This window comes from Passer domesticus, chromosome 5 (assembly GCF_036417665.1).
Source record: "Passer domesticus isolate bPasDom1 chromosome 5, bPasDom1.hap1, whole genome shotgun sequence".
In the NCBI taxonomy this organism is placed as follows: Eukaryota; Metazoa; Chordata; class Aves; order Passeriformes; family Passeridae; genus Passer; species Passer domesticus.
The window spans coordinates 70,888,848-70,960,936 of NC_087478.1; the positions used below are offsets into that span (position 1 = coordinate 70,888,848).

The following is a 72,089-nucleotide window of genomic DNA, read 5'->3' on the forward strand; positions in this document are numbered from 1 at the left end:
GGCCGGGGTCCTGCGGCCGGGAGGGGACAGCGCTCCGCCCACCGCTCCGCACCGAGCGGGGCGGCGGGGCGGGGGAAGGAAAAGTTTCCCGGGGGATGCGAGGGCCCCCCGCCCCCCGCGCCGGGCTGCCATTGGCCGAGCCGCCTGCCGGAGCCCGGAGCCACAAAAGGCGTTGCTAAGTGGATGTTTATTTTTTTTCCCCCTCTTTTTATTTTTTTTCCCTCCCCCCCCCCCTTTTTTTTTCTTTTTTTTTTTTTGCCTCCCCCCGCTCCTTCACTACTTCTTCGGTGCACTCGCGCCGCTCCCGCCGCCGCCGCCGCTCGGTGCCGCTCCGCTCCCCGCGGGAGGCAGCGCGGGTCGGGCGCGGAGCCGTCCCGCGCCGGCCATGGCCTAGCGGCGGCGGCCGGGCCACACGATGAGTTTCCCGGCGGAGGACGGCGTGGGCAGCCTCTGCCACAAGGCGCTGCAGATCATCTCGGAGCTGTGCCTGGGCGGGCAGGTGGAGCGGGAGAAGTGCGCCGGCATCTTCCCCCTGGAGAGCGCCCGGCAGGGCATCGGCGGCACAGGTACCGCGGGGCGGACAGCGAGGCGTGGGCGGCCGGAGAGCGCAACTTTTTCCTTCGCCTTCCCTGCGTGCGGAGGGGGCGGACGGGGTGGGGGCAGGCACGCAGCCCGCTTGAAAATCGGCTCGCTCTCGCAGCCCGCCGAGGCTGCCGAGGAGCGCCGAGGGAGCGCCGGGCGGGCACCGGCGCTGCGGGGCAAACGCGGGGCAGCGGGCGAGGGTGCGGGCGTGGGGCCGGGGAGCGCGGACAGGTGCCGAGGGGACAGAAATCGCCGCCAGAGACGGCTCCGTACCCGCGCAGCTCTCTCGTTTGCCGCTCGCAGCTCCGCTCCGGCAAGGTTTTCCCCACGACGGGAGTTTGTCTGTACGGACAGCCCGGCGCCGGGCTGATGCTGCGTGTGTTGGCGGGGCCGTGCGGGCAGAGGGCTGCGCTCCGTGCACCTGTCACGGGTGGGCAGCGGGCAGAGGGCTGCGTTCCCTGCTCCTGTCACGGGTGGGCAGCGGGCAGAGGGCTGCGCTCCGTGCTCTTGTCACGGGTGGGCAGCGGTTCCGTGCGCCGGGCGCGCCACGCGTGGGCTGCACCCGCTCTCCGTCTCTTGTCCCCGGCCGTCCCTCTGCGTTTGGCGAGCGACACTGGGGCCCGGGCAACAGGTTGGGCGGCGGGCAGTGCGGGCAGGCAGCAGGGCTCGGGGCGCAGCTCGGCACATGTCGCAGTCTCCCCTTTCTGAGTGGGGTTTGAGCGTTTTGCATCCTCTCCGCTCATCGCTGGGGGAGGCAGGAGAGCTGTCTGACAGGCAGTGGGAACCTGTGGAGTCAGGGCAGAGATTCGGTCTGGCCCAGGACACTTGCCCAGGAAAATTTGGGTAGGGTGGAAGGAGAAAATGTGGGTTAATTTAAACATTCCAAATTCAGAAAAATTGTCATATTGAAACTAAGATTTTGAGTCCCAATAGTGATGCCTTTGATGCCTGATATCTGGATTTTCTGCACCTTTTGGAACCAACTCTGCACTTTTACATTATCCTGTGTGATGCTCTCTGGACACCTTGTTTTCCTCGGCACTTATTTTTAGGACAGGGCTTGAAAGTTGCTCAAAGTTTTGGGCTTAGTTTCTGCTAGGTGGGATTGATAACCTCTACTGTCTATCCATAAATGCAAATTAACAGCTTGCATTATGGCCAGCAAATGCCAAGTGCAAATTAAATTAACACTGGGTCATGTAAAGCAGCAGGTTCTCAGCATGTGCCCCAGCTGCTCTGACGCTGCCACTGCAGCTGATGGGCTTTTGGTTGTCATTTTCTTTTCTTTGAATACCCACATATTTTACTGCAAATTTCGGGTTATTTGTAGTATCTCAGATGAAAATCTCTGTTGTCTGACCCTTCCGAGTCAGCCCAGCACAACCCAGCCACCGGGGCAGGGCAGCAAGGCAAGGAGGGGAGAGGGGGCTGCAGCCTTTCCTCCAGCACGGATCATGCTCTGTGTTAGTCTTCATGGTCTGAATGGTAGAAGGTTGAATGAAAACAGCATTACCCTATGGAGCCTGGAAAATTTGGCTCTGCAAAGTCGGTGTATAAACAGGTGAGATATGAAGGACACAAAACATTCCAGGAGGTAAACCAAGATCTGCTGTTTTGAAAATGTGAATCTTCAACACTTGTTTCAATGTTGCATTGTGTATAAGACAAGCTTCTTTTTAAACATTTTTTGAAAGTCAACAATTATCTTGGGTTTCCACTTGTAACCCCTAACTACCTTACAGTTGTTGGATTAGGGAAAAAATATAGTTAACAGGAGCTGGAACCACTGGGTGCCACATCTCAGCTGAATTCCTGAATCTCACTTTTTCCCCTTAAAAGGAAACCAGTATTAGATGGTGGTTGTCAGCTTTATTGAGATGCACAGTATATTGAGCGTTATCTCATTAATAACACTGCTAATGATCATGTAGTAATACTGTATAATAATATAGAGTATTAAACATACAGTAATACTCCAGAGGAGGACCAGACACTGTCATTGACAATATTTTAACATGTAAACACTTAGGTAGACAAGACATAAATATAACTTGTATCAATTTTATGAGCAGAAATACTCTAAATACAGTTTAAGCTGTGAGAAGTGGTGTCATTGAAAGGTAAGCCATGCCATATCTCCTCTTCAAATCCACATAGAGTTCCTTGTCATCTCTATGGATAAAACTAACAGTGTCCAGAGCCCTGAACAATCACAGATCCTCTTCATTAAAGGTGGAAATGTTAAGTTCATTCCGTTTTCTTCGTCTCAAAAGGATACCTAAAAGTATCACAAAGGTAGAATAGGCAAAAAACACTAATGAGATGTCACTAAAGGAGAGAAGTCTAAACAGTACCAAGCCTGACAGAGCTCAAGAAGCATTTGGAGAATGCTTCCAGGCACATGGTGTGATTCTTGGGGATAGTCATGTTCAGGGCTAGGCGTTGGACTAGGATCACCTTGTGGGTGCCTTCCAACTCAGAATATTCTCTGATTCTGTAAACCATGAGGAGACACATGTTTGAAAAGGAAAGAGCAGTGCAAGCAATCTTTCAGAAAGTAAAAGAGCAGATGGTGAAAAGGAAGGGAGACCATTTTTATTTAATATAAGGATAAAAACATGTTCTGGAAGTTGCAAACACTGTGAAATGCAGCCGGAACTGCATTGGTATGGTTATGTTAGTGAGTGTGGTGATAGCTTTCTGCTCAGCTAGACCATGAAAAGCAGCCAAGCTTCTCAGAGGAATTAGCTACTTGAGGCAGAAGACGCATCATCCAATCACAGGCTCAAAGCAAAATATGAGACAATATTGACCCCATGACACAAGAAGTTTCAGAGGGAAGCAGAGATGGTGGGCAGTGACTTTTTTTTAATAGTGTATATGCCTAGATGAGAGAAAGAAGCATAAAAAAGATAAACAAACAAACAAGAGGAAGCAGGAGATGCAGTCAGAAATAAAAATAGTAAGTATGGCTCTGGGAAGGCAAAGTGTAAAAAAATGAAGCAACAAAGCAGAAAGTGGCAACAAGAAAGGAGAGATATTCAGGTTTCCTGCCAATAAGGGAGCGGATAGGTTTACATCAAGGAAATGACTGATTATTCAACAGGTTTTTCCCTCTCAGTGCCAGCACTAACACCTTAGGACCCTCAATTACTGCTTGGGTCAAGAAGGGGTAATCACATTTAGTGTAATGAACAATCAATCTACAGAACTCATAGCAAATAATCGTCATGAGACAGAAAATTTTATAAATTTCTAAGAACTTTAGACAAGTGAATATAGACATCTGCTGTTATATTTTCTGCACCAGTAATGACAAGAACTATTAATTTGCTCATCTCAGGGGAATGCTCAAGTGAAAAGATTAGGGGGCTGTTTACATTTATAGTACCTTTCTTTGTATGATTAGATGACTGTGAGCTTTCTTCGGAAAGTTATAACATTTTTGGCAAAATGCGCAATTAGATGTGCAGCTGTTTTGTTTTTATTTTACACCTCATGTACATTTGGGCACAATAATTAAGATGTAAATTATAAGAGTTTAGGTGGAAAATAAATGGGAGCTGGATGTGCAGGATTTCACATAATAAAATTTATCGCTAAACTTATTAAATTATTAATTTTCTATAACTGTCCCAAACTCATATATGCAACGTGGTTATACCGGTGTCTTGGCTCAGGTTATCTCATTAACAAAGGACTCTAATTAATTTTTCCCAGCTAAGAATCCCTCCTCATTTTCAGTGGAACCAAGCACATCAAAGGTCCCAGTTGTGAGCATTTCTGAAAATTAAGCCAGTTGCATACAGCATAATGAGAGGAGTTTGGACATTCTGCTCTAGGGACACATGCTTAAAATTCATTTTATGTCCTCTGAAAATGGTGGGTACTTTGTGCTCTTTGCCTTTTTTTAGGCCTGCTGGTCATGCAAAACTTTACTCTCTCATTATCAGCTCCCATGGGTGAAAAATGTTTATTACAGAGCTGGAAACCCAGCTCTGCTATAAACATTGAGGGCATATTTTAGCCCACTAGAGTGGGTAGTGAATATCTTGAGAGTGATGTTCACTCTTGCTCCTTTGCTTGTCAGACAATTGATTTTTGAAAGTTGACCATGCAAAGAGCATCAGCTTCTAGGGGATCATTTGTTATTCATGTAAATATTCTACTGACAGTTATTCTGTTAACATAACAGTTTAACCTACCAAGTTTTTAACCCTACCCGTGATTTACAATTTGCTCTAAAAGTACAGAGGGAGTAAGAAAGCGCTGGAGCATCCTGCACATGGCCAGTCTGTAATACAGGCTCACTCTTCCATGGAGAGCAATGTCTTGTGTCCGCTTGCTGTAGCTGCCATGTGCCTCCTGTTGGCTGTCAGAAGCTTCTCTGACAGCTCTCAGCCTGCTGGATGGCAGCTGATTTAGTTTACATTTAGTCCTGGTTCCTTTGAACACGCTGTGTTCAGGCACACAGTGCACGCACATCCACAGAGTGAGTTGTGGCTGTGCTTGCACTGCCTGGATCTATTTAGGGGAGGGGGAAGAACAGATTTACCCCACAGAGTGCTTGTAAATTCTGCTCAACTGTGCCAAAGTAAGCATGAAGGGGATGAGAAACGGCTTGGACAAATGTGAAGGCTACTGTGATCAGATTGTCATACAAGAAAGGAGAATTTTTCTTTGTGATTAAGTAACTGTCATGTGAAACAAGTGAGCATTCTGTTACAGAGAAATGAAACAGTGTCTCTGCTAGAGGGGAATGTGAGAAAATCAAATAATAAACATTTTAACAGCTAACAGACCAACCAAACTATTTACCATACAGTTCATCACCTGGTTAGATTAATGTTACTATCAGAGAAATAAGGCTTAGTGGGAAAAAAAGTGCAAGGTTACCAAAAAACATAACTTACAAAATCAGTGTTAAAAAGCTGTGAAAACCAGAAATGCATCTAATTCAGCAGCATAAAGGCAAAACAGGGAGGGTAAATGTACCACTGAGACCAGATTTATTTACAGCAAAATTGAAGGCAGTCACAACAATGCAGACAGCAGCGATACACAGGAAAACAAGAGGTTTACAAAAGATCTTACTCTCTCCACATTTCATAATGAGATACAGGGGAAAAATACAGAAAGATTTATACCATCTGGAGAAAAAATCTGTAAAGATGATGGAGACATAGTGTTTCCCTGGGTCCTGTCATATGTGTGAGATGTTTGTTATATAATGCTGAGTAAGAATAAACATAGCCATGGCAATTCAAAGATGACACTTGAGCTGCATGAACCTCCTTACAGTTCCTGAACAGCAGCCCAGTGAGCTCATGGTATGTTCTAATTGAAAGAGGATAGTGAGGGTTTCTTGCAGACACAGAGATCCTCAAAAGTGTGAGAACTGCATGGGACAAAGCATAAGGCTGTAGGTTTTTTTCATTTAATGGAAAGCTAAATGGGCAGGTGTGGGTGTAGCACAGAGTCCCTTCTGTTGAGATTCAGTGAGAGTCAACAAGCAGAAAAGCATCTAGGCCAGAAAGAGCCTTGAGAGTGAAGACCAATAATGTACAGACCCAGCCAGGCAAAAGTGAGACCCATCATCTCTAATATAGGTTAGATAAATTGATTTTGACAAAAGATTAATAATTCTGCATGCTGTGATGATGTAGTAAATCACAGTGATCCCTGAATTCATTTGTCTCCCCTCCTGTCAGAAAAAAAGCTATCACAGAGTTCTGCTAGCATTAAAAAGTGATCTACCAGCCAGAAGATAGTGGTGACTGTGTGGAACAAATTCAGACACCAGAATGAATTAACAGGAAGGGAACACATTCACAATAAGGCCAGAGTAAAAGTCTGAGGAAGATCTAGGGATGCTTCTCCATGAGAACAGGAGAGGAGGTCACACCTACACTTTTAAGTGAAAAGCTTTTTTTGCCATTTGATAGAAGTCAGGTGTTTTGACAGGTTCAGATGAGAGAGAAAATACAAGACTCTGCACCTGCCCCTTTCTGAGGCATGCTAGCACTTTGTGTCCCCATCTGAAGGGATTTGGATGAGACAGGGGTAATTGTGGAAGATCTGCTAATGCACAGTAAAAATTAATACCAGCAAGTTTTTATATGCTTAAAATTTCTCCAAGGAAAACTGAGCAGCAGAAATGATGGGTTGAACCAACTAGTTCATCTACATGGGGATAGGGGAGATTTATTGGCCCCAGACCTTTTATAATTTATAAAGGCCCTGCTTCCCTTCAAATCCTAGAAAATCAGAGACATTAGTTTATCCGATTGAGCTGAATCCTGGTGTTACACAAGACTTCCTTTATTATGGAAAGGGTGAAGTACCTTACAGCTTGATGAACAACAGAACAAATTCAAAGTTAAAGAAAAATATGTTTGAACACAGGTTGCAGACATGTCAGATGTGTCTGACCCTCATACACCTGGGCATCCACATCACAGCACCGTATGGTGCATCTCTCTCCATTCAATATCACAGGTTTGTGGAGTATGTTTTTCTAAATTCAGCCTCATGAGGCATATGTTGCCTAAAATGTAAGTGACCTTAATTTGGTTTTGAAATGGAAGTCTGCCAATGTGCATGTTTGCAAAAGGATCCATGGGCAGATCTTTTCTGAGGCAAGTTCCAAACAAAAACTTTTTGAAATCCATAGTACCAAACCCAATGCTCAAGACATTACCTAGCATGCAGAAAAGAAAAAAAAAAAAATCAACACCATGGGGATGTTTCTGAAGTATTTGCATGATACAAAAGTCTGGCTATCAAGGAGACTTTTATAGTAGAAATGTATCAGAGGATGTTTATAAAAATACAGAGAATTTTTGAGGCTTCTCAATAGACATGCCTTTCTTAAATGAGAAATATAAAATTGTCCAAATTTTCATATCCTGAAAGGGTAGTTTTAAACACAAAACCATGAGGAAACAGGATGCTTTTAGTTACTAAATTTTATCAAGACTACAAATACGACATTTAGGACAAAGTTCAGTAAAGGGAGTTGACCAAGAGTGAAATGAAGTCATTGGAAGATCTCCCACTGACCAGAAGGAGATGGTATGAGAAAAAAAGGTCTTCTTGATGTTCCTAAGTATACCAAGCCTGAGAACAAGAATGGGAAATGCATAATCCCGTAATATTTCTGAATTTTCAGAGGGATGTCATGTTCTGTGTAAATCTCAATCATGGCAGACAATCTGCAATTACCAGTTCAGAAAGAGTTGTGCAAGATTGTTTTTGTTTTCTTTTGGAGCAGTGAGAACATTACTCACAATGTTGACAATTAATGTTGTCCCAGCATTATCTCCTCTGTCCTTAAAAACTTGGGCAGTCTTTGAATTTGTCACCAGTTCTATATCAAAATAATTCTTTGGTATGTGAAGTGCAACCCTGCTCTGATGGCAAATCCATCCTCCAGCACCCATTTTTCTTCCCAATCAGGATTCCTTGGCAAGGATGTGAAGAAGCTCCAGGCCTTCAGAACTTCTTCTTAATGTTCTACATTTTTCAACCAAACTTCCTATAACACCTTAATATAAGAGGCATATCCAGCCCAACACACAAAGGGTTTGATTGCTCTTCAGATGATTTCACTCTTGACATAACTACAAATGTCTCATAATTGCTCAGTTGAGTGACTGACAGAAGGAAGGACATTAAACAATATGCTTTTTATGTCCATTTTTATTTCATGGCATAGTGATTGCTTTTCAGCAGTTGTGCAAATAAATGTCATTAACTAGTTTTCCATAAAGAACTATTTTTTGGTAATTTTTCTTGCCATTCAAATATTTCCTGTATTTGTTGCACTATGAAATCCAATATGTGAGGCTGTTTAATTTATTAATAAAATAGCAAAAAAAATTGAGACTACTATTGTTTATAGAATTAGTTCCTTATCTCTGCACCTGAGACTTTAGATATTTCATGGGATTATTTTACAGATATAAAACATATTTTCTGTAAAGATTTTGGGAACTTTTTCAACTTTGAAGTAGCTTAATGGAAATCCAGAAAAACAGCTTAGAGAAAGTTGAAGTACAGGAGTAGGTGTTGAAAGGAGACAAGAAGTTATTTGAAGGCTTGAAAAATGTCTTGCAGTGAAAAACTTAAATTAGAATTGGCTAGAAATGCTTTGATGCAATGTTTTTCAGCTGATAGTATCTATTCATCAAATTGAAGCTCTGCTGGAAGGGATCAATTTTCATATTTCTGGTTTTGAAATGTTTCCAGCAGTTTCAAAGTTGTTAAAACATCCTCCTTCAACATTTTCCAAATGGAAAAAAACCCCTATAATTTTCAGTTCTAAAAGTCTTCCTCTCAAAATATAACCTAATTATGCCAACTGTCCCTAAACTGAGCTGGCAATATTGGAAATCACCCAAAATTGATTTTATTTTTTGTTTTCTTCTCTTTTGTTTTTTCTTAATTTTTATTTATTTCTGACAGACCATCAACATTTTCAAGAGTTCTACTTTTTGTCACTCTTTGAGAACCGAAAAAAATTTGGCCAGGTTGCCTGACAATTAGTCTGGTTCAATCTATTAAAGAAAGTTCTTCAGTGAGGCCTACCTCTGTGTGGATATATTAAATTTGCTTTTGACTGCGCATTGGGTTTGCCTGGCCAGGTTTTGGTAGCAGGAGGGGAGTTTCTCTGAGAAGCTTCTGGAAGCTTCCCCTACATCCAACAGAGCCAAGGCCAGCTGGCTCCAGGATGGCCGAGGTTGAGCCCCCCAGACACAGGGGTTGCAGGAAAATGTTTTTCAGAGGGGAGAAAAAAAATCTACTGTGTATCAGCAGCTGGAGGAGGGGAGTGAGAATTTGTGGGGAACAACTCTGCAGACACCAAGGTCTGTGAAGCAGGAGGAGAGGAGGAGCTCCAGGTGTGAGTGAGGTGCCTCCCACTGCTGCAGCCCATCCCAATCCCAAAGCAGGTGAATTCCCAAAGGGAGCCATGACCCTTTGAGAAGCCCACCCTGTAGAAGGCTCCTGGCAGAATCTGTGGGCCTGTGGAAAGAGAGAGGATCCCTCATTGGAGCAGGTTTGCTGGCAAGACTCCTGACCCTGCAGTGGGCTCGTGCTGGAGCAGTGTGGTCCCAAGGGTCTGCTCCCAACAGCAGGGACACCCCGGAGCAGTGCGTGAGGATTCCCACTGTGTGCAGGACTGGCTCCTGTGTCACACACTGCAGGAGAGCAGCAGGGCAAGGGTGTAAGGGTCCTGCAGAGGATGGAGCAGCAGAGACAGTGTGTGATGAATGGATGCAGCCTCATTGCCCGTCCCCCTGTGCTGCTGCAGGGGGCAGGCAGAGAAAGCAGGAGTGAAGCTGAGCCCCAGAAGAAGGGAGGAGTGCAGGAAAGTGGTTTATGGTTTGGTTTTATTAGTCACCATTGATTTGATTGGTAATAAATTTATTTCCCCAAGTTAAGTCTGTTTTGCCCATGGCAGTAACTGCTGAGTGATCTCTTCCTGTCCTTATCTTGACACACAAACTATTTTGTTATATTTTTTCCCCTGTCCATCTGAGGAGGGGGCTGACAGAGCAGCTTTGATGGGCCTCTGGCGTCTGTCAATCAACCAACTACAGACCATTCCCTATAACTGAGGTCATGCAAGAGCTTCTCTCCTTGATATTAATGTCTGTCAGCTGCTGAAACCACTAAAAATGGTAATTTACCTATTGTAATTCCTGATCCATGGCTACGAATTGGCTGGAAGGGTATGATCTCCAGACTAGAACATTTTCTATACATTTTTGCTTTTCTCACACATTTTCATGAGGAGTGGTCGGTAAGTTTGGTGTTTGTTACTGAGAGATGCATCTGGATATTATATATGAATAAAGAAAACATTTCCAAATGTTCACCTTCAGCTTTCCATCTTCATCATTCTGCTTCATCTTTCTGTCTTCAATTCTCATAAGCACTAGTGAGGTACATACTGTTTCATGGAGCTAATCCATACCTTTTTGCTCATGTATCTATAAAAATATGCTCAAACTCTCTTTGCACTTTTCTAGTGGTTCAGTTTAGTAGCCCGTAGCCTGGAGTTATGGATACAAAGTATTAGCTGTTAAACTGTCAAAACTTGTTGCAACAAACAGAGGCAGCCATTATTTGAGAAATGTTTAAGCAGGGCTTAGTGAAAAATTTTAAGGGATATAAAAGGCTGTTTTGAAAAGGAAAGGGATTTTTTGGTTATAATATTACAGGATACTGGAAAAATCAAATGGAAGCATGTCACATAGAATAAAACTCCTAATTAGGGCTCAACTGGCAGTCCTGGTGATCCACCATCTCATAAAATTCCTGTGTGTCCATGGAATTTTGTTGCTATGAAATCTGTTCTCCTATCTCTGGCCAGGCTATTGGATATTCTAAGCAGTTTTGGCAGCAAAAGTCAAACACAGGGCAGCCAGAGTGGCTCAGTGTACAGCATGATCTCTGTACAGCTCGGGGCATTTCACTGTGTTCTCTGAAGCCAGCTGCATTTTCACAGCAGAATTTTAGATACTGATATATCTGTGCTATCTTGGTCTGACACAGCCTTAGTCCAGAGCTGATGATTTAACCACAGAAATCTCTTATTTGTGACAGACTTTATCTTGTTCCTATTTACGCCTAAATGTTAAGGTTTAAAATGTTTCTGAAGCAGTTGGCACACAGAGTCAGAAGTTTGGCAAATCTCAAAAAAATTTGTACATCAGCCTAGCAGTTTAGATTTAATCTACGTTCATGTGTACTGATAGAAAATGTCGACTGTGGCTTAACTTTTCCATCAATGTGTTCTTGATGTTCTAAATATATGTTCTGAAGAACTAAGCGTCAACAACCTCTGACCGTAATTAAAATTGTTGTTGTTTTCAGCATCTGTGTCCTCCATCTGAAGCCAGTAAGCAAAGGGATGTGTACATTACCCATAAGGAGAAGACTGTCTATACAGGTTCTTGTTTTCAAAATTAGAAATCTAGATTTGGGAACAGAATTCTCATGTGTTTGCTTTAAATCTCAATGAGGATATTTGTTGTTTGACTATAATAACTTTGCTTTAGAAAACTAGGTCAATGTTTCTCACATCTACTGATCTCAACATCTTTAGCCAACAATGGCTGGGAGATTTTGGGATTGTTTCCTTACTTCCTGAGAAGGAAAATTCCTAAGGATGTCTTAGGAGTATGTGGCGAGTGGTACACATACTGGCCCTTGGCCTAAGCAACTAAAGGAATGTTTGTGAAGCAGATATTTGAAAATAATAACATCTTAAAGGTACAGGCTTGGATATTAAAAAGAAAAAGAAAAAATAACTCACAATCTTTAATAGGACTTTAAAGCTCTACACAGACATAATAATAAAAATGCTTCTATCTCCTTGCCTGTGTCATTTTTAATTTTTTTTTTCTCTGCTTGTTTGTCTGTCACAATGCTTTTTGTTTCTAATTCCTTGCAGATGTCTCAGTCAGTCTCTTAGCAGTTGTCGTCAGCTTCTGCGGGCTCGCCTTGCTGGTGGTCTCGCTTTTTGTCTTTTGGAAGTTGTGCTGGCCCTGCTGGAGGAGCAAACCTCTCACCTCCAGTGCCAGTAATGTCCCGCAGAGCAGCTCCAGCGCTCCCACGGAGGTTTTGGAGAACAGCGAGAAAAAGGAAGTTAAAGAAAATGGGAAACCTACGACCAAGGTGCTTGAGGCTGCGCTGAAAATCAGCCACACTTCACCTGATATACCAGCAGAGGTGCAGAACGCACTGAAGGAGCACCTGATCAGACATGCTCGGATGCAGAGGCAGATCACGGAGCCCACGTCCTCATCAAGGTAGGTCAGAGGCACTCGCACTTGCGGCACCTTTCCCGGGAGCAAGTAGAGCAGGAACGCCGCTGAAAATTTCCAGGATCCTGGATTATTCACAGGTTATTTAGAAGTTATGGGTAAAACATCAGTCATGTGAATGTGAAGCCACATTGTTCTTTGGACAGAATATTCTGGAACATTTAGCATACCTTCAGTTACATAATCATTTTAACATATGAAAGTGAAATCTATATCTTCTACTACTTTGTAAAGATAACTATTGCTGCTTTAAGCATTTCCCTTTTGGGTTTTGATTACAGGAAAACATATTTCAGTGGTTTTTTTAAAGAACTGCAAGTCTAGATTTTCACAGAGATGTTTTTTATAGACATATCAGTTGTTTTTGCGGATGTAAATTTCCCTTTCAACCAAATAAATTATAGACTCATTATTGATGGCACACTGAAGACATGGTTTGCTGATTATGAAGGAATTAAAATTCCAGTCAAAAAATACACATCCTTATGGACTGATCTTAAAGCTGTACAGATTCCATATAGGTCTATAAATAAATGAAAAGCACACAGCATTCCGTAGTGGTTTCTTTAGTATTGAAGTGAAATTTTAATTTTGCGTTAGGTGCCACTTTATATTGAAAAGCACTGAAGACCTGCAGGGACCTATAGGTTCAAATAGGATTTTCTTCAAACACTGTCAGTAAATTTAATGCATGGAAACAAACAATGAACTGCAAAGATCAAATCCTGGAACAAAAAGGGGATTGTTTTATAAGCAAAGATTGAGAAAATTAAAGCCTTAATTTTAAATTAATTTTAAAAGAGGCGCCTGAAGTATTGTGTAATGCCATAAGTTACAGTACAGATACTGTGTAGGAAGTAGCATTTTTTTTCAAAATGCTGTTTGCTAAGAAAACACATACTACCAAAAAAAAAAAAAAATATCCCAAAACCAACCACATGAGAAAACCCACTAAACCCAAAGAAAGAAAAGGCTCACATTCACAATAATTAGAGGCAAAAGGAGAAGACACATGCTTTACACTGAGTGGGCACACACTTTGCTGGCCTCCTGGGAGCCCTAAAGACAATGTTTTGCCAGCTCAGTGCACTTGTTGTGGCAGTAAGTGCTCAAGTGCTTTTTCTCAGCTATTCCAACCTCATGGACCAGCCAAGAGGAAGGCACATGAAGCTCCCAAAATGACAGCACTCCAGCCAGAGGAGGTCTGACTGACTTTAGCAGCCCAAGCATCTCCTGAATTATGAGACTGTCCAGCTGGCTTCAAGCCACATTACCCTGGCTGTGCCTGTTTCCTGCTACTGTATCCATCTGCTCAGAGCAGGAGCACGGCATCCAAACACTGAGGAACATTGCCACGACACTCGGATAATTCTGAACTTGCAACTGTTGCACTAAACACAGAGGAGCAAAAATTGGTACAGTTTAGCATGGCAAGCCCATTACCCAGCTCACAACTGCCTAAAAGGACATTAACTGAAAGAGTTTATCCATCAAATGCAAGTGTTCAGACTGTCTGACCTCCAGAATAGACAGAAGAAATAGCTGGCTGGAAAATGGACTTGAATAGTCCCAGTTGTACTGTAGGGGAAGAAAGAAGTTCCAGGGATATGCTCCAGATCTACTTTAGGCAGTGAAAATCTCACAGGTCTCTAGAGTGATCTGGACTAGGATCTAAATGAATACAAAATATTTGTGAAGCCAAGGACAATTTTACATAAGTAAAACTTCCTATCAATACCAGTCTTTCTGCAACCTTGTAAGGGAGGTTTCTTTTTTATTTTCTCAAGATTATGAGGGTTAAATCTCCTCCGAAAGGGACAGTTCCTGTGCTTTGAGTAACTGACTGTCCCACCACAGCCAGTCAGTAGCAGGGAGTTTGGAAACATCATCTCCTTTTAGAGTTTGGTGAAAAATTCTGCATCCTTTTACAAAACATGTTTAGAATGACATGTGCCTTAAAAATTACCCAGAAATTGTGATCTTTCTGCTTGTAAACACATTTTACCTAGGCCCTGCCTGCCTTAAGCGAGTCCTAACTTAACAGTCTATATTAATTGCTGCTGTCAAGAAAATCATGCATGAGAATGAAGCTGGACATTTAGACAAAGTTTCTGAATTACTTCATTCTTTTTGTGTGTGTGTGTTAAGCCCAGCTGGCAACAATGTAGCAGAAAAATGACTGAAACCTGGCTCTGGTGTTCTTGACCAGGAGCCTCTGAATAAAAAGGAGCCAAAGGCAGATGCAGAGGTAGCACAACTTCTGTTGCACCATTTTCAATGCAGCACAGCTTTGTCCTCAGGAGTCCTGAGGGATTCAGATGCACCCTCTCCTAAATGTATTCTATTGACAAAGGGTCGGAGAGAAATGTTTGCTGTCTGGATTTTCTCCTGTACACTGACCTCACCTGAGATGAGGCAAATTAAAGGGTTGCAACCAGTTCTGTGATGGCTTCATGCAGCCATCAGCTCTTAATAAAATAAATGAATCCATGTTAAGCAATTATAATTGAAGCATGAGGATTTTAATAAGCCATCAGAGCAACAATCAAATGTGCCTGATCACATTTTTAAGATTGTTACATTAACACAGAGACATGTTAGTATAGGGAAATTATACATTTCTGTTTAGTTATAACTACATATTTTTCATAGTCCCTGATAATATGAAAAGACCTGTTTGTTAAAAACTCTTTAGTCCTTGATACCAAATAACCAATTCAGCAGAACTGCAGTAGTGGGGCTTATTTGCAAATAATTTTGTTCTGTGTTTTTGACAACCGCCTTCTCCCATACTTTGTGGTAGTATTTTGCAATATAGTTTGTTGCTTCTATGGAAATCCATTTTTCAAACATTCACCTGTATTTTCCAATAACATGCTCTTTGCCCTTTAGTGTCAGCTAGAGAGGAACATGATGAGCCAGTCAGTTCCCAAGAGGCACGAAGGCAAAAGTGAGATACTTGGGCTTGTTAAGGTTAAAGACAAACAAACATATCTATTGGTTTTAGTGTTTGCAAGGAAAAGATTTTGTTCTGTCTAAATACCACCAGTGACCATGCTCTTTTCTGGATTTGGGCCAAAAGATTGCTCTAATGCCATCTAGGAATGCTAGACCCAGGTCACCCTCATAAATCTCAAGTCATATCATAAATCAGCATCCTATCCCTCCCTTTTGTCACAGATGTGGCAGTCTTACTGAGTTAGAAGTCAGCTTCATAGTGTCATTCTGCCCATGCAAATACAGTTTTGTATTAAATTTATGTACAGATTTGCTAATGCTCAAAATTAATTTGTTCTGTTATGGAAAGCAAGTCTACTATAGGAGTGCTGCATGTAAGAGTCAGTAGAGGTTGACATACCTGGATTTGCATATGTTGGTAGCTCTGCCATATTTTAACAGCCTGGTTTTCTGACATCCTTGTATTTCATTATCACAGTCATTAATCCCTTTGTTACTGCAGAACAAAAGAAGATAAATATGTTACCATGACAACAATGAAACATCTTAATAATTAGCAGACCAATTAGCTGTCTTGGTGAAATGCTGTGACTCAGAACAGATACTAGGCACTGTGTAATTAGGACTTTGGCTTACTAGAGCAAAAGTGCTGCTGATTCCTACAGGGAACAGCCATACAAATACATTATTTTACTTAGTGACATCTCACAACAATTCAGTAGAGGATCTGAAGTGCATAAAGTCTGAAAATTTAAAAGAAAGCTCGTACCTTAGGAATCATAGATTTGGGGGTCTCATACATTGTTTTTGCTCTCATTAACCCAGGTTGTCAAAAATGCAAGAGAAGTTGAAGGAAAGAGAATTTGTCATTTGTACCTGCTTCTGCTCAAACTGATGTATAATCAGCTTCACTGTTTCCCCTGCAAAGGCAGTTTTAGCCACTGTTTATATACAACAGGGTTTGAACATGGTCCCCCGTGGCAGGCGCATTGAAACTGGATGATCTCCAAGGTCCTCTCTGACTCAAGCTATTCTATGACTGCCTGATCCTGTGGGCATCTCAGTACAGCTGCAGGTGTGAGGAACATTCAGGAAGGCCTCTCTGCACAGGTTTCCTTAGCACTGACAGAAGCAGCAGTAACACAGGTCTGCCTGGACTTCATTAGGAGTCAAAGATATAAAAAAGATAGTCCCCAAACTGCTGCCTGCTCAGGAATTTATTGTGCTGCATTTGGGGTGGAGTTCAGCCCCTTCCCCATGTTTGGCACATCCACGAGTTCTTGTGCTTCTTGGAGGCAAAAGCACAAGAACAGCTGTGAAACTCCCTGAGGACAATATCCTACTTTTCTGACCAGTCAGGGATTTTTCATTCCTCACTCCATTCCAATGTGGAAATTAGACACTACGAAGTCAGGGAGTTTTAACATTCAAGAGAGAAGAAAATCTTTCAACTTGTCTGTCGGTAAAGAAAGAAAGGCCAAGTGTTTTACAGGAGGGGTGTACTGTTCATCTAAATTTCACATCCAAACACCTGGGGTTTTTTGAGCTACTTCAAGTCTAGACTATGTAGCTCTCCCTGCTCTGTTCTTGTGTTGAGCTAGGACTGCTCCCTGCACCTAGCAGGACTGAAACAGCTGAAAGGGGAAACATTCTTGTCTATTATTTAATAGCTGCAGATTACCCTCTTGTATCTCTGCTGAGCTGAACTACAGCAGTTTTGTGCTTCTTGCCTTCTGCAACCTCTTCACTTACAGCAAAAATACAAATAATATCTATGAAATGAGTCCTGGTTGCTTTCAAATGGACAATTTGCATTTCTGTTTTAAAGAAAGAAACACACAGCTGTGACACCTCTTGTTTTCAGAACACAACACCACAGGGAACCCAAGCAATAAGGCAGGGCTAGGTGTGGCATTAATAAGCAATTGATTGCAAAAAGCAGAGGAAATTCTGACAATCGGATTGTTCTTCAATGGCAACTGAGTGTGCTCACAGGAGGAGGTGGTAAGCTTCTGCAGCACAGATTGTTGGGGTAGGGAAGTACCAAGGAAATGTGAAAATGCCTAAAAAATAAACTGTGTAGTGTAGTCATAATGGCATCTGCTGCTGATAAATGCTGTGAAGCTTTTTGTCCAGTGTTTTTATACTACTCTAAGGTTGTATGGCGCACCAGGGTTTTGATTTCACTCAGTAGGAACAGCACAACTTTCCATTCAGATTCATGAGCCAAGATAAGCCCATAAGTACTTATGTTTATGCAACATTGTAGTCAGAATTGCAAGGAATTTAACATACTGTTTCTTGCTAGTGGCACAGGAATCAGCTTTCTAATACATGGCAGACCATGAGAACAAAAGGAAACAAGAAAAAGCAATGGCATAAAATTGTTGGCAAAACTCTAAAATGCATTGCAAGCAGAACAAAATATTCCCAGTGCTTCTGGAGAAAGCAGTTTGCACCTCAGTGCAGCAGACACCAAGCAAGCGAATATGAAATGTTGTAGGATGGCAAAGCACTATGCTGAAAACCTCCAGACACAGCTCTGCATTTCCCTTTCAGGTGCTTTTTACAGTCATCAGTGTGAAGGCTGGTAAATATTTAATTGGAAAACCACCATGGAATGCCTTCAAAAGACAGAGAGTACTGATGAAAATTCTGCAAGTGCTTTTTTTTTTTTTTTTCTTGTGTGACCATACTCTACTCAGGCCCTAGCAAAGTGGGATCATGCAATGTTGGAACTGTCAACTTGCTCTGTGAAAGAACATGAATTCAGTTTCAACTGCACAGTCTGAAAGCAAAGTTATACATATATTTATTTCTGGGACAGTGGGTGTCTCCTGGGCCAAGAAATTAATTCTGAATGATCATTTCCTCTCAAGGATGCTTGAACACTTGCAAAACACTGAAGGGGATGTGGAGAGGACTATTTTTTAATTCTTTTATTCTTTTCACTAATTTGTTCTTATGTTTTCTATTGAGATTGTCTTTTCCCAGAGATAACCACGGCTTGTTTTTTGTGTGTCTGTGTCTGTGTCTGTGTGTGTGTGTGCAGGCACAATTCCTTCAGGAGGCACTTGCCAAGGCAGATGCAAGTGTCCAGTGTTGATTTTAACATGGGGACAGACCCGGTTTTGCAAAGGGGAGAGACCACAACCAGCATTGGGAGAATAAAACCAGAACTCTACAAACAGAAGTCTGTGGATTCTGATGGGCAACAAGAAGATGTGAAAACATGTGGAAAACTTAACTTCACTCTCCGGTATGATTATGAGAATGAACTTCTGGCTGTCACAATTGTCAAAGCCTTAGATCTGCCTGCTAAAGACTTCACAGGAACATCCGACCCCTACGTTAAGATTTATCTGCTTCCAGACAGGAAAAAGAAATTTCAGACACGAGTTCACAGAAAGACATTAAATCCAGTCTTTGATGAAACCTTTCAGTTTCCTGTAGCCTATGATCAGCTCAGCAACAGGAAATTGCATTTCAGTGTTTATGATTTTGACAGATTTTCTAGACATGACATGATTGGGGAAGTTATTCTTGATAACCTTTTTGAAGTCTCAGATCTCTCCAGGGAAGCCAATGTATGGAAAGACATCCACTGTGCCACCACAGTAAGTAATGTTACAAAAGCATTAACATCATATTTTCATTTCTCTTTTGTAGTTTTTGGCAGTGTACCCTGTTTATCAGCAGAGTCCAAAATAAAAAACATTTAAAAAGAAGAGCTGTCAATATTTTCCTTTGAGCACAGAGAATAATGCTTGGGAAGATAAAAAATTTAATTACCAAAAAATCTTCTGGGAGCATACTGTCATCTTTATGGCTCACTGTGTGTATATAAATCATATTTATTAATTAAATGCTACATCATGAAAGTCATTCCTTAGCCAGAACTAATAACATTTTCCTGTTGGCAAAACATCTTGTCCTGCAAAGTGACCATCTATTAAGAAAAAGGGCCCATCCTATCCTGCTCTTTTTAGGAGATTTTCATAGGTTAGAAACCTTGGTAAGGAAAAGAGGCTGAAAATGCTTGAAGTGTAAAATGTTCTTTTCTGACTGCACTGTACTTAGGGTCCCCAGTAGTTTTATCTGCATTGCTGATGGTTGCTAGAAAAACTCAAGAGGCACAAGCAAGAAGAATTAGGAAATAGAAATTATTTTTTTTATTGTTGCAAGCAAGAAAAGGAGGTCTGTGCACAGGTGACAGGATGAATGACAGGCTACCAGAGAACAGCAGTCTCCAGATATTGCTTTATTAACCTTGAATTCCAAAACCAACCTCCCTAGTGGGCATTTGAAGGGGAAAAATCCCAGTTAAAATAGTGATGTGCAGGGTGTTTGTTTTGATTTTTGTTTCAGTTTCTTTTCAACTAGAATGCTATTTATGTAGAAGTTTTGCCATCCCTGGTTCTGTGGGTGTATCCAAACAGTGTGACTCATCCCAGGGCTGGATTCCCACACAGGGGTGAATGGAGGACAGACCAGTGCTACACATCAGTGACAGGAGCTTCACACTGTCCCTTTTCTGCAGCCAGAGACTCCCCATGCCTTTCTCACCAAAGGCTTTCATGATGTTCATACCTGCTAGGCAGGTCCAGGTCTGCATGTGATTAGAAGGACAAGGAGCACTGATATGTCCTCACCAGTTTGAGCACGAGCACTGTGATCCCTGAGGAAAGAAAAATATCAGAGAATGTTGAATAGTGGAGTCAATTTTGAAATGTGAAGTCACAACAGTAGTTACTTATTCCAAATGCTGGGCCTACCAAACTGCTCTGAACAGCCTTCAGCACACCTCCACATAGCTGGTTCTGTGTCTGCTTAGTTTGACCAACCATAGATTTAAGGTAAACTTAAGAATAGTGTTCTCAAGCTTAAAATTGAATCTGTGTTTAAGGTATTGGAATAATAATCCACATAACCATTTAAAAGCATTTCTTCTAGCTTTGATAGCTTTGTGTTTTCTAGCTTTGTGTTTAATACCTTACTAATTCCTTAAAAGCACTGGTCACTGGCAGCAGGTGTGTCTATGAGATTTTTAAGTGATAACTAGAACGGTTTCAGCAAATAATAATCTCTGGACTGTTCGTCACTGGTTTTGAGCAGATGGAAATGCCATACCAGATCATGCATTTGGGGTTGACACTAATACACATATGGATGAAAATAGTTGCTAAATTTGGCACTGGATCCTGATTCAAGTTCCTTCCTCACTAAGGGTTAAGGTTAAGACATGCAGTTTTAACACCCAACTCACTCTCCTGGTGTTTTCCTCTGTGTCAAGCTTAAAAGAAAACATGAGGGTTTTGGATTTCAGCCTTTCAGTCAGTATAAAGTGCCGCATGTGTTTGAAAAGGTTGTCTCTACTTAAACCATCAACAATGGGCACACAAAATTGAGATATATTCTAGTGCTGGGTAACCTCATCAGCTTTCACAAGCCTTACCCTATACTCAGAAAATTACGTAAGAAACTGTCAACTGATTTTATTTCTGGAAACATTAAGCCTTCCCAGAAGATGTCCAGTAAGTGTATGTGCAATGTGCTGCCATGTGTTTTACTTGAGCTATTTTATGAAATAGGAATACAGGTTCCTAGTTTTGTCATTTCAGAAAGTGTAAGTTGAGAGAGCCAAACCTTCAAAGGAATAAACACTGTGTGAGATGTTAATCAGTGAGGACTCACTGTCTTAAACACCAGACATAAAGTTTACCAAAGTCACTAACCAGCAGTTAAATGACTAGTGTTGGCCAGAGTCAACTGAACTTTGATAAACCTTGAAAAATAAAGACTCGGTTCTACAATTGGTGGAAAATCATTCTAATCCAAGCAAATATGCTTTGGTGTTCATAAAGAGTCCTTGCAAACCAAGCAGGGTGTGTGAGTGGAAAAAGCCATAGACACCCACTAGAGCCCAGGAACCAAGATGTCATTCTGCAAATATATTTCTCTCATGCTTTTACTTCTTCACCTGTGCTCTGTTTTGTTGTATGTTCTGAGAAGCTTTTTGTCTCTGTTTAGATGTGATTTCTACACCCAGTGGTCTGCTCATGCTGCTGCTAAATGATAGATGTGGAAAATAATACAAGTGATAGATTAAAGAATTAGTCCAAAACTTTAAAAACCCAATGGAAGCAGCCTCTCCTCAGTGAATCATTTATATCTCTTCCACAGTCAAGAATTTTCTACTCAGAAGATAAAATGAGGGTAAAACCAATTCCTATCACCAGTGTGAAAAGAGTCGATTCTTATGAGGCCAAACTCTGCAGTCTTAAACACTACTAGAGAGTTTTACAAGCAAATGAATTGCAACATTTTGCCTGTGAAGGAAATTGCCACAGGAGATCAGGAGATTCTTTGTTATACAACAAGTCTTTGTCAGTAACTAACATAATTTTTAAAAGATTTGCTTGTCCAGCTATAAGGAGTTTTTATTTGGTACAGGAAATACAGTCTGGGAAAATCAGACTGGATGGTTGCACTGAGTCCTTTTGGCTCTATACCCAATGACTCTGTGTGAATCTACAGTTTTAATACACTTTATTTGCTCCTAATAATAATTTGAAATTATTCTGTGGAAGTGGAGGATTGGCCTCCGCACACACTCTCATTTTTATTCTCATTGTATTCAGATACTGATATTTATTCACATTTTGTAGTTTGGGTTTTTGCCTTCATTTCTTCATTCATACCATTGTTTCTCTGTTGTATTCTGTTGTTGTTATTTCTATATTAAAAACATACCATGTTATATAATATGTGGTAGCACTGTTTTAAGAGCTAAAGCATATTCCTTTCTTAAAGTTTGAATATTAATGTAAATTTATAGCAAAATCAGTAGTGTAGGAAAAGTATCTTAGATATATATGTCCCCAAATTTTGCTTGAATAAGGAATCAAATTTTCAATTAAAAATCCATCATTTGCTTCTGTTCACCTGATTAATTAAAAAAAAAAAGGAAAAAAAATCAATAGTCAGATTTGGACTACCTGTGAAGGTTCTTCATTATATTGGAATACTGTAATTCTCACTACACTTGAGAAAATTAATTCATAACATTACAGGCAAACAAAAAAAATCAAATGGATTGTTTAATCAACATATGAGGCTTCTGGTTTTGTCAAGTGCTTGTAAGTTTTGCATACATTTCTGAGCTTTTGTTACTATCAAAATATACTGCATACTTTAAAAAAAAGAAAGCTCTCCTTTTGGAATTACTAACAAGCACTTCTAATAGTCAGTCACTTTAAATTTCCTAGGCAAGAAGTCCACTGCTTATGATCCAACAATTTCTGCATGTAAACGTTTATTAGGTTCCTATAATGCTTTTTAAAATTATCACCTGCTTTGGAAACTTCCTCTAATGCTGTTGCCTAAAAACATTGGCAAGTCACTGTCAGAAAGATATTCTTTTCTGAAGGCATCCTGTGAAGTCTGTTAGAGTAGCCAATGATAGGAAACCATGCAACTGGGAAAAAAAAATTAAAGCTCAGAATTTAGAGGAAAGACATTCCCATTTCCAACAGTGGTAGTCTCTTGGGGATCTTAGTCATCAAATTGTCATGTACTTGTACCTTCTTGAATTATCTCATGTAGACAGATGGAACTTGATTATTATTTATTTCCTCAACACCAGACATTTCAGTACTGCAGTTTGCTCATTTGTGAAGTGGAATGTAAAAGCAGATTTTGTAAGGACATAGTCTTCATGTTATGTCTGTGGTGCATAATTGCTGCTTCTAAAGCAATTGGAATATAATTAATAACATCACTGGGAAAGACAGAAGTGCTTAAATATATATATATATTTTTAAATAAGTAGGACAGTAACATTTATCTCAGTTAATTTATATCAAACACTTGCCAGAGTGGGAAATAAACCAGGTAATTCTGCTGGCTGCTGGCCTCCGTTATGGAAATAGATTTCCTCATCAAACAAGAATGAAGCCCACCTCTGAATTTCACCCAGAGCATAATCTTTGCTTTGTTTTCTCCATCTCCCCTGTTTTGTAAGTGGACAAAGACTTAGACCTTTCCCTGAGTAAGGCAGTTGTGGTAGAGAGCTGACAGAGGTGTTTTTTGTAGCCCAACCTTGAGGCCACATTTTAAGGATTGTCCTGTTTCCAAGTGTTCAAGGAGCAGCACTATGAGGAAAATTTTTATCACCAGCAATGTAGCCAAGCCCTACAGCTACCCATCTTCATCAGAATGCACTTAGACCTATGAATGTCTGTGGAAATGCACCTGAAATGTTCAACAGAACCTTAAATACTGAGTGTGGAAGTGTGGAAGACTCAGGGCTTGCCAGTGTAGGAACATTGATCATATCTGTAAACGGGAACAGCCCCTTCTAAGCCAAGAACTGCTGGCACTTGCATTTCTGCTCAGGGCCAGTGATAGAAGGCATCCGTGTGACAATGCTGCTGCTGAGCGGGTGAGAGAATACTTTGGATCATTATTTCAACACTTTGGAGACCTTCATTTATGTTTGGAACGGCTTTAGGTCTGATTGATAACTAGAAAAGGCAATGGAGAAAGGGTGGGCTTCTGTCCAGTTGCTGAAGGCAGGGAAGGTTTCTATTATTATTATTTAATGTTTCTTTTCATTTGAAATGACAAATTATTCTAATATTTTGATTTTCTAGAGGCAAACTGCTACTTTCACTCTACCCTAAAACTGATAAATATTAGGTGAATGAAGGGCATGATTTCCTCAAGGGATTTTAATATCTCTGCATCCAGACAGTGCTGCGGCAGCTGCAGGTACATGACTTGTCTGACCTGCTGTGCCCTGAGAGCTCTCTGAGTTTCTCACTGCAAAATCTCTTTGCAGACATTGCACTGCAGCTCCAGAAAAGCATCTTTCTATGGGGGGGCACATACAGTTTGGTTCATTCTCCTGTCACATTTAGTTCACAGAAGCACCTCTGCTCTCAGCTGTTCTGAGGCAGGAATGGGCTTCCTCGCTGCCTGGCAAGGTGTAACAACCCCCCGGTGCACAGGACAGATGGTTCTGCACAGAGGGAGCAGCACAAGGAGCACCCAGGAGGCTTCCAGGGCATTCTGCAGCCTCAGGGAGTCCTCCCTCTGCCATCAGGGCTGCAACCAGCAGCAGAGCTTACCCAGAAGAACCAGGGTGACGGGCTCAGACAAGCCCTCCACAAGCAGACGACACAGTCATTATGGAGCAACAGGCCCCACTGCTTCCATACTGTCTTCCACAGAGGCAAGAACAAACACAAACTTAATTGATTCATTTCCCAGGGCAACAGCTCAATCAGGAGCTGGTGCTGAGAGGAAGGAAAGAACTGGGTTTGATATGCAAAGAATAACAGAAGACGAAAATAAATATTAGCGGTGAGGACAAGGTTTCCAAAGGAAATTCCCCTCGAGGGGTGGTAGAATTAGCTCTCCAGCCTGAGCCTCACAGAATTTCCAATAATTTCTGTGATAGCAAGAGTACCATTGGATTCTAAATGCATAAATGAGAAAACAGACTGGTAGATTTCTCTTCTATTCTTTACTATCACCCTTTGAACTCTTGCTATATGCCTCAAAACCAGGAATACCTTAATACATTCTTAGCTAATTTTCTCAGGGGGCAGACCTTCTTTCTCCTTCCATCCACCTCCAAACATTCATTGTTATATTTTATCCATGATTCTGGAAGCTTAATGTCAGTAGTTTTTATTGGAAAGCAGAAATATATATAATTTGTTTCTAAACAGAGAAAGAGAAATCTGTGCTATGGGGGTATTATCTTCCTGCAATATTTGAGTAATCCAAAGGTCTAACTCTGCCAACGCATTTTTCTTTAAATTTACATACTATATAGGAGAACAGTTTTCAGTGTTACTAAAGGAAACAGCTAAAGTCTAGAAAAGCAAATGCTTGAATACATTGTTAGGTAGCTAAAAAATTACTATTATTATTTATTACGGTGGCTTGCTCAAAATATACCAAGAAAACTGAGAATTAAATTTGCAATTAATTTGGTTAGAAATCAAGTACAAATGGAATTCATGCTGCTGTTAGTATTTTTGTCGTGCTACTCTTACATGCAGTCTTTAAAACACCATTCCAATTACAATTAATGGGAAAGTAGTTCCACATATTAAAATTGAGATTAAGAACTGAAGCTGTTGCTGTGGATTATGATAATATAAATGGTAAATAAAGAATCAACAAGTAATTTTTTAAGGGAATCTAATTTCTACTGCACTATTAATTATGCAGATACTTGTTTTTTTAACCATGGAAATTAATGACAGACTAGTAACAAAAAAATAATGTAAATTTTCCAGTTCCCGTAGCATTTACATAGTTCATTGTAAGAATACAGTGCAGCTTGCTGTTTTAAGATTTTGTTTGAATTTCAAAACTTGAAAAACTAGTGGAAAACAAGAGGAAACAAACATCAGTGAAAAAATGGTCTAAAGTTCACTTGTGACTCAGTAATAACACCTTTTTTTCATATATCAGGTCCCTATAAGCTTTTCACCCCTGCTATCATAGGAAATCAGTTAAGATGTTGGCACAGGGGAGGGACACTATGAAAGTTATTAGACTGTCAGAATGGCAATAAACAGTTTCCCTGTTCAGTTCCAGAGTTATGGGGTTTGATACCTGAGTAGAGCCACCCTGAACATGGAAGGATCTCTAGCCACCTTCCCCACTGAACTTGTGGAGGTTCCTAGTTAAAAGTTGTCTCTTTTATTGAATTTTGTGGAAACTACTGAGAAAATTAATTGGAGTAAGTGTCAGCAAATCTTTTCCCAGCAGCAGCAGTTCAAAAACCTCACTCAGTTTAATTGATGCTCCCCTACAAGTTCTCCAAACTTCTCTTCATATCCCTTCCCTTTTATCCATATTGTGAGGAGCACAGCCTCTGTAGAAATGCTGCAATTTTTACAGGCATATATGTGGAAATGAGAGCACTGGTGTCCATTGGGTATGATAGCAAATAGAATAGAATAAGAGTTTTTTTTATTTCTGACTGTGCCAACTCCTGGACTAATTTCCCAGGAGCCCACAAAGCAGAGAATGTGGACAGATCCTAATGGATCCATCCTAATGGAAGTAATGGAAAAATATTATTAGCACATTCATCCATGTGGTTACTAATGTGGGATGAGAATTATGCTAATTTTAAAAATCTGCATTCTGTAGCTCAAAACCCACAAAGTTCATCAGAATAATGTGCATGTGAGACCATTTTTTTCTTTGTTTTATTTTGTTCCAGAGCCACCATACCAGAAAATGGATGGGGTAGAGGTAAAAGGGTAGCTATGAAAGTAGCTGAAGCTGGTGGAGTGCTGGCCACTGTTTCAGGTCCTTAGTGCTGTGTGGTGGCTGGTGGATACAGAAGGGAAATAAGTGAAGGAGAGATATGAGGTGCCAACAAAAGCCTCCATTTGCATAAGTGCAGCTGTGCTCAATGCTGGTTTTTCTGTATCTGTTATTGGAAACCAGTGGGAGGCAACCATTACAAGAATCCATAAAGCTAGCTGTTAATTGAAACCCAAATTTAGTTCAAGAAGAAAAAGAAAAAATCAAAATAGGTCGATGAAAGAGATGAAGTGTCATGAGAGTTATCTAAGTCATGTGCAATTTTCATAAAATGTGTGATATAGGTAAGGCAATCTGAGGATTATTTAAAAGTATGGACAAATCACAACCACTGGATTGTGTCTTGTGAGTTGTGTTTTGTTTGAGGCACACTGTGATGGAGGTGTGATGTTAGGGGCAGTCCGTGCCTTGGTTTTTTAGTTTTGCTTGTACTGAAGGCTCCTGTCAGACTACTTGTGTCAATTTAATTATCTAGTGAATTACAAAGTGAAAAAACACATGAATTTTCGATAGCACTGAGATTCTAAATTAAATTGAATGCTATATTTAAATCTCAACTAAAATTAATAATGTTTAAGGATCCAGGGAATTTACAAATATTACTCATGATAATCAATGTGATTAACCAAGACACTCATGAGAAGTTTAAAAAAAAATAATGAAACAAAGAGTTACTATGTTTATAATCTAGGTCTAAATCTGTGTTTTCAGCTCCAAATTTATGAATCTCTAGTGCTCAAATTAACAATAAAAATCTGTGTGTGAAAATGGACATATCTCAGACTTTTTTTTTTTGCAATACCCACTTCCTTATACTATAATATATAGGTATAATTTTAATCTTAATTCTTCCAAAGAATATTTAGAACTTCACCCAGTCACACTCCTATACAAAGAAAGATCACCAGTCTTGGCAGACCCTCAGAGCAGAAACTGCTTTTCTCTGCCCCTCAAAAATGTAGAGTAACAACAGAGTGAGTTTGGCAAGATTTTTTAGCAATGTTTCTTTTAAAGTATTTTAAAATATTATTATATAGTCTGTATTCTGCTTTATCAACTGAGCTTATACAAACCTTTGAGTGCCTACCCAACTCCTCTTCAAAAATACATGATAGAACACTCAGGTTCATACTCCCATCTTCAAAAATTATATTTTCTCTATTCACCTACACAAGCCATTTCTCTGAAGAAGAAAAAATTAGATCTTTTTATGAGCTACCAATGGTGTTTTGTGATCCATCCCATCTTCATCACCTTTCTCTACACAGACCTTAGGTAACTTTGAAGCACTGAATCTCAAGGAGCTCTATTTTCTTTTCAAGATAAAGAGTGAGATCTGTTTGATATATGGATATGAGAAACAACCATCAGACTCTAAACTGAGAGAGTAATGCCAGCAGGAGAAGCTCTGCTTGAAACAGTGTTCAGATATATCAGAACTGTAAAACATAAATCACTTGCCACTGTAACAAATGAGTGGAAAAAAATATCATTCAGTTGTTCAAGTTTTATTTGTTTTCTGAAATAGAAAATTTGGTTTGGTAATTTTATCTCTGGCACAAAATTCTGCACTCTTTGTGGCAAAGAAAGGGAGAGGTCAAATAGCTGTACTTGTCCTGTGTGAACTGAATGAGCTCAATCATTTTGAAATTCTGAGAAATCTGAAATTCTGACAAGCATGAAATTTGCCCACAGTGCATGTTCACATGCTTATTAAACTAGTAACTGTCAAAACAAAATCCCAGAAAAATGAACTTGCGAATTGACCAACCTGAAAAAAAAGTAAATATTTTATTACCACTGCAACAGAGACTTTAAAGCTATTCCAAAACTATATTCTTCAATCTAGTCTGCAATGCAGGGGGAAGAAAACAATAACAAAACAAAATACAAAAAACCTCACCCCCTGAAGCATGTGATTAAGTTCATCTTTACTCAAGAAAGATGTGAAATACTTGTTTCAATTTAGGCGGAGTATTAGCCTGAAGGAAGTCAATAAGACTGTTCACAGCAACTGAAGAATGTGAACAAAAGGCCAGTCTTGTCTTATAAAAGTAAACAATATATTTTTCATCTACACAGCAATCATTATTTTAATATGTTTCATTTAAAAATATATTATATTTGCCTTCTGATGCTAGAACAGCTGTACAGTAAATCCAGCAGCTCTCAAACAAATTTGTGCTCTCAGGGTAACTGTAGGTTAGACAGATAAAATACTGAAGCTGAGATGTTAAAAATAAGCTTTTTAGTATCAGTCAAAAAAAAAAGTCCTTTGTGATCACATGAGCATGCTTGAGAGTCACTGCCTTACAGACTGGCTTCCTTACAAACTGATATCCTAAGTTCTTAATATGCAATTTTATTTTTTTTTACAGGGGGATGGGTGGTGGCGGGGTGGGGAGGTAGCGAAGGAGTATTTAAAATTTAGAACAGGAACAATTTAGAATATAACAGAAAAATTTAGAATATAACAAACATCTCAAAACCTAAACTTTTGCAGTGCTAGTATAATAGTATAACTGAGAAAAGGAAAAAATAAGAACCCTTAGGTTACATACCTCAAGTATTGTAGCATCTAAACTGTATGGCAACATCTTATTTCAAGAGTGCTTAGCACATGGTCTCGATATAGAACCTGTCTCTTTGTGAGGATTATTAAAATTCATATGGAAGCTATCCATCCTTCTGAGTATACTAGCCTCCAAAAAGTTGCTGTTGAGCCAGAAAAGCTGTAGGTGCTACTGCTTTACTTTGCTTTTCTTCTGAAACAGAACAACCTCTTAAAACACATTAAGGGCAGTAAAGAGAACAACTTTTATGAGCATGTTCTTCTTTTTGAAGCACTTTTACAGGACTAGCTTTTTATACACATACCTGTGCACTCTCCTACATAACTTGCAGTGTCTAAAGGGCATGTAAATGTGCATGATCTAAATATTCCATCAGATTACTTTCTATTTGGGTTGATAGACTATGAGTGTTTTCAAGAGCAGAACTTGACATTCTACTTTCAATTTCACCTTTCCATTTGTGTGAATTCAACACAAAAATATCAGGAATCCAGAAAATTTTGTCTCTGATTTTGTTTTAATTTCTCAGTTTAGTAATTGAAGATCTTGTCCCTAAATTATTGTTTGTTGTTACTCCTCCTGTACTTTAGAAATAATTTTTGGAAATTGAAAATTGCCTGTGACTTCTTCAGAAGCATCTGAGGCTGCAAAAGAAGCCTCTCTCCATGTTAAAAAAATATAAGTTTTGCATGATCTGAACTAAATTTGGGTAGCATGATCAGGTTTCTAATAATTGCTATTCTTTTTCAGGAAAGCATAGATTTGGGTGAGATCATGTTTTCCCTTTGTTATTTGCCTACTGCTGGGAGAATGACTTTGACAGTCATCAAATGTCGGAATCTCAAAGCAATGGATATAACTGGTGCATCAGGTGAATCTACTTCTTTTAAAAAAGGCAGAGTCTATTCAGGAAGGGGATGATCTCCTTGGGTTTTGTGTGTCTAACATGGCTGTGGGGTGGAAGCATCAGAGAATGAATATAGACTCTGTTTAGCTGGACTGGCTGCCAGTGTGTCTGTTCGGAATGGCTGTACCTTTCCTTTGCATTTACAGCATGATGAAAGCAGTGTTTTCCAGGATCACTCAAATCTTTGCAACCTTTTACCTTAGCAATACAACATTCCTACTACAAATATTGTTCTTATGCTACCATTTGAATGGCTTTGAGTCCTAATGCATGAACTGATTGTCTGTTACTCAGATCCATACGTCAAAGTGTCGCTGATGTGCGAGGGACGGAGGCTGAAAAAGCGGAAAACAACCACAAAGAAGAACACTCTGAATCCTGTTTATAATGAGGCCATCATCTTTGATATCCCTCCAGAGAACGTGGACCAGGTCAGCCTCTCCATTGCAGTGATGGATTATGACAGGTAAGCACAGTTCACTTTCTGACCAGAGACAATTCCTGATCACTGCAAGCGACTGCTTTCTGCCTTGAGCTTACAAGTAGCTTCAGCATCAGAAAAGATAAAGCCTTGGGGTCTTCTCATGAAGCAGTTTAAAGCTTCCACCCCTTTTCAAGCACATGGCATTTTATCTGTGTCATAAATGACTGAGATGAGGAAACAATATGGCTCAATTTTCTTCCACACCACTAGGCTTGACATACATTCCTGTCCATTTCTGGGGGCTGGACTATGCAAAAACTATAAATCAGGCAGGTGTTCTAGCTTTAAAAAGTCCCTCACACCTCCAATTTCTATTTAAATAGCAGGTATTTGAAACTAAAGAAAATTTCAATTACTAGAAAGGAATTAAATGCTAATTATGTCATTGAACTAAGTCATAATCATTTCTTCAATTGATTCAGTAAAATAACCTTTCAATATGTAACCTTCAATATGTAACCTTTGAGTTCAGCACTCACTGATAACAAGTTTTAGGCTAATTATCTATGGCCTCACTGAGAACTGACAAGAAAAGACTCTTCCCTAGAGTGGCTCAGGACTGCAGGTTGATCAAGACTGTGCCTGACAGAATCCTGCCCAAGCCAAGTCTGCTTCATTCAAGTGCTATTAGTAATGAGCTCTTGAGATTGCAGGGCAAATAAACAGTGAAAGTCCAATTTAGTAACATCACCCTTCAGATTGTTTTCCCTTGCCATCAGATTTCTGGTTGTTCTCCAAGTTCTGCCAGGAAGACTTTCTCAGTCAGACGTGAGGGTGGCACCATGGTGCCATTAGCAAGGAAGGAGCACAGCAGCTTGCACACTTTCAGTCCTCCTCAGCTCCTCCCTTCCCAGCACTTGCTAAGGGGAAATTGGAAAGCATTATTATGAGGTACATAGAGTCAAGATACAGAAAATTACTTTCTGGTGTTCCTCAACCAGCTTATGGCACTGTGAGGAGCACGAAGTATTAAGGTATAGACTATTACAACTATTACTCTTACCATTCACATTTTTGACTGAACTTCCGAAGATCACAACAGCTAGAGCTAAGAAATAGTTTATGAAATTATGTCTGAAGAATTTGCAGTAGGAAATGTATTCCCCACCATTTTCTTCCACCTTCCTCTCTCACAAAATTCAAACATGTTTTCCTTCAGATAACTTTGTGTATTATGATCCTTTTCTGTCCTTGTGTCTTCTGAGTTGTAACCTTTTAATGGCAAGGATTATGTTTTCATTGCTATTTTTATAGCTGCTAGAAGCACTCTGGTAGTGGCTAGGAGTTTTTGATGTTACCATTACAGAATGTAATATTACTGCACTACCATTAAAACTAATATCTGTAATAAATGTTATGAAAACTTTGATCATGTGTTCTGTGCCACACTAAGCCAGTAAACAGAATTGTATATCAGATGTTATTAAAACTATTTTTTATTAAAAATAAATTCTTTCTCACTCTACAATTCTTAGAGTAGGGCACAATGAGGTCATTGGAGTGTGCCGGACAGGAATTGATGCTGAAGGCCTTGGAAGAGATCATTGGAATGAAATGTTGGCTTACCCACGTAAACCAATAACTCACTGGCACCCACTACTAGAGGTAAGAAGTAGCAAAATTTTCTCCTTGATATTGGGTGGGTTTGCCCCTCACATTTATGGGCTTCTGAGAATCATGAAAATCAGTGCAGCACCTATGGAGCAGGGAAAAGATCATTAGCACAGCCTAAATCTAGTTGCATGGGTTTATGTATAATTTAAAAGGGCCATTTCAACAGTTCCCACGATGCTCTGATGGCATTGCAAGATTACATTTAAACGTTTTAAATTTCCAGAGATTTTGATAAAGAGCTTACAGCTACTTAGAAGAGATCATTTGCAAAAATTTCAAAAGCAATCATTTCCTATTCAAAAATCTTTAGCATAAACTGCTGTTGCTAAAACATTAATCTGTAACTGGCCTGCAAATTAGACTAAATTGTGGCAACATACCAGCAGCTCCCTCCAGAGTTATTCAACAGATGCTTACTGGAAGCTTTTTCAAATGTAGGGGTGATTATATCTACAAGTCCCTGGGCTTGGACTCCCTCTGTGATCTACTGTGGCCACACATTGTTGGTGTTCTGTGCACAGCATCCTCACAGCTCTGGACTCAGAAAGATACATATTGAAGCCTTAGGAAGCAGCAGGGGCACAGAGGCACTGTTTAGCCCATCACAAAAGCAATCTGTAGAAAAATGATTTGCTGCCTGAGGCCATGTGATTCCCCCGCTCTGTAGCACATGGCTGCGCAACCTGTTCTGTGAGAGGTAGCAAAAGCACAACATCAAGGCTTCAGTAAATCACTAAGAAGAGTGTGGGGGAAAGAAAACTGAGTCAAGGCAGCAGAGAAGTGTCTTTTAGAGGTGCATGGTTCTGTCTAGTCTGTGTAAGTTAGGAGACAGAGGTGCCACCCCTGCTGGTGAAATAAACCCATTCCTGTGAAACGAGTCAGAGGCATTTTTAGAAGGTCACTTCAGAAATTTTCTTTCCATTATTAGTTTTGCTGGAGATTTTGATGCCAGAGAATTTGATCCAAAGACTAGAAAGGGTCTGGATGTGATCCTTTTTGAGATAGTCTCTCATCCTCTGAAATGAACATGATGCACAGCCAGATGTGATGACATTTGTAAAAATAACACTTTTCTTGCAGCTACCTGGCCGAGCAACCAGTTTTGATAGCCAGGGATCCTGTTCCTCACCCAAACCACCGCTTACACCCTAGGAGCCAGGATGGATCCATCATGCTCAGTGTCCAAAGCTCCCCCACAGCTCACATCTACATCAACAGAAGGTTTGGATTCTGCAGATGAACTGTATCCATATTTTTTTATCAAAATACATCTTTCCTATTCTAAGTCTTATACGACAATTTATAATAATTTGTTAAAGTGTGGATGAAGTTGACTTGAGTCAAATATAACCCTTCCTTCTGCAAATTCATTCACCTGTTTTATCTCTGGCATATATCCAGGGCAGTGGTTTGATGGGGCCTCTATCTTTTCAGAGGCAAAGAAACCAGAAAAAAAAAAGATCCCTTAAGTAATTCAAAACTACTGCGCCTTTTAACACCTAATTCTTTTGAGGTAGAGCAATTAGTCATATACAGCTCATGTAGTAAATTCCTTCTAAATTGCACTAAATCCTCTATGACTTTGCAAGATAGCACTTCAAACTGAATGTTGCATGAAAAAAAACAAAACACTGTTGTCATGTTTTGAGTATCTGGAAAATCAGTTCATTCCTTGGGCAGGGAGGAAGGGCTGATTTAAGAGCCAATGAGGCAGATCTACTGACTTCAATAGGTTTTAGTCAAGCCCTTCTGATACAGGTATGAGAACTGGATCTATGCAGTTATAAGCTTCCAGCACTGATGATGACAGCTGCATCTCAACACAAGTCAAACTGCAGAGGAGAGAATGCTCAGACGTAAAGGAATTGATTTAACGTGATTTATCTCTTCACAAAATTGACCAAATATTGCAGTTACCCACAACATTTCTGTGATTCTTGATTTAATGTGACAGACTTAGATTTCTTTGAAGTTATTTTGACTGAGTGCACAGCACACATGGAATTTGGTTTCTGGTTGCTGGCTGGATGCCTCTAGACACATATGCTAAATATGAATTTGAGATGTGTTTTCTGTCAGTCTATGGAGATACAAATTGAAATGTGACTATTTTACAAGCAAGTAAACTCATTTATTGGAATACACAGTGACAGCAAATGCAAAAATCTATTTGCTGTAGTCAGATACTTTAAAAAGCAGAAGAGAACTACTTATTATTTTGTGGATTTTTCTCCAAACACTGCAGTTTACCTCAATCAGATAAATCAGATAGTTACTTTCTTTTTTCCTTTTTTCTTTCCTTTCTTTCTGTGAAGAGTGTAGCACAGACAGCAGGATTGGGTCTGAGGTTTTGAAAGCTGGACTGTAATTAGAAAAAGTTAGGCACTTTTTGTATCTTTGCAATATATCTAAAGAAAACAGTGTTTTCCAAAACACTATTTTTACAGAAGTGTCATGCAGGAGAAAAACAACAAAAGAAGATTGATTTATGATAATGAAAGAAATTTTGAGAATTCATCTGGATATGAAGGGAAAAGGTCGTGTTGGCAAACTTCTAAAGAACCATTTTGGGTTGGTTTAGCCTGGCTGACACAAAATATGTACCCGAAGATCCAGTCCCTCCACGCCACCATGACTGATCTCTAAGACAGACAAAAATACCTTTAAGTGTCTTAAACTGCTCCAGAAAAGCTAGCAAGGCTGGTCTTAACATTACAGGTGTATCTAATTCAAAAAATGAGGCACTTTTATACCTTGCCTCCTGTGCCTATGAATGCAGCAAGCAAACAAATAAATATAAATGTCAGTCTTTACAGTCTTTACAAATAAGGGGAGGGAAAGAAAATAAAAGAAAGAAAAAAGGGAAAAAAGAAAAGGCTCCAGCCCAAGTTTCTGAATGCCTGTTTCAGGTTGCTCTTCATGGTCTCTAGGCAGAAATGGTTTCTCCCAGAGAGGATTGGTAATGCTGACACTGATCCTCCCTGCTTAAGATTGTATTTTCATCACCATAAATGCAGAGCAGCCTTGCAGAATTTCATTCCTCCTTTTGCTCTGGATGAGTAATTTTTTTAATAGGAGAACAAACTCTCCTCTGTGAGGTTTTTTCCCTCCCATCATTGTTATCCTAACAAAATTCTGTGGCTTAGATAATTTTCAACATGATTCTGCAAGGCTGATATCAAAACAGATATATGTGTGTATATATATATATGGAGATTGAAAAACTATTTTATGTATACATTTATCTTAATATAAATTATATCAACAGTGGCCTTTGTGGCCTAGAAAATACTTTTTGTAATGTGGTACTGTAACAGTCAATAGTTAATTAAATATTCTTTGCACTTTTTTGCACCTAATATCCAAAAAGCGAACAAATTCACGATCAAATGTAGCATTAGTGTTCAGCAATGAGCAACGTATTTTTACCTATTTTACTGTTCTCTGAGTATCCTGTGTGTTTCATCATAGGTAGCAAGGTATTTCAAGATTCATTTTCTTAAATTTTAATTGTTGTTAAATACCAAAGGCTCAGCTTGTGCCCCTTTGTTGTGTTATTTTTGGTATTGTTAATAACAATAGTGAATGACTTCTGTGTCTAAACCTGATTGATGGGTGCTCTACATCTAGAAGAAATCAGACTGCGAAATCATCTGGACATCTAGCTTCAAAAATGTTCCCTTAAGTATTTATCTTTATTCTCTTAGCAGTGATTAATAGAACTAGAGAAAAAGATTTATTTTTTTTCTTCATTGTTTCCTTAGCCATCTCAAAAGATAGGACATGTACTTAGCATAACCCATCCATTGGCTTTAAAGCCTGGTTCACGAGTTACTCTCAGTGACATCACAAAAGCACCAAGGAAGAGCTTAGCACAGTTTAAGTCAAGGAATATGTGCTCAATGCATATCTTTATTAAGGAATTCTAAATATTTAAATTTGGAAACTTGGAGCAGTTACAAGTTCTCTGCTCCCATCCTGATTTTTTTTTCTGCTTATCCACATTTCTCCCATATCTCATGTATTACCCTAATTTGGGAAAAACAAATGTGGCAAAAGGCTGGTTTAAAATATATTGTAGTACTTTTACAACAGTTAGAAAATCTTCCTTTCCTAAAGGCCTAAGCTATTTTACTTGAAGCTCTTTACTTTACAAAAGAATTGTATTTGCATGGCCTGATTTTTGGGTTTTTTTGTACTCTCACACTGCACAGGTGAGCACAAGTCCACAAAGATTGAAACCATGTTCTGCACTCCATGACCTCAGCTTTGGACCCCAACATTTTACAGTCCTGCTGACATGGCCCTTCCCCTCTCCCTCCCAGCAAGTAACCAGCTCTTTCCTCACCATCTTTTGTCTATGCTGGTCTTAGGGATATGAATATTGGTCAAAGTGGCCAGCAACTTCCCCTGCAAAATTTCTTCTTCAATAAATGCAATTCTTTGGACTACTTATGTTTAACAAAATTATACATTTTTCTTAAAGAATCACCACTACTTCCAATATTTTTGAAGAAAATGTTGAGCTACCAATAAATGTTTTCATTGGGTTGATTTTTTCAAGGGAAAAAGCATTTACCTAATTTATTTCTGTGGGTGCATTTTTGTAGCAATATTAAGAAAAACTTTAGTTAAAAGACTCATTTGATTCATCCTTTTCTCCTCTTTCTCAGCTTTTTAATTGGATTCAATGTAATTCCTTTAAAAATTTCTAACATCATGACGTACAACATATACATGATAGTCTAGTTACAAGATTATTTTGCTATCTCTTTTTTATAAATTTTTATATGTACTAACTTTATATTGTACTCCATTAATTTAACAGGCTTTTTACATCTGAAACAGTTTGTCTGTATTTTTGAGTGAGCAAACATTCAAAAGAAGGGTATTTCAGAACTCAGTAATAGAGTTCTTCTTCTGCTGGAAATGTAACATTTTTTAGAAATCCATAAATGTGCCTGCCAAATTTGAAAATCACCTTTTTTGAGCATGCAAAAACCTAGGTTTGCACATACAAGTACTTGCACTTGCTGGATGTACAATCACTATTATTTAGCACTCCTGTTACAACAGAACACTCACAGTTAATCAGAAAAATGTTTCAGTTCATGATAAACACTTGACAAACCTGTACTGTGTGACAGTTCCTTGACCTGACAAGTTCATATGACATTATTTCTACAAATGAAAGGCTTGAAAATTTGGTAGCTCCTAAAACATGATGTATATGTTAATCAGACAGTGAGGTGACTTTTGGACAAAGCTCATGTAATATCTGTTGGACCATCCAAAATATGGATAAAATATAGCATATATAGAAGAACTATTAATGCAGGTTTTGATGGGACATTTTCTCTCTCATTCACACCACAGCAGAGACTCAATTTAACTCAAGATTCACTTTCATTTAGGTTCTGAGTATTGCCAGTCTAAACTGAGCTCACTGAAAACAGCTAAATCATGGCACAGAGCAGACCCAGAGCTAAGAAATATGAAGATAAATGTGACAGTAGACACAAAGCTGTTCCATGCATCTGAAAATGCCCTGAAATTAAAACCTTCCTCCTGAAACTGATAATAACTCCAGGAGTTTTACCACTTCTCCTTTCTTTCTCTGCTGTAAAACAGGATAAAAGAACCACATTCCTGAAGAAGCATCAGCATTAAGCATAGGAGTTTACTGAGGTGCTGATCACAACCATTTGTCTTTTCCAAGGCAAATAATACCTTAACTTCTAAAAGTGTCTTTTGTTTACTTATCTAGATGAATAAATATCTCCTGCACAAGGCACTTTTCCTTAACCCTGGAAAATGGTAGGTTTTTAACAGCATGAAGGAAACCAGGAACCAGAAATCTAAGAGAAAGTGGTGAAGCTGCAGGTGGGATTTGAATTTCACAGGGCAATCTGGTCAGGAAAAATTGAACTAACACCTTCAATCTTGTGCTGAGTGCTAAGGGATGCTTGATGATAGCAGGTGCTCAGGGCTGTGATTTGATGTTTTATCTGATAGCACCTCTACAATGTTGCTGTTGCTGGGAAACCTCTTTACAGGCTCAGGGAGGAGAATGCCTCTGCTATTGCCAGGTGAAATTTTTTCCACCCAAGTGTAGACTGTGATTCTTGTGTTCCATGGGGCTCAGTCGCCTGGAAGGGCACAAAGCATGTTAAATTTGCAGAACAGGAAAAACAAATTTGGCTCTGTGCCATCATGGGGACTAGTCACTTTGTGGGTATTAAAGACAAGTGTTTGTGCCTTGCTGATCCAAGGGAGGACATTTCTTACAGCACTCTGTGGCTAAGCTGTGTGCTGAGCCATGTCGATGCTTTTGAAGATCCTCAGTACCAACATTGTCAAAATATAACCAATACATATAAATACAGGTTAAAAAGATTGCCAGAACACCAAAGCTCCCTCCTGTGGAAAAGGAATGATGACTCTGAAAAATAAATCAAGGCATCATGTTCTGGAAGCTGAATCTGCAGGGAGTCACAGAGCTTCTGTGATGAAAGTGGCACTGCTCTGTAATAATTTATGAATACAATATGTTGAGTTGACTATTGGTCCTGAACCAGGTGAGTTCAATAAATCTACTTTAGGGAAAAACAGGCAGAAAATGTTTGACAGGGGAGTGTCTCTCAGGAGCAAATGAGTTGTATAAAATGTTAATGTCCATCTTGGTGGCCTGGGAGAGTCTGCTGATGCTATAGCCAGCCTGAAAAATGCATCTCATCTAAAATGGAGAAATCCCAAGCAGGCATAAAGAAAAAGGCACAGGAAAGATCAAGAGATCCGATTCAGAGCAGAAAAATTTTATGTCTGAGCAGGCTGGGGATGCAAACTAATACTGTAGAGAAAATAGCCTTGGTTGCTCTCTCATGCGGGGGTGGGAAAGCTTGAGACAGGACAAATATGCATATAGACTGTTATTTTCAATTCCATTTATTTAAAATATTTAAGTTTGCATATTTAAGATTAAATATTTAAATACCATTCTATTTTTAATGAAGTGGAGTATTCACAGACTCTCTAAAAGAAAAGTTGCACATCCATTCAGACTGTCTGTATTGGCACAGTTAAGACAGACACAGTGTCCCAAAGCCCAGCAAAAATTAAAGAATTGTGAAATCCTACCTCTGCCCTGGAGAGGTGAAGTTGGGAAGCCTGACACAAAAAAAGAACTGAAAACAGACCAAGGAACAGATGAGGGCACAGTTATTGCATCACAGCTTCAGGGTTCACGAAGTCATTGATTAGAAAATAGTGCCAGAAACATGGTTTCATGGCAGCAACCTACCTTTTATACCATTTTCCTCTCTTTCAAAATACAAGCATATAAGTGTCTTTGAGAGATTGCTTTTAAACAGTTTGGGATATTTTCATACCTTATAAATTCAAGACTCTGAAGTAAACTAAATCTATCCATGCATCCATCCATGAGGAAAATAAAATAAAATTCAAACAAAAGCAAGGAGTAAAAACTTTCTGTACAATAAATAAAGCCCTAGAACATGCTTAAAATTGCTTTCCTGTGTAGAATAATGGTGTAGATTTAAGATGTAATATGCTGGGGCCTCTTAGTTTAGAAAGGAATGATGTGTTTCTGATTGTAAAGCAGTATTTTCCTGCAGGTATAGAATTCCTAGTTGCCTGGCCCTGTGTGATTTCAAGCATCAGAAATGTTAAAACAAATATTCATCAACATCACAGACAGGAATTTTAGGCACTTAAGATTAGCACTGAAAAAAAGGAATGTGGGGTTTTTGGGACACTTTCTAGGTTAATTTCAGGAGAAATTGTAGACTATTGGATGTTTTTGTGAAGCAGATACATTTCCATAAAAGTAGTCTGAAAGAGGAGAGAGAAAAAAGGTCAAGTTTCTTTTTTCAATGTGCTATGAGTTGAGACTGATAATAGGATCAGAAGGGAAGAGGACTGAACAAGATATTTAAAATCTCTTATGACATCTGATCCATAGCAGGAGACAAGAGAGGAGGGGAAAAGCCTATAGAGTATGAAGAGAACCCTCTGGAAAATTAAAAAAGCAAACAGACAAACAAGCAAACAAACAAAAATCCCAAAAAGCAAAAAACCTGTTAAAAGGCAAAGTGGAAAATATAAAAAGGGGTTGAATAGTCTTTTCAATAGAGAAAAATATATGTGTAACAAATATTCCAAATAGAAAGGGATTTTTGACATGATTCCCCTGCCTTTGTATGGCCATTTGCAAGCTCGTGAGGGTAGTTGCAGCCAATTTCAGAACCTGAGTCTGTTCTTAAAATACAAACAACCTTCTGCCCCACAGATCTTGCTCTCAGAGGGTTCACAGTGCAAAGAGCACTGGTAGTTGCTCATGACATGTCCTATTTCCCTGGCCTTTTTATTGCAGGACAATTGAGGTAAAAAAAGGATATTTCCCACATGTGCTCAGACACATTCCTCTCTGGATGCTGTAATGGCCTCCTATTTATTTGCACCTGACATAGGTTGGAAGATCTCCAACAGGTGAAAAGAAGATTTTTAAATAATGTCGCCTCTTCACCTTATCAAAGGTCCTGACAAAGAGTGCTTGAATAACCAATAGGAAACAGCTCTGGAAATGCTGCTGTGGTACACAAGGTACTGGTTTTGTTCTCAAGTTAAGCCTCAGCTAATACCACGAAACGGTGAACAAGTCATTGGGCTGCTGCAGGTGCTAATTCTCTGATGACTCAAAAAATATGAAGTCAAAATTACAGTGTATTTCTCCCCTAATATCCCACAGGTCTTTGTGTATGAATAGAGTCCTGGAACTGAGGTTTCAGCCAAATTCCATCTCCTCCTGTTCTTCCAATTCATGGAGGTTCAGCAGAAAAATGAATTCTTATTCCTTTGTCACATAGTAGCGGGTGTACTGTGAATGCTTCACCCTGGGAGTGGCTGCCTCTTATTAAAAATCTGAGTGATCAACAGAGGACCATTACTTCCCTCACCACGGTTTTCTGAGGCTTAATTGTGTAATAATAGTTATGAGGGAAATGACTGCATAGCTGAACAAGACAGAGAATTGCCAGCTGTAATTATTTTTGTCAAATGGGTATGTGTAGATGGGTGTGTCTTTCTTCTTCATGTAAATGGAGATTTGGCTACTGCAGAAAATGAAAAAGGAGATTTTAGGGACTCTCCAAAGAGCATATCACACTCCTACATCTATTCCTTTCAAGCCTCATGTATTATAAGTGTTTAATTATCTTAATTATCCTTATAGCACAAGAACCTGATTAATTTATTTAAACCTACAACCTTTTCAGTTCTTAATCTACAAAGGCAACTTTGGGCTATGGAATCAGAGTCACTAATGAGAAAGTATAGCTTTATCTTAGCCAGCAGCCGAAATCTGCACAGCTGGACCTTTTCTGTGTTCCTCTAAAAGGGAGCCTGGCACTATTGCACTTTAGCTACTTGCCAGTAGCAGACAAACAATTGTAGGTCATAGCCAGGTTTCAGAGAAATTCTGAGGATTAACCCCTCAAATCCTGGCTCTTATTCTGCCTGCCCTCCAGGCACAGGGCAGTCTATGAAGTCAAAGACCAGTTCTACCCAAAGAGGGCTTGATGAGTAATCTGTGCTGAGAAAAGAGATTTCATTCAAATTATGCCAACATAGCTTTTAAATTTTTCTTTCCTTTTTTTTTTCAATGTACTGTTGTTAAAAATTGACTTTTTTCTCAAGACAGAACATTCTAATTTAATCTCTAGCAGGGCAAAAAATGGTATAAAAGTACCAATCTACTCATGCACTGAAAATAATACTGATGCAAAAAAAAAAAAAAAATAAAAAAAGCCTTTCAGCAAAAAATATCTGTGGCAGCAAAATATAAAGATGCTGGCAAAAAGGCATTTTCCTTTATATGTAACTTTTTCTGACTAGAATTAGAGTATTCCACCTCCCTTTTTGGGCTATCTCAAGAAAAAAATAAAACGGTAAAAAAATCTAATGTAGTTTTAATAGTTATTGGAATAATACAGCACAATAAAAATTACTCAATTCAGCCTCTTAAGGTGTAAGTATTAACAACACACATTAATTTATATATGCATTTATATTTGCATTCCTAAAAAATCTAGTTATCACCCTATTCCAAATATACAAGAATTCTAGCATGCTTTCAAAAGGAGCTTTTGGGCTAATCACTTGCTACTTTATGGGCCAATAGTTCTTGTATTGATTAAAACAAAAATATTTTCCTAATATCATGACAATATACCATTAAATGTATCCAGCAAAGTCATTCTGTAGGCCTTTTTAATATGTCATTTCCTCTGAAAGCACTCTGAACTTGGCCAGCCCAGCACTGAAATCCAGCAGGACCATTGCTGTTGATTTCAGTGCCCCCTGCATCAGGTTACATGTGAGGATGTGTCATAGCATCTTAGGAAATGAGCCCAGTCTCAAGGCAAACAGAATTATTTCCCTTACATCCACCATGGATTTTTGTCACTTTCTGACAGCTCAGACTCTATTAGAAATCTTCAGCGCATCTCTTTGGTATGAGCTACTATTGCAATTGCTGATTTTACTAATACTGGTAGGAAAGATGAGCCTCAGCTGCCTGACTTCATAAATAAAAATGTCTGGTGTATGTAGTCAGACATGGAGGTGATGTGTTTTTACAGATTTTTCCTTTTTAATGGTCGCCACAAAATGGTTTAATGGTTTCCACAAAATGCCATTTTGTTCTGTAGCTCAGAGGGTGTGTGTATAGACTAAAACTTTGATATGGAATTTTTAGATAGTCCTGTTGCACATCAGATATAAAGCACTTCTTTTGAATCTATATTTCTATGGAAAAAATGTTGAACAAAGTTTAATTTTGTTAAATAACTAGAAAACTATTTCTCAGTAGAAGGAAAAAGCCTAGATATATACTTAGTATTGGTCCTTGTTTCTTTTTCTTCCACGTGTAGGCCTAAATTCTTTCTATGCTTCTCTACTTAGGTTTCTGTAGGATATGTTAGACTTAAATGCACATGTCTAAGTATGGGATATGGATCGTTTTATATCCTAGAAGTTGGCAAACTGGCATCCTGATTTGGAGAGGCACTTCTGACTTGTGCTTTCTCCACTTTCTGGGGGAGATCACGAGGGTGCTTGTTCAGAAAACCATGTGGAATAGTGTGTTAACTCTGACCTGTTAACCTCAGCTCCCTCCATGGCAGTACAGCCCTGCTGGCTGGGATGGGAGCAGGCAAAGCCGGATGGCATCTCCTCCTTGCCCTGCTCTGCCCAGCACCCACCACCTCGGGCAGCAGGACTGCAGCACCAGCTCCTCTGAACCATCCAGGCGCTCCTCCAACCACGAGGGGAGTCCCAAAAAGCTTCTCCTTCCTTTCCATGAGCTTGTAGTCCATGCTGCATTCGAGCTGACTTCAGTGCACTCCTTGTGAGAACTGAAGCAGGGGGAGGGAACAGAAATCAGCCACATCTTTGCTTCAGCACAGAGCATCCTGTTTTCCTGCTAGATGCTTGTTTGTGGGGAAGGCATTCTCCAGAGTGTGTGCTTCAAAAGGTAGGAAGTTAAAATGGAGTTCCTGGCCACAGGAAGTATTGACAGCTAAAAAACCCCACTTAGTATTTAAACACTTAATATCTGATCTCTTAAACGAAAGCACCCAACACAATGTCTGTCAGGATTTGCTGTGACAGTGAGGGCTCAGGATTAGGCCCTAAATGGCCCAAACTCTAACAGAACTCCTACCTTTAAAATAATCTTTATTATTAGATCAGAAATGTTGCCAAGTCTATGTAGCTTACAAAGAACTGCAGAGTTCTAAGATTTTGTCTCTTCTTGCTATGTGGTGTTGGCTGACCAAGGTCTATTATTAAATACCTGACTGTTTTAGTACCCTTTATTCAGTGTTCATGATGTGACTTTTTAAATGAAGTCTGTGATTTGATACCTAGACATTGTTCAAGTCAATATCCTTGGCTTCTGCGTTATAGAGACAAGAAAACAAAACTTTTTGAACTTGTGTTACTGGCTTTTTGTATGCGCTAAATGGCCATTTGTGAAACTTGACAACATAAATTGTACTACTGATAGTAAATGGGTTTTTTGCACTAGCCTTTGAGAGCTGTAACACATTTCAGTATTTTTACAATGTATTCTCTAGAAAGTGTGAATCTATTTGTCAGTTCTGAAAAAAAATATGTAACAATGAAACCTCAAAAATGTTATGAAGTGTACAGTTTGTGATAATTTTATATTTAAAAAAACAAGAAAAATCAAAGAGTTCATTTGAAATAATTTTATTCTAATTGTTTCATATGTATTTTGAACAAGAAATAAAGTGATTAAAATTATTCACTTTTTTCTATCATTCTTACAAAAGAACACTTTTCAAATGTCTATAAAGATCTGTGGATTACAATGCCCCCAAGCTGAGCAGCCCTGTATGTATCCAAGGTCTTTTCTTTTCATGAATCTGTTACTCTAAAATTCTACACCTTGAAGAAGCAAAGGCTACTTTTGCCACCAGATTTGCAAGGTTCAAGAGAGAATGCCCTTGAGTGAAAACAATTAAATCAAGCGGCTCCATTATTAGTTTGTGTAATTCTTTCCACATTTTCTTCCATTTTCTGCTATGATATTGTTTACTGTAATCTTCAACGTCATTAGACCATGTTTTAAATAATGGATTAACTATTCAATTTAATATTTTTAAAGTATTTAAGAATATTGAACAATCTCACTAAAGAGTCACAAGCCTAATTTCCACCTTCCTTGTTTCTAGATGCACAATCAGATCAAACAGACAAGAAGATTACCACCATTAAACGGAAAAGAATGGCCAGATTTGAATAGGATTTATATTTAAGCTGAATTTGTGTTAATGACAGCACCTTATGAAGCAATGATGATGCAGGGTAGACAGGCTCAAGCATGGCAGATTTTTGCTGGCACTTACAAGGACTGTTTAAATAGGAAAATGAAGCTGAAAATGTTCACTATCAGCTGGATGTGATCTATTTCCATTCTACCAGATGTTTAAGTTCCATATTACAAACACTGGGGGGGAAAGCAGCATACAAGCAATTGACCTTTGGCAGAGATAAGTAATTCTCCTGAATAGAAATTAGATATATATATGTGAGCTTCCCAACCTGTTTGTTATCTCTAATGGCTGAACTTTAATTTATCCCAAGTCAAGTTTTTGCTAAGATATTAAATACAATTCTGTTCTCTGTTTTAATTCAAAAACTTGGTCCACATCTGTGATTAAAAGATTCTGTTTCCATTGGAAAACTGCTTGTCTTTCTCTAGCAAGGGTAAGTCATTCCAGTTTGCCACTGTCTTTAATCTTAATATTCTCTCTCTCACCTATAAAATGCTGATTTTCATTAGAGTGATGGGCTCTGAGGGTTATGAATATTATAGTTTATTTTGACAACTTGTCTGTGGTTCTCATAGAAGCAACACAGTCATATTTAAGATTTCATTGCAGTCTGTGAAATATAATTTCTGCATGAAGTCCTAATCCTTTTGCTTCAGTCACTCCTGAATATATCTTCATTTCTTATAATAATGAAATTTATTAGCCCACAGAGAAGCTGAGCAATGTGCTGCTTAAAATGGTGCAAGAACCAGAAGAAAGCAGATTTGTCAGGAAGAGAGGAGAAGAAAGAAAGGCAAACAAAGCCCAGTAAAAAATATATATGATAAAATCTTGCAAATTATTGAGTATTCTTGCACACATAGAAGCGCACTATCTCTCAGTCACTGCACAAGATATACCACAACTTTAAAAGTGATGCAGAGAAAATCAGGGATCAGAAGTGAATCCAGATCTCCCATCTTCTAGACCACAAAACTCCCATTCCTCTGCTTGGATTTGTACTTTGCATGGAATATGTGAGTCGCCCAAAGGAAAAGCTGTGATGCAGAGGAGGCAACAAATGATTTAAAAATATATGTGCAGTAACCTCTTATCCTGCTAAAACACATTGGTTCAGATAAAGAGACAGAAATATGATTTTCACACAATATTGTTTATTGTGTCATTCTGACAGTTGAATAAATGCCCTCCTGCTGCTACTGCTGTAGATAACAAAACCTGTTTTTCAACTCAGAAGACAGACACACATATTTTCAGAACAAAAGGTCCTGAATGAACTCCCTCTCTGTGCTGCGTGGATGCAGCTCCATTGATCGCAATGCAGGTTACAGTAATACAAAAAGTTTTAAAAGTTTTAAGTCTGTGGCATAATAAAGACAGAAACCTTTATCACTTGTCACATTCTGAATAGTGGCATTTTGGGAGCTGTGCAAGTGCTCTGATTTGCACATGCATTGATTTTGCTTAACATACCCACCCTGCTTAAATTGATCCATTGCCCTCCCCCTTGGAATTTCAAAATGCAGCAATCAGCCTAAACTCTTCTGCTGAAGTGAGGAGCATACTCACTCACACTCAGGTGCTTTTTTTGCCTTCTCCAGAATATATTTTTTACGTCCTAAGCCTTCAAAAAATAGCAATTCTCTTTGTGTCTGTGTTATACATGGGATCATGGAGAGCATTTCTAGTTAAGGTTACCAGCCACAGTTTCCCCTTTTAATTTCTTTCATAGATTTTCTGCATAAATACTCTTTGCTCTAGTGCTGTTTCCCAAGAAAAATGGTCAATACGATTGCCTTGCTCCAAAGAGTGAGACTGACAAGAGTTTGTTTGGTTTCTCAGCTCTAACATAATTTCAAGCCCAGAGCAATTGAGGATCAAAATTTGAGTGACTGCAGAGGACTTTCTGTGAGGTTTTCTGTTATGATGTGCTCACTGACTTTCAGGAACCAAGTCAATATCTGAGACTTTACGTATTAAATGCTATATGTGATGTTATATAAATATAAAATATTTGTAAAGTCCTAACAATAGTGGGATTATGCTGACATGTTTTATGCCGAATTGATAGTGTTTCATTCATTGAATATTAATTTTGTCAGTATTACAAAGAAAAGTATTCCAAAAAAATATTGAAATACAATAATGGTTTTGTACATGATTATAGATGCAACTAACAGAACAGAACTTACATTTGGGAATTCTTTAGTTTTTAGCTCTTTATTTCTGAGGTCTGAGCCCATTAATTCCACAAAAAAACTGCTTAATAAGTTTCTCTGGCCTTTAGCCTTGATCTTTAGAATGTGTTTGCTAAATCCATCTGGTTAAAACCAAGTCATAACTATCAGTTTTGGACATCTCTAAATCATACAGTCATTAAACAGTTTTTGTTATGGAAACATCCTACTCAAAATCCCTGTGATACTGGGTCTGAAGCAAGCTGGATAACCATCCTAGTCACCCAGCACCTTCCTCATCATTAACAAATTACAGCCAAAGAAGTACCTGTGCCCAGATTCCTAAAATCAGAGGCCTGACCAGCACAGCAGATAACCTCACAAACCTGGCAGGCATCAGAGGGACAGCATCAAGCAATTCTTTGCTTTTCTCTTGCAGCTTGTGCCTCTGACTTAAACGTGCTGAGGTTCAGACACTGCCAGGTCTTCTAACTGCTAAGGAAACATCTGGCTGGAGAGCATGACCTCCAGGCAGCACACTAGGACAGGGAATCAGCTGGCCTCCTCGCTGGAAGAGTTGGAGCAAAACTTTGGTTAGGCATTGTGGCCACTGGCTAAAAGTTGAAACTAGGTGTTCCTGGAAATGTATGTCTATTTTTTATTAATAAAATTTTATTCCTAAACTACTGATCTGTTCTTTATGCCTGAAACCTGATAAATTCAATCCTCTAAGGTTAAAGGTTGGGAACTGAACCTGTCACATAAGCATGAAATAGAAGTAAGCATCAGAAGAAACATTTGCTTATCTTCTTCCCAAACTCCATGAAATCACTTTTGTGTTCAAAACAACTGTCCACTGCAATAACACAAGGGATCATTCTTGTTCTCTTCCAAATGTTTTCACTGGCAGCAGAAACTGCCCTAGCTGTGGCACAAAGGCTCTTAATGAGATCAGCATAACCATAAATTCAACCACTATTCAGGAGGTCTCAGAGAAGCAGCCTTTGAGGTGAGACAGAAGGAAGAAATCCAGGGTAGATAAGAAAAAGAAAACAAAATATATTGTCAAACTACGCCATGTTTGGCTGCTTTCAGCTCGCTCCCATTATTCCCTCGGTGTGATTTTAAAGTGGTTTTACATAAATATCTCTAGCAGGAAAACAAATGTCATTCAGGCATATAAAACCATTTATCTGAGAAGCAGTAGAGCTTGGTTTCTAATTCTTTCAAATGAGAGAAGGAAAGCTGACACTGCCCAGCCATGGTGCCACACAGGGTCTTAGCTAGAGGATTGTATTAATCTCCCTACAGCATGGTAATGCAAGCTAATTTTTGTATCCATTTAATTGCATAAAGCACTCACAAGCTCATACAAACTCTGATTGTTTTGCAAGTGCACTGAATTATGTGTAATTTTGACTGACATTGTAGTCTGATAATATTTATATGTGTGCTTGTCAGCTAGTAAAAATCAGATTTAAATATTTACATTGAATTCTTATTGAATTTGGATATTTAAGGTCTATTATGCAGACAAATGCAGGCTGCATACTCAAGTAAAATGATACCAAGCATAGCTTTCAGAAGACTAATTGAACATCTGCAAGTAATGTTTTATAAGTGCATGCTATATGAGTAGCTTAGTCAGCATATTAAGAAATTAAAATCCTTTTGAGTCTATTTTTTTTCTCTTACCTCAAAACCTATATATGTAACTAGAAAACTCGCATCTAGATTCTTTCCCATTTGCCAATGAATATAAATTTCTATTTTGTTCCTGTTAGAGACCATACTTCATCAAGCACCTTCATCCCAAGGTGTGGGATTGAAAGGAAAAATGGTATTGTTCCCTTCTAGGCATGACACCTCTGCACCAATCAGCTCCTGTACTTCTCCCTTCATGGGTGACATTTAAGTGACTGGACTGAGCCTCACTTCTCCCCCCAGAGACAGAACTTGCAAAGATCAGGATCAGCCTGGAGCAGTGTAATCTGTGGCATTGCATTTCTTTCATGGCATCTCTTTTTTGCTTCAGAAAGGACTCTTCTCGTAACAAGTTATTATCTTCTCACATCCAGGTCATTTCTATTTGAAATTATACTTTGAAAAAGTCAAGCTGAGCCCTTTCCCTACCTTCTCTACTTCACCACCTGCATGGAGAGCAAGAACTTGACATGAAAACTACTCCACTCTGCTCTGAATGACTACACACATAACACAGAGCAGTTGTAGAAGATACTGTGGGATTCTGCTCTTTCTCCACTGTGTAAGCAAGAGCATGTCCTGTCCTCAAAGCAGCTGGCTACACCCAGCTCCTCTGGTCCCTACAAAAATAGAGTCCCACCAGAACAACTTGTTTCCCTCCAACACAATTTTCAGTTGCAAGGGTGACTCTCTGCCTTGCCCATCAGTATCTACTCTTATTAAACACTACTTCCATCCTAACTAGATTGATGAAAAGTTGACAAAAAAGAGGAAAAGAAAGGGAAAGGGAAGCAAAGAGAACGTACTAAATTGCAGTGAAAGTCATGTGGTTTTAATTCTCTAAGTGTTTATAAAATTCTGTGCTCAAATCAGCACTGCAGATTGCCAAATATGTCTAAATAACTCCTTTGTCCAAAGAAGCTGAGTTTAAAAATTGAGCTATCTTTAAACTGATTGTGCAAGGTAAAATGCTAAAGGGTGAGAAGATATTGTTTCATATCTTCAAATGCTTTCAAAGTTCCAGCTGATTGTCTGGTGAGTGATGACACTTGGCAAGGGCTGGTTTCAGTCTTATCCACTAAAAATATTTTTTTATGTTGAATTAAGGCTGCTTGCTCCTGTTGGTTTGAATTAGTCACCAGAATGTGCTATTCTTCTTTCGGTCCACTGGCACATGGCTTGGTGATGTCAGTATTAATCCAAATGCCCTAGGGCAAGATTAGAACACAGACACATTTCCTTCAGCTGTTTACCTAGGAAACAGAAAATCTCAAGGAGTTTTATCTTCTATCTTCAGAAGCAATGCTTGGTGACAGCAGTCAGACAAATTACTCTGAGTGCTCAGTGTCACTTTGTATTATTTAGATTTAATACATCAATAAGGCATCTTCCTCTGGAACATCCCTTCAAATTGCAAGCATTTTGATTCAAATATAACTATGCATTCCAGAGAAACAAATTAGATATATAGATACATACAGCATGTATCTGCATACAAAGGTAGATTTTTCCCAGGAAGAAGAGTGTTCTTACTCCCTGCATCCAAAGGAGAGTTCCTGAATATGCAGGTGGATTCATTGCAGTTCCCAGTCCTGTTTCTGGAACAATCCCATTGCCCTCTGTGATGATTAAGGTCAAGGTAGCACTGTTCAGTTCTTGTTTCTGAGGAGCACTGGCACACTGGCTGCTGTATACAATCTGGAAAGAGTTTTCAAATTCACAGATTTATTTATTGCCTATCAAGATTACTACAGCCTGAGTTTTAATCTTGGACAGGGGTTTTTTCTGTATAAGGGACAAATGAAAACACAGACCTGAACCCTTTGACCAGGGAATTGCCAGATGTCTCATGTTTCTTAGGAAACCTACAGTACTTGTTCTGAGGGATTTGTTTTTGGGGTTTTTTTTGCCCCCAAAATTCAGCCTTTGTCCCCACAAGTAGGTACTAGGTGTTAAGTCAAAAAAATTGAAATATATGCAACTGAATCTGAAAATTTAAAATTTGAAAAGTGCAACTGTAACATACCTGGAAGACTACAAATTCAGGCACATGTAAATGCTGACATAACCCAGAAGTAAGTACCACTTCAGTTTTTAGATAGTCCTGTAAATTTGGAACTATTGGAATTGGTAGCATGGGATTTACACTTGTGAAAATTCTATAGTTTCCTTCACCTTTGAAGTTATTTGGCTACCGAAGCTAAGGATTTCCTGTGTGGGTTACTGAAGAGATGATGGGCAAGAATTTGCAAAGTAGTCTTTTCTTTCTATGAAATGCCAAAATTAAGATCCCTGAACTGTAGAGAGCGTGAACAGACCTCAAATTTATGTATTCATCCCCTGTCCTACCCATCTTCATGGTCAAATATTTCCTGTTCTGCTCATCCCTGAGAATACCTGGAACCCTTCAAACCCTCTCAGTCCCCCTCTGCCTCCCTCAATGCATCAGCTTCATATACCTCATCCTGCTGCACACATATTTATTTTAAAAATAAAAGTAGTATCTTCCTTTTTATCACAGCAGATGGAAGAATTTCCCTTTCCCTCTGCTGCATCTTCCCTTGTATCCAAACCTTGGAACACTACACGGTCTTTGGTATATTTCCTCCTGCACTGAAGTCTCCTGAACAGCCATTTGTGGATGAAGTTAATTTGTGTCACTGACAAATTTCACCTGCTAAGTTGCCCCAAAACTACATGTGAAAGTAAAGTAGATTACATATTATAAGATCATCTTCTTAGACAACGAAACCATAAAAAAGGCAAACTCAAAACAAGCCCAGAACAAACCCAAAAATCTTAAAGCAGCACAATTTAACACTAGCCACATGTAACAAACATCTTGGCAAAGCAACATCTAAACCACCAAAAAAAAATAAATTGAGATTTGCCCATTTATTACTTTAAAAAAGTTTTAAAGTAATTCTAAAGGCACAAAAATATATATAAATAGGGAAAGCAAAATACTCCTTGAGCCTGCCTCACTCTTACATTGCAGTTGGTACCAACATTTATATATGTATCAAATGTTCACTCATCTCTGCAGTAAAAAAGGCTTTTTTTTAACCCAGAGAGAATGTCCCAGAGAGGGCCAGGAACAAGGTGGTGGGGAAAGCAGGTTGAATATGAACAGACCCCAGTGGCAGCACCAAATCACTTATTTCAGGAGCCCAGCCTTTATCTTGCAGTCAAGTCAACCTCTGTCAGGGGAGACCTTGGACACAAGCACCATACAGAGCTGTGCATGTGCTAATATTCATATCAGGTCACAATCTTGCTTTTGTACATGTCAATAATAAAAAGCTGGATAGTTCAGTTCACAGTGGTTACCTAGGCTAGGAATAGGAGTCTAACTCTATTCTAGATGCAGGATTAATTGTTGAATGAACAATGAGAACATTTGCAGTAGTGAGAATTTGGAAGCATTCAATATTCCCACTGCTATTTTATCAAAGTATAAACTGCAGCCAAGAGCCAAAAAGGAATCAAAATAAAAGCAGCAGGATGGAAGAAGTTCTTGAGAAATAAAAGAGAATGCAATACTTTTTGAAGATAATTTTTCCCCTGAAGAGAATTAAATTTCCCCAGTGGTTCCTCTTCACACACAAACTGCAATTCCACCTGCAAGTCTGAAGTTCTGTCTGTGTTTCTCCACCAAAGATGCTAACATTTGTGCCAGCAAGGGCTATACAGAAAGATTCCCAACAGATGAGTCCTCCAAGAACACTGTATCTAAAACTACTGAAGTTCAATTTGATTTGGTCAATAAAATGAAAATGAGTCCTCTGACAAAGAGCTAAACTGATTTGGTGCCTTTTGAGGCTTTTAAGAAAAGTAAACATATCCTTCTTGGATGTGTTCTTCAAAGCCCCTTATATACCCAGAGTTTCTCATGTAATCAATAACAGATGCAGGTAATATGCTGCTTTATCTTTTTTTGACAATTCACCTATGGATACCTGGCTATGGTGGTAATCTTGATAATCACAGCTGACATTTCACTGTGTGCCTAAAATCAGGTGTTTTTCTAGGTGAAAAAAATCCCTGCCTTGCCATGTGTGGGATTGTTTGGCAGGGCCTTTCTGTCACTTAGTCCATGGTAAGTTTTAGCTAAGATTAGCATCTTGTAAAAGGAGATGTGCAGGTTTTACAGACTAACATCAAGCCCATTATACCAACAGTCCAGTTTAGCAAAGAGATTTTGTTACCATCCCCAATGCACAGATATCTGCTATGCAGTTGTGACCTTTTACAAAGACTCATCTAATGAGCGGTTGTGGATAATTGAATTCTGTGCTGTCACATGTGAGCTGACACATACTTATTGCATCAGATCTGCCATTCATATTGTGTCAGCTGAGCATGTGATATTCTTGAGTGTGCAGGGACATACAGACTTTCTGAAGACCCAAATAACTACCCCAGCAGAAATTTATGGAAAGCAGTACTTGGAAAGAAAACTAAATTTTCTTTCTACAGTTTGGCTTTTGTTTTGCTTCTATCAGAAAAAGAAATAATGTGGTTTTCCTTGATCTCAGACTATCCAGTGTGAGAGCAAAGGCTGACTTATTTCCCATCTGACACTGACATTTTGAGCCCGAGTGGAGTTCCTTGCAACAATCTCCTTCCTTACCTTGGCATTGCTCTGCACTGGGTCTTGTATTTATACCTGCATTTTCATGATTACCTGATTCAAATGAATTGGTTCTTGACTCACCTGAGGAACACAGAGTCCTACACAAAGAAAGTTATATCTGATGTTACTGTATTTGTCTATATCACTACTGCAAATAATGGACTCAGCTAGAATAATCCCCACCTCTGTTGCTCTTAGAGCCAATGTGCTAATGCACAGGCTAGGGGATCTCTGATTGCCCACTGTCTCTGGCCCATTTGGTCTTAAAAATGCACCAGCCAATGTGAGGCAAGCATGTAAAATTTATGTCAATAAATTTAATCCTGTTCTCAAAAGGAAGGCACAAATGTAATTTTGCATTCTAATTTATTTGGATTCATTTGCATGCTCTTTCTCCTCAAATAAATGGTGTCAAACAAGCATCCGTGTAATTTACTTTAGTCACAAACTGCAGCTATTTGCAGTGACTAATATCTTGTTGCCCATCAGCTGGGCTATTACAATGCCAGATATGCTAATTACTTCCTTGAATGTGCAGTACAAAATGTGCTTGGCTTGAAACCACTCTTTAGACAAGTAAAGCACGTTGGTTTTCTTTCCTGGCAGTTTAATTGCACGACTGTCAGCTGCATCAGAGCAAACATCTTTTCTTCCCTCATCCTTCATGCCTTGGTCTGTCTTCTTGCAGTGTGCTTGCAATTGCTAAGCAAGTAAAAAAACATAACTAAACAAACAAAAAACCCAAGAAAAATGAAAAAAACATTTGCAGTTTATAAAGCCACATATATAGTCTAAATATATATAAATGCAGTTGAGTAACACAATCTTCAGGAAAAATAAAGAAATGAGAAATCATTTCAACTAAGCCAAATTTCTGTAAGTATTTTTAGAATGTCCATGCTGTGGCGTTTACAAAGGCTGTTGAACACTTTCACAACAGAGGCAGTGTTTGATCTGCCTACATCAAGTTTCAGCCACCTGTGTGAAGTCCTTCCAGAGAATTTAAAAACTACTTTGCAAGAGAGTAGGAATGGAGCTCAACTGACTGGCTGACTGCTCCAGTGTCACCCATAAATACCCAAAGGCTGGAGCAGCAATGTGAATCATGGAGGGACATGGATAAATGTCAAGACAGCCATCTAAAAAGTTCCTACTTTTTATGAATACCACAAAATATCGATTCATGCATCTAAACTAGCTAGAAATAACTAGTTTTTATAATTTTAGATGCTCAGAATAAGAGTTTTGGTTCCAATCAATGCACTTCCACTATTTTAAATGTAGTCGTGCTTTAAAAAAGTTTTTCCCATGCTCCCTATCTACCTTGTTCTCCAGACAAAAATAGTGAGTTCTCAGGGTTCACCTTAAAGTTTCTGTTTTAGAAAACTACCAAGATCAAGGCCAAATTTTTCATCCACTTTATCTACCCCCAGGGGTACCCCTTGTCCACAGGGGTACCCCTGGGGGTAGATAAAGTGGATGAAATGGGTATAAAATACCCAAAAAGATTTTAACTCTTTGTCTAGCCCCAGTCTCCATCCAAACTCTGTGTGCTGATGTCCTGTGACCATGACAGGTGGATAAGACTGTCGTGGCTTCCTGCTGGAAAAAAAAAAATGGTGGTGAGGGATGAAAAGACAGCTGGGTCTGTATTCTCTTGAAATTCCAACTGAGCATCAATTGCCAATAAAGTCATGTCCCTACATGAGATGCCAAATATCCAGAACATGCTGGGTATTGAAATAGCTTTGAAGGACAGCTATCTCAGATGCAATATTAACATAGGCCTGACCCTTTCTCTGGATTGTTCATGCATACACAGCCCAAGAAAGGCCTTAATGTTTATCCTTAAGAAAATGAATAGTTTAAAGTATGTAATTTTCTTCATTTCATTCTGATTCTATATTGAGATAGAAAGGATCTCTGAACTTTGCTTCTTAAGAGTGCCAGCATCACTGCAGCCAGACTGAATCCTCTCTGATGTTGCTCAGTCCTCTGTACAAGCTTGCAGATGTCTTCTGAAGTGTTTCTTTCTTTGAAGTTTGTGTGTCTTTCACATACCCTCCATGCTGATAGGTTGATAGTGCACACCTTGCCTCGGGCACATCGAGCTGCCTTCAGGTAGACAGCAGCTTAACGGTGCTCCAGCAGTCTAGCATAGCCAGAAAGAAATCCACAAAAATGAAGGCACTACATAACACTATGGTTCAAGGGGAAGAGGGGGAGAATGGTGGGAAATGGCTTTTGTCACTGCTTTTTTGTCCCACGTTCAGCTGCCATGCCCTGCAAACCACATGAGCTGTTGCCAGTGAGGCCACTCTGGTGGTTCAGAGTAGTTATGACCACTACAGGTGCAGCAAAAACTCTAAATGAAAACTGTGCACAGCCAAGGAATCCACATTTTAAAAACTTCCTGTTTCACCTAGAGTCTTGATTTTAATGTAAAATGGTAGAAGACCTTAAAAGGAGAAAGAGAAAAAAAAAAAAAGCCTCAAAAAGCCTCTAAAAGGAGGTTATAGGATGTGTTCCTTGTTCACTTGAAATTAATTAGACTTCAGATTTCTGTGTGTCTCTCACATGCTCCTGAATTCCAAAAATAAAATGCTGGGTTAATTGGCACAAAAACAAGAAATAAAGAGAGCAAAGTTATTGTAGTGTGGTTGCCCTGATCCATGTTGTCCTGTAAATGAAGAGCTGTCAATCAAGATAAAAGAAGGATGTTATTTCTGCTTCTGCCATTGTCAAATTGTGCTAAGAACATTGGAAGTATGAGCTCTGTGCATTCAGCACTGGAGGTGTAACTCATTAAAGGTACATTTGGCACTTTTGCTTATTACAGTGTCATCATGGGTCATTTCCCACAGTCTACTTTCAAAAAGGTGATTGTCAGATACAGAAAGAGAAAGAATAAGCATCAGCTAATTGACTGTTCACACAGCCAAATAATTGGCTTCACTGGAAAAGGTAAAAAGCAATAACCTTGAATGAATAGAATTTCCAAAGTTCTATGGAGGACTGATCTATGCAGAACTGAAGTTTTGTGTTTACATGAAGGCCCAGGTCTCAGAAAAAGCCAGTCACTGCATGGATTTGGGAGCAATGAGTTGCCTCATGTGTCAAAGAAAATCCTTCCCTGCATCCAAGTGCTGCTCACGTGTAAAATTCTGGGAGTAAATTCTTTCATCTTCGTTTATTCCACAGTGATATTAAAGCAGCCAGAAGCACTGGGACAGATTAGGCACATTTTCCTCACAAACTCTGGCCTCTTCTTGAGTGCCTTCCTCCCTGGTATGTATGTGGAAGATGGAGACTGAGTGGCAAGCAGCTACAAGGTTTTATTTGTGATAAACTTCTCTTTAATTAAGGCAGTTCTGCTTAGCAGGCAAATCTGGGCCCTTTGCTGTTTCTGAATGGTACAAGGGGTGTGCTAGCATTGAGGTCCTGTCTTTCCCATCTCCACTGGAAACACTTATCATAGCATACAAAATCTGTGCTACCAGATGTTACTTGATCCTCCTTCAAGTGGAAGAGATGTTTGACTTTTGCACAGTTTTGTTTCTACCCTTATAAATAAAAAGTCAGCCCATACCTGAATCTCTTTTTTGTACCATGATAACATGGCATAGGTTCACTGAAAGTAACAGATATGATAATAAATGAGGAAAGAGATCAAGAAACCAGTAAGAAAAAAATATATGGATCAACACTGGGAGGAGGTGGAAAATAAAAAACGTAGAAGAATGGACAGGTAAAATACAGCTATGTCATATAGGAAGGTTTTCATGATATGAAAGAAGTGCCCAAATCAGGTGAACCAAATTCTTTCATCAAAAGATGTCCTTTGTACCTCTCCTCAGCAGTTGTCTCCCTGCCCGACCTCAGGGAGCCAAGACACAGAAGGGTCCTTGTTACCATGATATTTTATGAAAAATCCTTTGCTAGGATTTTTCTCCTAGCTGAGAAGCCTCAGAAAATAAATGTAAACAATTAACTATCTGATGGCTGTGGAATGTGGTCTGGACATTGTTTACCAACAGGTGCATCTTAGATTGGTCCATGTGGATTGTTTTCACTCGATGACCAATCACAGCCACCTGTGTGGAGGCTGTGAGCAGTGACAAGCTCTTTGTCATTGCATTCCATTCCTGTTCTTTCTAGCCTTCTGATAAATGCTTTTCTCTCTATTCTTTTAGTAGTTTTAATGTATCATTTTAATATAGTATATTGTAATGTAATAATGTAATAAACCAGCCTTCTGAAACATGGAGTCAAGGTTCTTGTCTCTCCACTTGTCCCAGGAGCACCCCACAAAGTATTCACCACAGGTCCTCTCCACTCCTTGGACTCTGCAGCATTGTGCCAACCTGAGTGGTTTAATGGAACATGGATAACTTTCCAAAACAAAATTTGAAAGGGAAGAGGAGACTTGCTTATGAGCAACACAGGTTTATCATGGACAGTGGATGACCCTCAAGAGGACCTTTCTTAAAAGTATAATTTGAAGTCAGTGCTGTTCTATATCTATCATAAGTAAGTTTTTTCTATTTCTCCTCTTCTTTAGAGAAGAACACTAGCAATAATTTTTTTAATATAGATTTGAGTCACAGAAGTTCCAGCCCAGTCTTGCCCTTCTAGCAGATTGATGAGGAACATTTTAACATCCTTCCCTGCTGGTTTGCTGTAGATTCCTTTATTTTCTGTTTATTACTATTTCGCTTTCAAATGAAATGGTAATGGTAGAAACTCAGCACCAGTTTTATGACTTCAGTTTCTTCTGGTTTCTATGTTGTCAGTTTTACTGTTAGATTGTTGTGAGGCTACAAATAATCCTGGAGTATGGCGTTGGGCTTTTCATTTTCATTTATGAACAATGTCATGAAACTGAGCTGTATTCCATCGCCAACTCAAATCCACTGACTACAGTGAACATTTGGCCAGAAGTCATGGCAGGATCTAATGCACAAAGCTGAAGACCACATACTATGTATCTTAGCTAAAATGTTTTCATTTGACAGCTCTGCAGAAAATGTCTTTGCTAGAGGTCAAACAATTCATTTAGTAAACAACTGATCTGAAAATTATCTGCATAATTAGCAGTTTGGGTGCATTGTAAATAATGTTTAACTTCAAACAAAAATAGCTTTAATTGACATGAATTTACCAAATCCTCTGACAAGACTGGAAACTGACAAGAGACTGAGAGGAATGGGCAGAAAAGTCTAAGGAAAAGGTATTTACTAATGTTCTTTTATTTATTAACAGTTTGGGAATGCTAATCACACAAACCTTCACTTTGCCAGTCTGGGAACTACCAGACATGGACTTCATTAATTTTCTGTCTTTTCACAGTCACCTCTAATTCCTCTCAGTTACTGGGATCTCCAAGTATCCTCCAGCATGCAGAACCTAAAAGTCTTCCATTGGATGTGGACATCTTTATATATCAAGTTTAAGCTGGAAGACTCACTTTTCTTACCTTAGTCCCTTATTTATATCTTTAAAGTCAATTTCTTGTCTCACATAAATGTAAAAAATAAAAATTTATCTGATCTTTTCAAGAAGACAAAAGAAGGCCCCAGACTCACCCTAGAATGCTTTCAGCTTTCTCTGCAAAGCACAAAGAGAATTTGAACCTCAAAGGAATATATATGAAAATTCTGGTTCCAGGATGTTTTCCATTATTTGATTAAGATATAAATCGGTAAAACAAAAAGCTTGCATAAAGACTAAACACTGGAAAAAATAGTGACAGAAGCTGGAGTTTAACACAAGAGAACCCAAAGTTGCAGCTTTCAAAACATGGGTGTTGAAATTTGAATTGTCAGATAGAAACTTTCTTTCATTGCTTTGATACTAGTTGTACATTTTTTTCTCCCAAGCCCTGATTTCTATGTGGCAGAGGTTCCATGAGAAACAGTAATTTTCTTAAAAAGTTGATAAAGTTTATAGCAAAGATGTCCTGAGTTGCGCTTTTACTTTCCTAACAGCAGGGAGAGAAATTTTGCTAAACTGGGATCTCAATACCAAAGTCTAAATTTTATTAGGTATGATTTTTAGATCTTGACTCTTTAAATGTGGATTCTAACATTGCTTTCTTAGAGCTGCATTTGGCAATTGTTTGACCAGATTCTCTGACAGAACAAATACGCAAACACAGCTGAAGTCGGTGATACAATGCAGGGTGACACCAAGATGGCAGCAATAAAGTTGCTCTTGACTGCCTATATTTTCCAGAAAACCTCAAAATCAAGAAAAAGTGGATATATGATGGCATGAAGTATCTTTATTTTCCCTTGGACAAATCAGCAGCTTTTCTAAAGTAGAAGCAAAAAATGACAAAATACAAACATGAAATCACAAAAGGGAAGAAAAACAATAAAAAATACTTGTGTCCAAGCATTTACGGATTTATAAAGTATTTATATATAAAAATTCTATACACTTTTTGTTTCTTATGTATGGGATTTTGATGTTCTTTGAAGTTTTGTCAGTTGTTTTCTCTTGTTTTCCATTTAAAGTGTCAAATTTTCAAGACGTCCCTAATTTTTAAGTGAGACAGCAATATTGCACAGGTTCCTTGACCATTTGTGTAATAAATTAAATAAATATTCTAGGCACCTTATATAAAATAAACCATTCAAACACAGGACCCAGAAGTACGTGCATAATAGCAAGGAAGGTTTTTTTAAACAACACTCTCTTTGAGTCAACCACTTTCAAGTAGTGGTTTAATTTACACACAGAAGGACCCTTTAGGGAAGGAAAATCTTGTAGAAGCTGTCTGGATAGATACTTCCTTCTTTCATTTACTTCCCCATGGAATAACACACTTCTTTTCTGCACAGTCAATAGGCTTTTATGAAGTTTCCTTGAGTTAAATTGATTTCTTTAGCACTAATCAGCAGGTTTTTTAGAGACCAGGCTTTGAAATACATCTTTTCTTCTCTCAGCAGGACATCTTATATTCATGTTACTTCACTTTCAGAAAATATATTTGGTCTATTCTGATAACCTGTTCAGTGAGATCAATGCCAGCTACTTGCCTGTGCTTTGTTAAGCTCTGCCTAGGATGGATGAAGCCTCTCTACAGCTACATGAATTATGCATAAGTATTGACCTGTCCCTATATATGCAAACATATACCCATTTATATCTACACATGTATCTGTATGTGCAACTGAAAAAAGTAGACAATTTTCTTATGATTATGGATTTGTCATGCCAGGAGTGTCTTGATGATTGTAAGAGAGTTAATTAGAAGCAGAGGAGAGTTCTGGCATAAGATTTTTTATCCCACCTGCCTGGTCCCATCTGACAACTCTAGATGAGACAGTTGTGCTCAGCGCATCACGACAAATTCCTGAGTAACCTTAAATACATCTTTGCAGATAAATACACCAGCTGACATTACACAGGCTGATCTAGCACATTTTGCTGTTTTATTGTGAAGATTATTCTAATATAATAGAACAAAAAAAAAAAGTTATATTTTGCCTGCCTTCTTGCTCAACAATAAAATAATTTAAAGGCTTTTTATTGTCTTTGTGCTTGCAATCCATGTGCACATACAGGTGAGCAACTGTATGGAAAACACTAAGTTTTCCTATAATTTGACTATGTATTCTTCCATTGTCTCTTGATGAGCACTAACAATTTTAACAGCATTAGTATAACTTTGTAATAGCTAAAATCTCTAGAATCCTTGAAATTCCTCTATGTTTCCTGAATGGCATGTGGTTTTGGAGTCTCTTATTCAATTATTTCTGTAATAAATATGTATGATTTTTATTTTGCTTGATCTGCCAGTGAGCACGCTCTTATACACAAGCAATTTAATTGAGTTCTGTCTTCACTAGTAGCCAGCACTCCAAAGTTCACTGAGATCTACAGGAAACCAGGGAAAATTCCTATTAAGAAATGCTATTCTGTATGAATACTTACAGATCCTTTGAGGTACAATCAATGTTACATATTCACTTGATAGCCAAGGACTATGACTGAAGTTGTGTGATAAATATCTATTCAACTCTGCACTTCTCTGATGCCTGGCTACCTGGAATATTTCCAAAGCTCCTGCAGACTGTTTTATTTTCCTCTATCCACTTGTTAGTTCTTTCTATATGAACACTGTGAGTAAAGTCCACAGTGCTACCTCATTTTCTCTTGCTGTAATTGTCTTTGTGTGAACAGTATTTAGGCATGCTAGAGCTGTGTGTGATGTCTTCTACACAAAATGATATAATGACTTACTGGAAGGACTGGAGACAGTCTGACTTCAGCCATATTACCCTGCTTCTTTGAGACATAAAATAAATAAGCAGCAATAAATAATGGTATATATAACATTAAATACTCAGTAGATTAAGAATTAAATAAGCAGATGACTAGGCATTTTAGGCAATGATAAATGATGTGCAATTATATGTTAGATAGGATGGTTTGGATCACTGCATAGTATGATAAGATAAACCAGTATGTGTAAGCCACAGAATTGTAGCAATTCCTTTAAAAATATTTCATTTTATGGGAAAAATTAATTATTGGTCAAGCACATCATCTGTTTCTAATTTAAAAACAGACCAGAAATTATTTACTCCTGAATAATATCAGTGAAATTCTATGAAAATAGTGTGATATATCAGTGTCATTTTTGTCACTATGACATTAAGGTGATTAAACTTATTTCTTCACTTTAAAACAGTGTAGTACAATTAAACAGTGTTGTATTAAATGCAAAGAGAAATACACCACAAACATTCTGTTTCCGATTTTTTTTTTTTAAGGAATCTATCCACATCCCTGCAAAATGAAATTTTGGGGAAGGTTTCACTCTTCTAATAGTCAGCATAACATCCTTCTGGGTTTTTGTTGAGTCACTGAGACATCTATCACTTGCTCAGCTCCAGTTACACATCAATTATGCAGTTATGCATTCTGCCCCTGATCCATGGAAATTACTTGTCCTCAGATGCTGGTTTCATGCTTTGCTTTCTTCTTGAGTTGCAGAAATTCACATTTCAAGCTATGAAGATTCAAACCCCAGTCACAACCAAGATGGCTACAATTACAGATAGTCAGGAATAGCATGATAGAGGAATTCAGGTAATATATTCCAATAAATAATTTAGATTGCTTAATTCATTCATAAATGCAGCCTCTTTTCCTGCTTCTACCACCTCCTCCTACTTGGAATATTCTCTTCTTTATGCACTAAAGTAGTTTGTGCCTCTACAGGAGACCAGCAACAGCATAAATAAATAAATAGCCAGCAATGTTCATGTGGAGATTGTTTAAGAGTTATTAACTTCAGGTCTTGGATGAACAAAGTGCAGTTATATAACAGGAAAGCATCAGAAAAAATCAAACTCATAGAGTGGAAATGCAGCATAATCTGGCAGAATGAACACACCCAAACCAAGCCCAGGTTCTCCCTATGCCATGTGTTCTACTGGGTTGTCAGGAATGTTGCTTTCAGCTCCTCAGTTCCCCAGAATAACATGTGAAGAACATCACTTGTACCTCTCCTTTTTCAATCTCTGCTTTTGGGACTTGCTAGTTTCATCAAGTTATGACCATGCACCCAAATAAACTCTGACTGAACCAAAGAGCCCTTCTTGCTCTCAAAAACAAGTAAGCCTCCCATTGACTTCATCATAAGAGCTCCTAAAGATTTATCACACTAATGGCCACACCTTAGCTATTCAGTATCCATTTTCTAATTCTCTATGACCTCAGAAATCTCAGTGTGTACCAGGTTACTCACTCTTATAAAATGGAGTCTTTCTGATATGTCAGACAGGATGGCAGCAGCTTCAATGTTGTCTTGCCCATCACCTTTCCCCACAATGTGACTAACCATACTCATCAGATATCTGTCTAGCCTATTTTTAAAAGATTCCATGGTAGGATTTAATGATTTCTTCAAGCAATTTTCTCCAAAGCTTCCCTATCCTTGCAATTATAAAGTTATTCTAATGTTTATTCTAAATCTCCCTTTCCATAAATTGGCAATTCTTCTTGTCTAATTCAAAATGGACACAGAGGAAAATATCTGTATTAAATATTCTCAGCAGGTTTTTTTTCAGGTATTTAAGGCTGTCACAGTTTCCCTGGTTTGCTTTGCTTTGCTCTACGCTCAGCAACACACTTTTCCCCGTCTTTCTTCACAGGTCATACATCCTGAACTTTCCTTACTATCACTATTCTTGGTGGTCTATATTTCAGTTTGCCAAGAAAAACAGGTGGTGCCACAAGTAGTTTCTTCCTGGAGCTCTTACAGCCACAGACTATTGGGTGCACCAGGAGAAATAAATCATGGTGAAATTCCAGATTTCTGTGGGAGCAAGGTGGCAACTGAACAAGAGCCCTAAAATGACCAAGTGTGTGTTAACAGCCAGTAGGGTGCCTTAGGGGAGAATCTGGATACAAGAATCCAGTGTCCCATGCTGTATGGGCTTAAAAGTATTACTTCAGGTTAGCTCCAGTCTGTTCCCAGGCACTGAGCCAGTAATTGTAGAAAATTACAAACTCAAAGCAGATTTCCTGGTTCAGTGTCATCCAAAAGTCACCCAGCTCTCCTGCTCTGAAACTGCTCCATGGTGCTACCAGAAGCACAGTAACTAAAGATGTCTGGGACATGTGACTGAGACATCTGAACCTAAAATGTAATGTTAAATGCCTCCAGTCATATTTTTTGCATATGCATTATGGTTTTCATAGTAAGTGTGCACTGTGGTTTTCAAAACCAAAATGGGTCTTGCCAGACCTCAACAAGGGGGCTGATCACCCAGCCTGAAAACCCTGAAGCAGGTGAATCAAACCAGCAACACAGCATGCTCAGGGAAGTACATACAAAAGGTTAGATTTCCACTTGTTTTCATGAGTGAAGGAGAAGGACTGGAAGGAGAAATTGGGCTCATTGGCAGCTTTTTTTATATTTATAGTGGTTTCTGTGTTTTCTGCTAGATTTCCTTTAAACATCAGAAGGTCAAAAGCTAGCTGCAATCAAAAATAAAATGTGTCATATATATTTTTAATAAGTGTTGTTCTGACATTCTAGTGTCGTTTTAGACGACTTAAAGGCATAGTCTTCTAGTAGTACAGTATTCAATCTCTTGTGTTGGGCATCCAAAGACAGCAATTTAATTTGAAGAAAGAAGAAATCAGCAAATTCTGGAAATATGAAGGAAACCTTTATTTGAGAGAGAGGATGCTATCTTTTGAGATACCACTTGCAACTCCAAAAAAAAAGAGCACAACACACATTTGATTTTATAGCTTGGCAATAGGGAGTAATTCTTTCCCAGCTTTCTCTTGAGATTCTTCTCACTGCTTTATTGACTAAAGAATAGCTGTCTTCCATATCCAGGCCGTTTCTCAAGCTGAATGAAAATTAGCCATCTAGGAAACAAATTTGGTGTTCTACTCGTTTTCTGCTCTGATTCTCTGAAACCTAAGAGATAACCACGGTTGAGAGGTAGTTGTTTGTTTAAACAAGAAACAAATAGCCTTATTCTCCTGGCTTTCAGTTATGTTCTTCAAAGTGTGATATGCTATGGCCAAATTAGTAAATTTGGTTACTGGGATTTGTATGAATTGGCTTTTATAGAAATGTCAGTTTCAAATGTTAAAAGGGATCAAGACATTTTTCCTTAGCTTACAGGACAAGGTAAATAGAATTAATTCCTTGCATGTCCCATATCCTCAATTTCCCAGAATCACCAAGAATAGAGGGTTTAAGACAAGACTTTAAAAAACAAGCCCTGGACCCAGGACTATTCACCTGACATTTTGAAGAGATCTTATAAAAGATACTGAAGTACTACAGAATCTGTGTATTTAATTTATATGGTCTATTTAATAAACATTAAATACCCTGAATTTGGTTGCAGAGGGATAATGAACATGCATTAAATAAGTATAAAACTGAAAACTATGATGATAATAATAAATGCAAGAAAAATAAGAGGCTACAAACACAATTTTGCTTTTCCCTCCTCATTTCTCCCTCTCTGTAGCTGCAATGTGTACATCCCTCTTTTTATTTGAAGTTATTACACATCATACTGTGATGTGCTAACCCTATTAATTTGCAGGTTTGTTTTTTAAGTGTATGGGACTTCTCCATCACAACATAAGTTGTGCAGAAATAGCCATATGTTAGAAACCTGAGCTTGTGAATATTTAACGGCTGAAAAACATATTGCTATATTTTTAAACAAATTTGCTGCAAAAGCTTTAATGTTCCAGTGCTTTGAAGCACTTTTACTTCTGAAGATGTCCAAGAGGAGAGAGAAAGAGGAAGGGAAGCAAGCATCACCTTTTACACAATATTAGTGGAAGAGTTTGGTGTTCTGAAGATGTATTTTCTAGATCTCTACCACAATGAGCAAATGCTCTGCATGAGCATGCACAGACAGCCAAATAGGTTGCAAGACATGCTACAGTAATTTCTTCTTTGCTTCTTTTCAATCTGTTCTAAAATGTTAGGAGTGCTGACATAACCATGTCACTGTTCGTATTTTCCTTTCTCTGTTCCTTCAGAAGTTTATCACAATACTTCTAATTGTCATGGAAAAGCTTAGCATGACACTGTTTTTCCTCTTTGCTGAGATTTCCAGGACATTGTTTTAGATATAGAGTGATTCCATCCTGAGTGAAGTTATCACAAAAGATCAAAACCAAATACTAATTAAAAACTCAATTTAATTATTCAGTGTGATGGAAGGAGTCAAGTTAAAGAACAGCTGATAGATCAAAACCTAATCGTGGATATATGCCTAAGCATTGCAAAATTTTAGTGATATCACTCAGTATCCATCCATACAGTTGTGGTAACATTTTTCTATAGTCACACTTAATGGGGGATGTGAAATAGCTCAAAACCTGAATGCTCTACAACATTGATTACATTGTACAGCCATTTCAATTTTGCCAATTTTTTAACTTCATTAACCTTCTTAACCTTCATCTTCATTCTTCTAAATTTGGATGGCAAACTTGTGCTTTCAGTTTCGCTAAGCTGAGTGCAGTTTATGATAGTTTATAATACAAAATAAGCCAAGGTTATAGTCAAGATTATACAAAAATTCATATGCTACCAAGATTTTCTGTAATTTCTATAGTAATTTCTGGGATCCTTTGTTGTGGTTCCTACTGAGACTGTAATGGAGAAAGTGTCTGTGGATGATATTTGAAGTTGTGTTTGTGCTGGCACAAGTATTGACAGAACTTATGGGTCTTGGAAAAGGATGCTTTCATTTCTCTTATATCTCTTTTATTTTAAACATAGGTTTTTACTGAGTATGTCACTGTAACAAAAAGTTAAATGATATCTCAGAATCGTGGTCTTGCAGCTTGTAGGAGAATTCCAGGGGTTTTTATTACCCAGTCTCTTCCTTGCCATACTTGGATAATTATTCCTTTAACAAGAGAGAAGTAATTTTGTTCACTACTGGAGTGCAGCAACCCTTACAGACCAGTAGTATTTCCAAAACTGACCTAAACACAGGTCAGGATCTGATACCTGCCACACACAATTATCAACCACAAGAAACAGTCTCTCTGAAAATAGTGTTTCTCAAAATGACATTAACACAAACTGGGAGATATGAGTAGAAGCAGGACTGAAATAAAAATGTGTTTCTCAATGAGGAGTGCTCCCTAATAACATAGCCAATATCTTTTATCATTAGTTTCTAACATGCACTGCTAATCTCAGGCAGTGAAAAGCTATTTATTGAGCTAAGCTGCCTTTGGTTTATGAGGCTTTAGGAGGTTTTTTCTTCACAGTTTTGAGCTTTACTCCACAAACATGATGTCTAGAGACTTTCTGCTAAAACTCAAGATTCCCACTCAGTCTCCTAATTTTAGAGATTGATAAAATGTGTCTTGCAAAAGGGCTAATCCTCTCCAAGACTGAAGTAAATCAGTCTACTGGAGTAGGCAGGAGTGGCAAGAGCTGTTCTTGATTACATTCCTCCTCTTCCTTTCCTCAAATGAGATGAGAAGGACATAATGGATAGCTCATTTCCCACTAAACTCTCCTGCAGGTAAGAAGCTGATGCCTCTGTGTTGAAGAGCTCCAAAAGCATTTAATGACTTGCAAATTTGAACAGCACTTAGATGATACTTTATTTATAAGATACATTTGGGACATTGTGTCTCATAGACACTGACGAAAGAGGTGAGTGAGTGCCTTTTGAAGAGCTCGGTACAAGTGTCAAAATAGTACATCAGAATATGCAGAAGTTGTAAATGGATCAGTCTTGAAAATCCACATTGCAAGTCAAATATTCATACTTGCATCCAAAACCTTCCTCAAACACTGACAGGTGTGTATTTCTTGAAATTACTATTCCATGACTCATTCTCCTTTATCTTCTTTCAGTAATGTTATTTCTAGTGGAGAGCAGCTGATGTGAAGTGATGAGGTTATATTAAAGCTAGCACATGTCAAGCACAAGATACTCTGTACATAGCACCAGTTCTATTCCTGGTGCGAATCCTCATCTATTATTTGGGGGTGATTGTTGGAAAGGTTTTCATCATGGAGTTAACTGCCTAGTGTCAACATATGCTTGGAATGAAGACCAATTGCCACACTGGTATTTCACACTGTTTGTCCATGAAAATATGTCCATGTAGATGGGACATAGTGCATCCACACTTCCACTGCACTGAACATCTCCCAAAGACAAAGCAAAATCTTTGCCAGAAGTCCTGAAGAGGCAATTGATGCAAGACAGAAGTCTCACCAGTTCTCAGGCTACTGGAAATTCCATATGGTCATTGACCAGTGAACAGCACTTTGACAGAGTTTCCACCTACTGCCTACCACTGCAGCACAGTATTTTCTAAAACAAGCTGAAATAAATGATGCAGATCTACCATACACGTAGGGATTCAGGAATGTGCAACAATCTTAATTGTGACTATTTGACACTTTGTTAATGAGGAACCAAAAATGCAGTAGTAATCTTTCTGAGGCAAGGACTTGGTATTAAATCACAATTTAATGCCAAAATGTCTGTGTTCCTCCAACTAATAATTTTTCAAATCTATACAAACCAATGCACAGAGAGCAGAAGTCTAGAACTAATATGACATTGGCATAAAGGAAGTCTTGTCAGAAATTTTAATACCTGCTTTTCCGCTTAGACATGCAGTGTTGACAAGCTTTCCATCTCAGCTTGTAAGGAAAAAAAATGCCTTTGGGGATAAACACAAAACCAGTATAAAATATGAATAGAAGACCTTGTGAAATTATCAAATCAGAATAGGCATTTGGGACAACAATTTTTTTCCTTCTGACTGGAAAATTCTATTCCTGTTGAGTAAATCTACAAGGCACCTAGCGGCTTTTTCCTAATTTAAGATTCTTTTTATACTTTGTTAAAGACCATGTCAAAAGCTAGTTCATCATCTCAGATGTGGTGCCAATCTTCCATGCATGCAGATTCATCATAACCTTTCAGTCTTCTGCAAACTGCTAGAGAGGTCCTTTTACATTTGGAAGAGAACTTCGACCTGGCTACAACCATCTCAATTTCTCTCTTTTTTAATATGTTATGAAATCAGTGTTCCCTTAACATTGTGACAAACTAGTTTCTTACTCCACCTTCTCTTTTTGGCAGACAAAAAATTAAGTGCAATTATCTATTTTCAGTACATTAGTAAATTCTCAGCCTTTTCAAGATTTACATCCATATTGTATATTGAGAGAAATAGTTCTTGTCTTGAATTACGCTGAAGGTCTTTTTTTAAGAAGAGTAGATCCTAAACAAAAAAGTTTTGAGTCATAATCAACAATTGTAAATCAAAGAGTCAAATGTAAAAAAATTACAAAGACCAGATTTATACACAACTAAGCTGTGTAGAATGCCAAAACAAGGGATAATGTTGTTTTCTTTAATAGAAGATATGAGATTCTGTAAGTATTTATTTAGCAAGTCAAAACTACTTATTCTATGTTTACACTCAATGACATTTTAGAACTTCTCATGGTATCAGGGGAAGAAGAGGATGTAACAGAAGACAGTTTAGAAATCAGTATTTTGAGCATTCTTCATCATGTCCTTTATTTCCTTTAATAAGTAAATGAAGGTTCATATAAAATGTTTAAAATGCAGCTTCCTGTTCCCATTATCCAGGATTTGCCATTGATTTCAGGTATTGTGGGTTTCACATTTTACAGGATAAATCTTAAGCTTAACTACAGTGATTACACCTTCAAGTATGCTAAAGATTTTGAGTACCCCTGAAATAATTGAATTAAGGAGACTGTAGTATTTAAATTTGCTTAGAAAAATGTTCACTACATTTTGGAAGATTAATTTTATCATAAAACTTTTCCTTCATCCATAATCTTTAGTGGTTCAAGGGTGCCAGAAATCTTGATTTGTCAGCCTAGTTGACACTGTGGTTGATACATCTTGAGATTATCTATATTGTCCATAAGGGAGCATCTCTTGATGCTGAGCACATCTAAGAAAGCTGATTTTGGTAGCATGAAATTATGATAACTTATCTGTCACTCTGTGCAATTACATTATGTAATTTTCCTTTTTTTCCCCAGGAAAAAAACTGCCTTACAATTGAGATAGTCTGACAGGTTTAGAGTTATACATGTTCTCTGTAGTGCACTTTTCCTGATGAATTTATCAGAAAATTACTTTGTTACTGCAGCAACCATGAAGAGACGCTGAAGCAATGAAAGAGAAAAATAGTTTTGCCAAGATACAAGAGAGAAGGAATATTACTGCAATCAGTTAAATTCCTATTAGTGTTTAGTGTTTTGTGTGTATATATAGAAATGGAATGCCCTCTGTTTTAATAAATATGATAACAAGGACAAAAAATGAGATTGTAAAGTACCAATTATTTTGGAATTAAGCTTTTCTTAGTTCAACAAAAAAATTATATATTTTTAACAATGTAAAATTCAATTTCTGAAGAAATTCTGAAGAATATGTTTCCTTTTCTTGCTTATTGGTTGGTTAGCTTTGGGTTTGGGTTTTTTCAATTGATTTAAACACAACCCCATGATCTATCATTTTCTCTACTGAGGCTCCCAGCTCGCATGACCTCACATCTAAATACATTTTGGGCCTGTTGAAATTAGTTTAGTAAAGTAGCAAGGGCATTTTCTACAATCAATCTGGGGATGAAGTTTGAAACTGCCCCTAGGGTACAATATATGCACAATTTTTGTTATCCCTTCACAGAGAAATTTCAGAGCATTTCCTTGACTTAAACAACACTTGTTTTCAATAAACTTTCATGCTGGACAATGTACATAGACCAAATGCTGGGCAAATTAAAAACTAAGTATCTTTTATGCTATCTTATCATATTTGGAAAGCGTTCTCTGTCAATACATATAAAATCTCTTTTTTTCACTTTGTATTTTGTGTCCTCTTCTGATTTAACTTTTACTTCTGCATAGCAGTTGTTTGAGTTTACTATGATGGCAAAGGTTTCTTGATCATTGTGGTACTCACTTCATCCTTTGGAAAACATGGAATGAAAAAATACATGAAGAAATTAAATCATTTCACTCCAGACTACATTAATTTATCATTTCATCAATGAGAGATCCAAACTTCTGTAGTCTACTTCTCCCAACCATATCTTTATGTGTTCATGCAGAAAGAGCAGCAGTCAGTCCCCAAAGCAGAGAATATCCCAGACAAGCCTGCAAATGAAGGCAGCTCGTTCAAGTGCCTCATTTTCTTGAGCCTTCCTATTTTGTTTCTTTTACACCTAGAACACACATGGTCCAGATATATCTAAATTAAAGTTGAGTACTTGAATCTGGAAAGCTGGAAGATATTGTGCTGGGAGATACAGCTGGGAAATGGCTCCTAAAAGTTGTATGAAAAATGACACATTTTCCCAGGATAAGTTGGAGTTTTGTTCATTATTTAAAGAAGAAAATAATGACTTATGAAAGATCTATTCTCATATATTTGATTCATTTCACATTTTAAATTCACTGCAACAGCTGAGATGTCTTGGAAAATGGCCAAGGACAAGTGTACTTGCTAAATTTTCACTTCTTTCATTTAAAATACTAGGACGTCTGTACATGGGTTGCAACACTTGAAACTCACTGCTTTTTCAGTAAAAAAAAAATTATTTAACCTTTTAACCTCTTATTGAGCTAGTTCTTTCCCTGTTAAAGTACAGTTCAGGCTGTGCAGACATGGAGGTAGGAGGTGGTGTTCCAGTTTTCATTTTCTTTCCCCTATTCCTGTACATTGGACTTGTCCAACTTTGTGGCAACAGAAGCTGACAGATGGCACTTGAATTCCTATTGGGAGGAGGAGTAGAGTCATGCCAGGGAAACCTGATTTTGCTCTTTGTTTCATAAATGGCCAACAT

General features: G+C 38.5%; 1 protein-coding gene across 2 annotated transcripts; it reads left to right on the plus strand.

Annotated features, from left to right (window-relative positions):
- Positions 1-239: 239 nt before the first annotated feature.
- SYT10 (synaptotagmin 10) lies at positions 240-44,655 on the plus strand. 2 transcript variants are annotated; one of them, XR_010362663.1, is made up of 8 exons: positions 240-566; positions 12,044-12,401; positions 18,427-18,991; positions 30,056-30,176; positions 30,507-30,678; positions 32,172-32,301; positions 33,391-33,553; positions 38,132-44,655. XR_010362663.1 is itself a non-coding variant. In XM_064420918.1 (7 exons), exons 1-7 carry the CDS (start codon positions 416-418, stop codon positions 33,460-33,462), a joined length of 1,569 nt encoding a protein of 522 aa, XP_064276988.1. In that variant the 5' UTR covers positions 240-415; the 3' UTR covers positions 33,463-44,655. The 2 variants fall into 2 exon arrangements, 1 of the variants encoding a protein (XP_064276988.1); XM_064420918.1 differs by having other exon boundaries at positions 33,391-44,655.
- Positions 44,656-72,089: the final 27,434 nt, after the last annotated feature.

What these genes read in the sequence shown, in the direction of transcription:
- SYT10 (XM_064420918.1), top strand. Translation starts at nt 416, where the DNA reads ATGAGTTTCCCGGCGGAGGACGGCGTGGGCAGCCTCTGCCACAAGGCG. An exon ending in ACATCCACTGTGCCACCACA is followed by an intron (nt 18,992 to 30,055) that starts GTAAGTAATGTT and finishes ATTCTTTTTCAG; the next exon opens with GAAAGCATAGATTTGGGTGA. An exon ending in ACTGGCACCCACTACTAGAG is followed by an intron (nt 32,302 to 33,390) that starts GTAAGAAGTAGC and finishes CTTTTCTTGCAG; the next exon opens with CTACCTGGCCGAGCAACCAG.